At 32.2% G+C, this 72,089-nt stretch overlaps 3 protein-coding genes across 5 annotated transcripts; 2 read left to right on the forward strand and 1 right to left on the reverse strand.

Annotated features, from left to right (window-relative positions):
- Nucleotides 1–27,887: 27,887 nt before the first annotated feature.
- LOC109817987 (uncharacterized) lies at nt 27,888–28,849 on the reverse strand. The gene is made up of 2 exons (XM_020383358.1): nt 28,385–28,849; nt 27,888–28,238 (listed from the first exon to the last, which is right to left on the reverse strand). The coding sequence occupies exons 1-2, from the start codon at nt 28,847–28,849 to the stop codon at nt 27,888–27,890; spliced, it is 816 nt and encodes a 271-aa protein (XP_020238947.1).
- Nucleotides 28,850–40,682: 11,833 nt separating this feature from the next.
- Nucleotides 40,683–58,019, forward strand: LOC145954321 (uncharacterized). Of its 3 annotated transcripts, XM_083068342.1 has the most exons (7): nt 40,683–40,916; nt 41,890–42,005; nt 42,736–47,012; nt 47,743–52,019; nt 52,750–54,112; nt 54,730–56,034; nt 56,156–58,019. In XM_083068342.1, the coding sequence occupies exons 5-6, from the start codon at nt 54,053–54,055 to the stop codon at nt 55,705–55,707; spliced, it is 1,038 nt and encodes a 345-aa protein (XP_082924468.1). In that variant the 5' UTR covers nt 40,683–40,916; nt 41,890–42,005; nt 42,736–47,012; nt 47,743–52,019; nt 52,750–54,052; the 3' UTR covers nt 55,708–56,034; nt 56,156–58,019. The 3 variants fall into 3 exon arrangements, with proteins under 3 accessions (XP_082924468.1, XP_082924469.1, XP_082924467.1); XM_083068343.1 differs by lacking the exon at nt 41,890–42,005; XM_083068341.1 differs by lacking the exon at nt 40,683–40,916 and having other exon boundaries at nt 41,074–42,005.
- On the forward strand, nt 55,798–56,917 carry LOC145954991 (disease resistance protein RPS2-like). Its single transcript, XM_083069686.1, has 2 exons — nt 55,798–56,034; nt 56,156–56,917. Exons 1-2 carry the CDS (start codon nt 55,798–55,800, stop codon nt 56,915–56,917), a joined length of 999 nt encoding a protein of 332 aa, XP_082925812.1.
- Nucleotides 58,020–72,089: the final 14,070 nt, after the last annotated feature.

A 72,089-nucleotide genomic window follows, 5' to 3' on the forward strand; every position in this document is an offset into this window, starting at 1 on the left:
ATAAAAATGTGCTTTTGACTTAAATTTGGACACCACCTAAGACACAAAAATGTGTCTTTGGCTTAGTTTGGGCACCACCTTAGGTACCATAAAATGTGCTTATGGCTTAGTTTAGGCACCACTTTAAGCACGGAAGTATGTCTTTGACTTAGTTTGAGCACCACCTTAGACACCACAAAACTTAGCCATATATACCTTAGTCACCATAAAACTTAGCCATATACCCTAGTGTAGTTAGTGTAAGTTAGTTAGAGTAACTAATTAGTTAGAGTAGTATTTATTAATTAGACTAAGTCATGAAGTTATTTAGTTAGTGAATAATATTTATTTAAGTTAGTCTAAAATTGTAGTTATTTATTTAATCAATTACAACAATTAATTTCGTATAATTTTTCCTAATTAAACTAAGTCATGTAGTTAATTAGCGTAGTTATTTATTATATTTTTTTAGAAGATTAGCGTATTTATTTAGTTAGTGAATACTCTGTAATATTTATTTAAGTTAGTTTAGAATTGTAGTTATTTATTTTAATTAATTTAGTATAGTTTAATTAGTTATACCCTATATACTTAGCTTATACTAATTCTGATTAATTTAATTAAACAAAATCACATACAAAAAATGTTATACATATACACAAAAATTGTCACTATACATATAATATATAAGATAAGTCTATTTGAGATATATCTGCACATAATTAGGGATGGCAATGGGGCCTCATGGAGGCGGGTAATAGTAAACCCGCCCCCGCCCTACTAGATAAAAATTGGTCTCATACCCACCTCATATCCGCGCGGGTATCCATGAATTTCTTGAATAACCGCGGATATCTATGGATATCCATGGATATTTATAAATTTTTTAAAAAATTAAAAAAATTATATTACAAATAATTTTAAGTTTATATTTAATGTAATTGAAATATTAAAAATAAAAATTCAATGTTAATTTTGTTGAAATAATAATAAAAATGCAAAATAACTTAAAATACATCAATCTCACAAGTAAGTTAAAGTCTCATCACAAAGTTACAATAATTCAATCTCATAATACTAAACAAAAGTAAACAACTTAAAATACATAAATTTTATTGGTCCAATCAAAGATAGAAAATTAATCAAATTACATCCAACATAATTCTATAACATGTTTAACACATGTTGGTAACTTCATCAACCTCACTTTTTGTAAGAAAAAAAGATGAGAGAGTGTATTTTTAGGGTTATGTGGTACAAGGATAATTAGAATATTTAAGAAATATTATTAAACGGGTACTCACGGGTATGAATATCATCATACCCACCCCCGCCCCGTTTATAAACGAGTAAAAAATTATTCATCTCCATTATCTGCGGGTACTCAATTAGTCTATCAATTTATTATCCGTAGCAGATTTTACCCGCAGATACCTGCAGGTACGGGTATTTTTGTCATCCCTACACATAATTATAGTGTTAATTTTAAATAGGATTCAACATGTATTATGTGTCACTATAGTTTATACTTACACTTTTTAACAATTAGGACAATATAATTATAGATAAAAATTATTTTTAATGACAAATATTATGTTATTATAAGGTGTATGTCACTACAAGACTTTTTTTTGTAATGAACTATTTAATTAAATTAATTAAAATAGCATATATTAAGTTCAATTAAAATAATTAGGCTATGACCTATAAATTTATCCTATAGTAATTAAGTTTAATTAAATTAATTAAATCTACCCAATACACACTTAGCCTATAATAAGTTTAAATAAAATAAAATAAATTATTTAACCTTAATTACTCTATATTATAATTTTAATTATTTTAATTAGGTATACTCTATATAAATTAAACTAAATTAGTTAAACTTATATTTATTAAGTTAAATTAGGTATATCTTATATCAAAGTATAAGGGTAACGAATTGTTATTAGAAGTTGAGATGAGTAATTTATTATTTTAATTTATTAGTTTTTAAAATTTAATTCTATTTGATGTTATATATGTTTATATTTGTTTTATATTGATTTTTTTTTTACTATGTATTTTATAAATTTAAGTTATGCATTAAGCGAATCTTAATTTTTCATTTGCTAAATACAAATAATTAAAGTATTAATTATTTATATTGAATCTTGAATTATCTTGTTGGATGATTTGGGATTTTTGTAAATTGGTTAACACAAAGATTAAGTCTTGTTTTAAATTTGATGAAATTTAAGGTAAGTGCATTTTATTTTGTTCTCCAAGTGTATATTTGATTGTCGTGAATTTGATATTATTTTCATTTTGTATACCTAGAGACTAATGTAAAATACTATCGAAATTTTGTCAAATTTAATAGGGGCTTGTTCTATATGTATTAAACAAGTATGAAAAGGTTTTTCATGAATGGGATAGGGTCTGACCTTGAATTAAAAAGTGAGATTTACATGCATGGTATTGTTGGTGATAAAGTTTTAAACATAGTGGTGGATTGAAGTTGAATAAATGCAAGTTGCTTAGTATGAAAGTTGAGTTAAAGTGTTTTTGCAAATTGTTCAACATAATGGAAAATATTTTAATGGGAAAAATGATTGTCCATATGTTAATTATTTGAATCAAAGATGACATAAATTAAGTTGATAAGATATATGAACACTGTTTTTTTTATGAGATTGTCAAGTTATACAACATGACAACATAGCAATAGAACTATTAGACATACCAACTATGTCATGGACACAAGATGTTGATGTATGAATGGAAAATTATTTAGAAAACATGATTCATGATGTTGGAAAAGAGTCCTTTTGAATGAGCACATGTGTACGATAATCTTAGGCGTGATTAGAGCAACCTTAGTATCTAGGTTGCACTAAATTTACACGGTTGGCAACAATGTTAAGATTTTCCAATGGGAACGCAAGAAGAAATGGGTGGATAGATAGAAGTTTCATTGAATTGTTGGTATTATTGAAAGAAATACTTCTATAAGGTAATACATTACCTAACCATAACTATGAGGCAAAGAAGATAATGTATCTTATGTGTATGGAGTATAAGAAGATTCACATTGCCCTAATGATTGTATATTATGCAAAAATAAGGTTGTAGCAATGCATTAGTGCCCCGTGTGTAGGGTATCACGCTTCAAAATGAAATATGTTGATAACCATATTGATGATAATACAAAGAAGGTTGTTTTTCTAATGTGTTTTGCCATCTGCAAATAATTTTAAGGTTTAAGCGATTGTTTGTTATTGCATATCATGAAATGAACCTTACAGGGCATGCTGACGAGAGAAAATGCAATGGATAGTTTTGGCATCCAATTGATTCACCACAATGGGAAAAGATTGATATGGTATGTTTTCATATTTTTGGATTGAGCTACAAAACCAAGGAATTGGGGAGGACGCATCTGTATATATAGGTTTCTTTAGCCTTAATTTATACAAAAATTAAGGGAAAAAGTGGGTACCAAGACTAACATGCAGAGATGGATGAATGATTCACTACAAAAAATATAGGTTTTTTGTGATGACAATATTCATCGTAAAAGCTTAAAAATTCATCATTAGAACAATTTAGTGATGATATTTTGATTTTTCATGATTGTCACTAATATGCAAGTCAGATAAATTAGTGACGATATTTTAGTTGTCACAAAAAATAATGTTTATTGTGATAACAATATTGTCACTTATATTTATATATAATAATATAACAAAATCAAGTTGTCATAAATATATAAGGTACTTTAAAAATATTTAAATTTTAATATAAATAATTTGTGATAATTATGTAGAATTATGGAAAGTCAAGGAATATATAGAATAATAGTAAAATATATAAACTATAAGTATCCAATAAAAAATTGGAAATGTATTTTTAATTCATCTTTTTCTTACCTTATATTAATCACTTGATTTTAACTTTTATATACTTATTCAAGGAAAATTAATCACATGAAAATAAAATCAAATTAATGTGATTTCAATTAACTTTAAAATAAGTTATCAAATAAACTCAATCAAAATCTTTTTTTCCAAAGTTGTCATCATCAATGCAAAAATAATGATACTTACAAAGTAAGTTTCGATAAATATGTATGTCACTTAACAATTAATAATCATTGGAATTATAATCAATCAAAAACATGTTTTGAGTCATTTATAATATTGTTAGTTATATTTATGAACAATGATAAGTAAATATGGGTGATAGAATAATCAATCTTAGTGAAAATTCATGGGAAATAACCCATTCTAGTCATAATATCCATGTCATTATTTTTTAAAAGAAACTCTTATGTTTCTTGTAGCATTCTACAACATTGTGTTTCTTTTTTGAAGAAAAAAGGATCGTAACCAAAGTGTCATAGGTGTTTCTCCTAATGATTGTACTATAGTAGTACTTTGACTTGAAGGTACTATGATTTCTACATGTAAGAGTTGCAAGCTTAGATGTTATTAAACATTAACTGTAACATGGTAATCATAAATGTAGTTAAATTAATCTATAATGAATAATGTGTTATGTAAAGAATATTCATCTCTCTTGCATAACATGAGTTATGTTTTGGACCCCTCGATAGAGTGAGATATGAAACATACATGACCATGCAAAAATGGCTTAATATTGGATATTATGCCTATTTATATGTGAACATCTACTTAGGTACCTTAAAGTGTCTAATTGGACTCAACGAGAATGTCATTATTATGTCACATGTTCAATAAAAGACATATAGATGAAGAGGCATATTATCCTAGAGTAATTATGGTTGTTGAAAAGTTAAAATCGAATCACCAATTTTTCTCTCAATGACACATTGCTAGATGTCAATCTTTGAATAAAATATTAAATATTATTGTAAATTAATTAAGAACTTATGGAGTTACACCTAATTGAGAACTTATGGAGTTACACGCATTGAGAACCTATTGTCAGTTAAGCATGATTTAATTTAAGGGTAATTAATTATGATTTAAGTAATTAATTAGTAGAATATTTAATTAAACATGAATTTAATTGAATGGAGAGGGTTTGTATTTGATGACAAACCCAATAAGAAGACAAATTAGGGCAATGATAGTCGATTAATAGATAAGTTAATCTAGTTATACTCATACATCTTTGTAAGAAAAACATAAAAGAGTTTGAGAGTTTTGTGAGATGCATAAAACCTTACTCATGTTCACTTGTGGCTTGCACCACCAAAAACTCACTCCTACATTGCTCACATGGACCGAAAAGAGACACATTAATCTTTGGTTCTTGGTCATCAAATGGAGAGAAATTGCTTATCTTTCAACCTACAAAGAAGAGTCTCCAAGAATGTGATAAAGAATGCTACAATGGTAAAATCTCAAAAACCCATAATGAGGTTCTTGGGGAATGTATGATATATGAGAAGGGATTATTCTACTCATGGGATTCTTTTTTGTTAAAATTATTTTTGAAATTTACTCATGAAATCCCAACATATGTCACTCATAATTAACTTTGTAGTGAATAAAATAACATAAAAAGGGGTCGAATTGTGTTATAAATATTTTTAACTTTACCTCATATATCAAAAATTTGTAATTTTGTAATTGGTTTTGAGTATAAGGTCAAAGCTTAGAATGAATATAATTTTAAACTCAAAATGAAGGATGATTCTAAACTTAAAATTGACATTCACAAATAATTGAAAACCATTTCTTGAATTATTTCATGTAGAGACTTAGTGAATGTTCTATGTATTTTATGAGAGGTTTTCTACTTAATAGAAATAGTTTGTTTATTTTGAAAATATCTTTGAAACAAATCAATTTATTTTCATATTCAAAATTGTAAAATTGTTTTTGAAACCTACCAATGAAACTCAAACATTTATCACTCATAGTTAACTTTAAAGTGAATAAAATAACATAAAAAAAGAGGTTAAATTGTGTTTTAAAACATTTTTTAACTTTACCTCATACAACAAATTTATGGTTTTGTAATTAGTTCTGAGTATAAGGTTAAAGCTCAGAATGAAGATCATTTTGAGCTCAGAATGAAGGACAATTCCAAGCTTAGAATTGAAATTCAACAAATAATTGAAAACCATTTATTGAGTTCTTTTAAATAGAAACTTATTGAATGTTCGATGTATTTTACGAGAGGTTTTCTACCTAATAGAAATAGTGTATTTATTTTTAAAATGTATTTGAAACAAATCAACTTATTTCCATATTCAAAATTGTAAAATTGTTTTTGAAAATACACAAACATATCACTCGTAGTTAACTATGAAGAGAATAAAATAATATAAGAAGAAGGTCAAATTATGTTCTAAAACATTTTTTAAAATTTACCTCATAACTATTTTGTAGTTCTTTTAATGGTTCTAAAAGCTCAGAATGAAGATCATTCTAAAAGTAGAATTGACATTCAACAAATAAATGAAAACCATTTATTGAGTTCTTTTAAATTGAGACTTGTTGAATGTTCCATGTATTTTATGGGAGGTTTTCTTCCTAATATATATAATTTGTTTATTTCAAAAATAACTTTGAAACAAATAAATCTATATTCATATTCAAAATAGTAAAAAAGGTAAAGGAAGAAAGTAAGAATACAGAGTTTTTATATTGGTTCACCCCAATCTAAGCTATGTGATATAACATATTTACATATTTACTTGTGCCTGGGGTAAGTTAACCTTTGTAAGTGTCTAATATTGATAATTGATTGTGTTTTTTTAGTCGACTTAATTTATTTTGATTATAGTTAGTTTTTGGAATTTTTCTTACTTTGGCATTACTGTCTTCTGTAGAGAATATTAGAAGCTACAAATCTCGAAATTGGACAATGTTAGTGGCTCTAGAAAGCTATGAAAAAGATCTAATATATTTATCTCTCAGAGGTTGGAGTGAATTTGGACTCTAACAAGCCAAATATCATGAATGAATTTGTTGCCTCTACACTTGAGTTGGAGCTCTCATTCGGAGCTCAAATTAAGAATAAATTAGCTTTTTAATTGGATAATTAGTAAGCTTGTAATCAACTCTAACACTAGTGCAAAAATTAGTTTTAGAATCGGAGTTTTAAGATCGGTTAAAAGGTGACCAATCTTAAAAGTGATGCAGTGACAATTTTGTAAATAGTGTGAACACTTTTAAGATCGGTTAAATTTTAACCGATCTTAAAAGTACTTTTAAGATCGGTTAAAATTTAACCGATCTTAAAAGTACTGTAACTATTTAAAAAATGCAACCCTCTCCCTTAGTCATTCTTCCTCGCATGCACCTCCCTTAGTCATATTTTAAGATGAATAAATATATTAAATTAATTAATAATTTATTTAAAATGTTAAAATTTAATTTATAAAAATAATATTTTAAAAGAGAAGGGTTATAATAACACCGTTGTACTTTTACTAAGTATTACACCGCTCAATAACTTTATATTAAATGTGAATTTTATAAATTCAACCGTTAGATTGAAAGTTTTTTACTCCTAACTCATATATACAAAATTTTATATTAATTCATTATGATTTGATACTTCGTTCTTATAAAACAAAATTGACGTAATATATACATTTCAAAATATACTAAAATATGAATACTTTGATTACCTTCAAGTTTTTGTTCAATTTTAACAAAAATTGATATAAACATATAAAGTGATATGAAATTTCAATCTAACGGTTAGATTTACAAAATTCACATTTAATATAAAGTGATTAAGAAGTGTAATACTTAGTAAAAGTTACACCGGTGTTATTATAACTCTTATTATTTTAAAATATATAAATTATTATTTAAACTTTTAAATTTATAATAAATAATTTAAATTGTATCATAATATTAATTTTAAATAGAAATAAGTATATTGTTAATTATACAAGTAAGTATATATATACATATATATATATATATATATAAATAAAGATTAATTAAATATAATTAATGGTAATATAATTATTATATAATTTTTATATTTTTATAGCGATCTAGACACACCAAAATGAGAGAGATCCAAAAACAGTATAAGTATGAGATTGTATAGTTGAGGATGACTTAAATGAATTAATTTGTAGTACTTATACTAACAACATGCATTTGCTTTTTGGTAGTTTATCTCATCAGATCTCCACAGTTAAGCGTGCTTGACTTGGAGTAATATAGGGATGGGTGAACTTCTAGAAAGTTTCCTAGAAAATGTGCAATAAGGACAAAACACGTTGAAAAATGAAGTGTCATGAAATAGCATCTTTGAGAGACCAAATATGAAATTTGTTACATTAATAAATTTATTAAAATTAACAAAAATTAAACTTGATACTTTTAGGATTGGTTATTTCGTAACCGGTCTTAAAAGCTGGATTTTTAAGATCGATTATTTAACCGATCTTAAAAGTCCAGCTTTTAAGATCGTCTTTTTTAAGATCAGTTTTTTAACCGATCTTAAAAGTCTTTTTTTCACTAGTGCAATTTTGACCCAATGAATTTAGTATCTATAAATAAGTCTCAAGTGACTTGAATTGGACACTTAGGATTCATTTTTTAGAATTTGGTTTAGCTTTCATTGCAAGTTTCTTTAAATTTTCTCTCTCTCACTAATTCTTTCTTCTCTCTTGCATACTATGTGTTCTTAAATAATTGGATCTTTCATATTGATGAAGATGGAAGGGTAATTTCATTTGTTAATTCAAGTTTTAAAAATGGCGATTAGAATTTAAGTTCCACTTTTATTGTTCTTGTAGTTTCTTCGTCTATTTCTATTTTTTTTTCTAGACTTGAATTTTGTGGTTCATGATTATGATTGCATTTATCCCTCTCTCTCCTTCTTATAGTAAAAGAGTGTTCCAACTAAAGAAATTAAATGTCTTATTTATATGTATTTACATGAATACTCATGTTTAAGATATAGAAATGGGTAAACTTTTCTCTTGAAAAAAGGATAAAGAAAGAGTGGGTAACCTCATCTAAAGAGGTAAAAGAGGAAGTTCTCTCTTTATCATTGTCTTCACACTTTTGGAGTTGCAACTTCAAGACCTTATAAAGACACATAGGACAAAGACAACAAACATGAAGTCTAAAGGCAACAACTTTTTTTGTATAGCGGTATTTGAAAATAGGCTAGCTTTACAAATTAATACCATTCTGAAGTCATTGTTATGATCTTTAATTTTGATAATTAGTTTTGATGAGTAGTTTTGATGGAAAAATTATGATGAACTACAAGAAGGCAAAGACTTGCTTTCTAATTTTGTTGAAGGAAGTAACTTCAGATGTGTGTGTTCCTTTGATGAAGACCTTCAATATCATCATAAGAGAATTAACTTGCATGAGTGCATCATTCCTTTTGGTTGAGGACAAGTCAAAGACATAAGCTTTGGAATATACAACATGTGTATACAACGGTATTGTGATGTGTACATCGTCCTCAATACAGGCTTTTATGATTCTCCTTCTCATCACCTTGAGGATGCGATATAAGTACTTTGGATTTGTCAATCAGAGAGTACATTTCCATTTCAATTGTTAGAAATTTATTTAGACACCAATTGTTTTGATAGAGTCTTTATAGGGATGAGCCTAAACTTTAGACCATCCTTAAGGCAGTGAGAATCTTTTCACATATGAATGAGTTTTGACTTGGTTTAGAGTGGTCATGACCATAGTTGTCGAAACTAGGCCAAACTAGCTGGTTCAACCAATCTAAATGGGAACTAGCCTGCTAATTAGTTTGACAACTCGAAAAAATCGATGTGCTTCAAAACCAGTACGAACTAGTGAATAATCCATGCATATAACTCAATTAAATCGATCTAGTGTAATTTTTTTTTTAAAAAAAAATTATATAAAATATTGTTATGATAAATAGAAAGTATATTTACCAAAAATTACAAATTTGAATAAATTATTTTATCTATCATTTTTAATAATTTTCTTATAAAGATATAATTTAGTCATTTATTTCAACTCCTTATTTTTAATCATGATATTTTACATTTTATATTATATTAATTTGATACTTTTCTACTTTTAATTTAAAGTCATTATTATTAATATACACTACAATAAAATAGACTTTTAGTGGCATTTAATATGACTTTTAGTGACAATAAAAATTGTTACAAAATCTTTTACCGGCATTTTCACATTAGCCATTGTATGCAGTGTTGCTAAAACATTTAGTGGCAATTATTTAAAATGCTGGTAAAAATCCTTAATGGTCGAAAAAAGTGTATATCTTTTTGTGACATTTTTTACTTTCTAGTCGATGTGGGACTTGTAAGATGAGTACAAATAAATAATTACTTTATCTCTAGTTGATGTGGGACTTGTAAGATGAGAGTTGTCTTTCTACTTATATATTCTTTTTAATTACCTTATTTCTAGTTGATGTGGGGCTTTAAGATGAAGGTTGTCTTCTAATTATATATATATATATATATATATATATATATATATATATATATATATATATATTATTTTCTGATCAATAGTCAACCTCCTTAAGTTTAAGGATTATTGAGCTTGATAACAGTGAGTAATCTCATACTAATTTAGAATAATAAGTTATAGGTCTAACTCAATCCTACATAACAAACTTGTAAGGTGAGAGTTATTATTTATTTATATATTCTTTAATTATCTTATTTCTAGTCGATGTGGGACTAAAGTTTTTCTTAATAAATAATTGTCGCTAATAGTAAATTTTGGTGTGATATAAATATATTTTTAGTGACCATTATATATTAGTCACTAATACTTTTATTAAATAATAAAACAAAGGCAATTAATTTATTGTCGGTAAATAATTGTCGGTAAAAATGAATTTTGTTGTAGTGATATTTTATTAAAATTTAAACTTAAATATTATGATTGATTTTTTATGTGCATTTTTAAATATTAAGTTATGTAAAAGGATTTTTTATTTTAATTTTAGTATAATAAAATTATGATATTATATTTATGTAACATTATTTTATGTGTTATTTAATTATCATTATTTTTTACCAATACTAGTTCAACCATGGTTGAATCATTGAACCTTAAACCAAAGCCTTGAACGGTTCAGTGATCAGAATGATTTTAAAAGCTTTGGTGTTGACAAAGTATTGAGACAAGTTCTTGGATCAAAGGGAATTTCGAGGCTTATCTTGGAGTATTCTTAAGAACTTTGACATAAGTTGAGCATTAATCTACTTCTGATAGCTTCACTCTTTTGATGTGACCTTAGAGAGTATGGAACATATAGAAGAAGTGAACTTGTAGGCTTCTCTTTTTAGGTGATATTAATCTTAATCCTTTGATGAACCATTAATAATGGGTGTTGTTCATGTGAAGGATATAAGAATGATTCATCATTTCTAGCACAATGTCTCTTAAGGCCTCTTTTGAGGTAGGGTTTGTCTTCTATGTAAAGTTATATATTCTGAGAAAATTTTGCATTTACATCCTTTTTTTATTGAAAACTTTGATTTTCTCAATTTGATACCTAGATTGAGATGTGCTTCACTTTGATACACATGTTCTTCATAACTGAATTTCCACTATTTTGATGGCATAATATTACAATGTTCACATTTGTCCTAGCCATTATAAAGTCTTGTTTTGATGGTGTAACATCCCAACACTAGGCATGATACCCGCCGGGGGTAAAATTTGGGTACCCATCCCTGTTTCTGGCGGGTTTTGGGATTCCCCGCCCTGCCCCTCTCTTATTTTTTTCTTATTTTTTTTCTTATTTTCTTTTAAATAAATATGAACAACTTTAAAAAAAAATAAAAGAAAAGTAAAATAATATAAATTTTTACATATAAATAGTTCTAATTTTGGTTTATATATATATATATATATAAATAATTTTTTAATTATATTATTAAGCGGGGTGGGGACGGGGGAGGGGGAGGGGCGGGTATTAACATCATCGTCCCCGTCCCTGCCCCGGCCCTCGATTTTATCAATCGGGGAAAACCCGAACCGAATAAACACAGGTTTTCCCCACCCAAATCGAGGCGGGTTCAGGCGGGTACCCACAGGGCGTGTTAGATTGTCATGCCTACCCAACACACCAAAATGAGAAAGATCTAAATATTGTACAAGTGAAAGACTATATAGTTGAGGATGACTTAAAGAATAAATTTGTACTACCTATATTTCTGTACTTATGTTATGAAGGAAGGAAAAATCTCATCTAAATCACTTACAACCCTCTTCATAATTCATTTTTTCTGCAATAACCAAATTTATAATCACCTTATTACAAATGATGTTTGTTGGTATTAAAACATAAAACCTGTCACGTGGGAATTATGGTGACTTCAAGTCCAAGGACTTTATTATACATTATTGTCACAACGAGAAATGCTTATGACACAAACATAACTTTTACATAGATTTCTCATAGTGGGCGACTTGTGTACATCCTTACACTAGTCATGTATATCTATGTGAAGACTCAATATCATATCCATGACAATCATCAATCTACTCACATACTAGTCTTAATATATTTTTTTCATATTAATAATGACAATTGACTAAGAATATTTAAAAATAAAAAATTATTCTATGTACTTTATCATGTTCCAATCACTAGTTCAAATAGAGGCTTTTACGTCACCTAAATGACGTCAGAAAACGGCACCACCGACGTTATAAAAACGCGGTGGCATGCACCGTAATTTTAGTAGATTATTTACGTCGGTCTTAATTGGGTCCGACGTAAATTTTAACATCTACGTCGGCTAAGCATTGTGTCCGACGTAGATGTTAAAATTTACGTCGGACCCAATTAGGGCCGACGTAAATAAGCTGTTAAATGGTGCCCGCGCTCAACGTAAGTTTCAAAATCCCCATTAGCTAAATTTCAAAATTTCATCCCACGTCTCCTTCTTCTAGTTTTCCTTCTCCCACGCTTCCTCCTTCTTCTTCTTTTTTTCTTCCTTCTCCCGCGCCTCCTCCTTCTTCTATGAGGTAGCATCTTCAAGTTTGCGTTTTTCTGTTTCTGGGCTTTTCTATGAGGTTCTATGACGTAAATGATGTTTTTTTCATCTGTTTGTTTCGAGTTTTTGAAGCTGGAGAAGGAGAAGGAAGTGACCAAGTCTACCTGAGAACGCGCTCCTGGGTCTCTCAAGCAGAACGGGCCATTCTTCTTGGAGAACGGCTCGTTCTGCTTGCAGAACGGCCCATACTCCATGGAGAACGGGCCGTTCTTCAAGCAGAACGGGCCGTTCTCCAAGCAGTACGCCCCGTTCTGCTGCACTTGTTTTCTTTTTTTTTTTTTTAATTTTTTATGACTTTTTACGTCAGACCTTGGCATGTCCGAAGTAAATTTACGTCGGTTTTCGCGCTCCGACGTAAATTTACGTCTCCCGCTTCTACGTCGGACGTTTTTCTGACGTAAAAACCCCTAAACTAACCGACGTAAAATGTGTATTATGTACTAGTGAATACATATATAATACAGTAAATACCTCATTTTATAAATAAAATCGAGCAAGATACAAATGTAAACTACATAGAAAAGTAATAGCCAATATGGCTTACACCAACATTGACTTGATACCAATTGCATATGAAATAGAAGACTAGAGAAATTGCATTATGTCATTTGCATGTGTTGATAAAGGACATGCATGAATATTTTACTTGCTTTTGTGTGGATGTGTTATACCTATTTCTTTCTCTATACCTGAGCATAATGTGAGATATATTTAACTTCCTTCTCTTTTGTGTGTCTTTTTTGTCAATGTGATACACAAGTAACATTCAAGACAACTACGATGATAATAAGATGTAGGGTAGGGTGAACCATTAACTATATGGTGTATGATGGTCAAATGCATATTAACAATTAGATTTATTAATAAAATATATTTAAAGGGTGTAGACAAGTTACTAACAACCTTTTGGACTAGTATTAATAAGTAATTAAAATTTTTTAAATACATGAAACATCTTTTAATTTTGTAATTAAAATTAAAAAGTATATGAAGAGTGCAACTAAAGTAATAGGTGCAACCTTGAATTGAAACAGTGCAGCCTTAAAGCATCGCCTTATAGAATCGCAGTTGTGCAACCTTAGAATTATCATTCCTGGAAGCTTGGCAATGCGATACTGAAAGTGGGAAGTATGCGAGTCCCAATCTATGATGGTGTGGTTGTAGAAGTTTCAATCTGTGGTAGTTGGTTATGTGATATCGTTTGTCCCACATAAACATAAGCATATAATTTAATAATCATAGAAAAAGAATTTCAAAAAATATCTTTACTAAATAATGCAAATTTCTTGGGTAGAAGTATCACATACAAACAAAACCAAAATAATAAACAAAATCGAGATCTAGTAGAATAATTACACACTACAAGAAAATGCTTATTTATCTATGGAAATATACCTACAAATTCATTTTCGTAGGTAATTTTTTGTTTCCTACATATATATCCATAGGTAGCACATACAGTCATAGGTAACCATCAAAAACACATTACCCATGGAATTTCAATGGGTAAAATCTATAGGAAAGGTTGGTGCCTTTTTCCGGGAGTATTTTCTATGACTAATTACCTACGAATGTTGTTAATGATAAACAACACCGTGGGTAAATTAATTTATCTACGGGTAACATTTAAAAATTAAAAATTTAAATTTATTAAAAAAATTTCCCACTCATCATCATCTGTAGGTATTTACTTTTATAGGTAAAATATAACTTTTTTTTAGTAGATTTCAATTTTATGCTTTAATTTTTTAGTTTGCTACCTTTTTTTCCCTAATTTTCTTTAACCTAGCTCGTGCCTAGCTATCTCAATCATCTTATTTTCAAGCATCAAACAAAATCATTGTGGGAAGAGAGACCCAAACTCACCCATCTCAGGTTTGTTTTTGTTTATCCCTTTGTTTTGGATCTTTTCGCAAAATATTCGCTTGGTGTCATGGAGCAATTTCGTGGCGTGGTAGAGAAGCACGTCGAGCACAATGTTGTAAGAGAGGATGTTGAGGGTGAAGTCGTGGTGGTGTGCGAGGCAAAGGACAAATTGTTGTATGAATTTTGTTCCCCTTCTGGAATTGCTGCAAATTTTTTGCTGGTTAAGGTTACAGCTATGGTTATTATCTTCTTGATGTTATATATACTAATTTATTGCTGCAAAAAAAAATGTTTCTGGTTGTGAATTATTCCTTTGGTGATACAGTCATCAATATTTTTGACTTTCTAGAGAATAGAAATCGCTTGATCTTTTTATCTATTACTTGAATCAAGACAATGGTGACAACAATAAAGGTTTTACCCCACTAGGTGAATCAACTATATAGATCACGCATCGTTATTTTGCTTAATAAAAAATCAAATTCTTAGACTAAAAAGTGAAAGATGATGAGTCTAAAAAGTTTTACCCCACTACGTGAATCAACTATATGCTTGAGGATCACCATGAAATTCCTTTTTGCAACTTTCAATGTCCTGCATGGTCTCTCTTGATCCTTTTTCACTTTATGCAATTTATTCTTCTCACTTATGTTTGTAGTTGCCTTTTTTACACATGTCCAAAACACCTTAACCGGTTCTGTTACATAAATTGAGAAAAGCTATGAAAATTGAGCACCTGAATTCAAATGAAATGAAATAGTGGATGAATGAAATAAAAAGAGAAGCATAGCACTTATCCACAAACAAGTCTTGTCATTGCTATTGATTATAGCAAACCCTGAAATTTCTAAGTATAGCAAACCTGTCATTGTATGCACCCTCCAAATTGTTATGAGCCACGAGGGATGCTGGATCAGCTTGCACCTCTGGTTCCTTATTTAAATCATCATCTAAATCAGCATTTTCAGGGTTGGCTGAGATATCCACTTGGTGTTTAAACAAGTCAATTACCACCTGATTGGCTGGCTGATCATCAAGCGGTGTAGAGTTGACTTTTCCAATTGCATATAGTTGATTATCAAGCAGTGGAATGTTGACTAACCCAGCTGCAACATTAATTTGACTAGGAGGACCAGCACCAGCTTGAAAAGGTTGTGCAATACCAAGAACTGCATCCCCCTGTACGGGCACATGTGAACATGTCATATTAGAGACCGGTGCAGCTTGCTTATCATAAGTGGTGCCTACTACATCTGGAACAACCTTTTTGGTAAAGGTTGGGAATTCTACTTGATCAACTACAGCGTCTATAGTCATTGACGGATCTACATATAGTATAGCCCCTACTATCATTTGATATATACATATTTTTTTATTAAAAAATAAAGATTATATTTTAATAAAATAAATATATATTTAAATTATCATATATATAAAATATAAATTTGAAAAATATGTTTATTTATTTGATATTTGTTAAAAAAATTTAAAAATTTTAATTATTATATATATATATATATATATATATTAATGCTCATATATATAATGTAATATATTGAAAAAAATTAATTAATAAAATAAAATTTGTAGCATTTTATCTTTTGTGTTTTCTATTTATTGTATACGTTAATTAAAATAAAATAAAATAAAAAATATTGGAAGATTTATGTTTTATTTAAAAATTTTAATATAAAATATATTTTAAAATAAATTATCATCTAAAAAGTTATATTAGACATTAAAACATGTTTATATCATAAATAAAATAAACTTGATTTTTTATAAAATTTAATATATTTATTTTTATATTTTTATTAGTGTTAAATTATTATAAAGTAAGTTTTTCAAATTGATTCCTAACCAAACATTTAAAAAAATGTCTATGATAGGTAAATAAGGCATACATAAGATAATATTTTTAAAAAAAAATTAGGTTCAAACCTCCTAAATTATAATTAATATAATTTGACCTAATTTATTTCATCTTTAATTATAATCGTAGATATAAGAGCTTGTAAAAAATAATTATGATATATTTATATTTAAAAGTTATATGTAAAATTTTTAATATTATAAATATATAAATAAATATTATCCCCACTATCTAAAGTTTCTGGATCCGTCACTGTACCTACATATGCATGTGAACGAAATATTGTCTTTTATGTTAACTTCTTGACATATATATTTCCTACTTGAAATATTTATTCAATTTTTGCAAATATAATTATTGATTATTTTAACATAATCACGAACTCTCCTATTGTAGGTACGACTGTGTAAAAGATTGTATTTGAAGAAATTAACGTGTTTGAAATTTTTTCATTTAATCAAATTGATCAGCTGATTATCTTGATACAGTTTTGTATGGTTGTGTGCTCTCACTTATTAGTAATATAGTTATGTAAAATAGCATGAAAAAAGTAATGATTTATTTTATATGTAAAAATTACGATAACAGTAGTAAAATTTGAATCTAATATCCTATACATGTCGATAATGTGAATTTAATTTTGGACAATTGTGATTTTGCCCTTCATAAATATGACTATACAAAATATTTGGAAAAATGAATAATTAATTTTAACACTACAATAAAGAGAGAGAAAAAAAAGGTTTTAAAATGTTGGTGGTGTGAATTTTTTTTTATATTTTTATTTCACGTCTTTTTTTTATTTTTTTTATTTCATCAGCATATGTTGGTGGTGTGAATTTAACACTACAAGAAGAACCACTACAAGAAAAATCCAAATTTTTGACGGATAATTTTTGACGGATTTGAATCCGTCGGAAAAAAAATGTTTCTGACGGAAAATTTTTGACGGATCAAAATCCGTCGAAAAATGTATATTTCCGATGGAAAATTTCCGACAGATATAAATCCGTCGGGAATTTCTGACGGATTTTATTCCGTTGGAAATTTTTGACGGATTTTTTGTCGAAAATTTCTGACAGAATATTCCATAAAAAATTCCATCGGAAATCCTGAATGCACTATTTAATATTTTCTTTATTATATGGGTGTTTCAAAATATAAATATATTATTTGTAATGAATAACATAAATACAATGAGTGCGTGAGGTATGCCTAATTACCTATATATAATTATATCTTTATTAGGCTATTATAATTAAATTATAAACTAATTATCATTAATTTATTTTTGAAAAATACCAACACATGACGTTCAAATTTAATTAAGAATAATATATATTTTCTTTAATTTTTAAAAATCACTCATCTTTCAAAATATCATTATTAATTAAAATAAGGGAGGAAAAAGTTAATTTATGTTAAGCAAATTAATCATATGCGTCTATCATTTGTTTCTAAATTACATCCCATATATGCTATGTCATTTTTATGAAAAATTTCATTCATCTTTGATTTTGAAAATAAGAATTTTTCAATTCATTTTTCTTAAATTATTACTTAAAGTTGATATATATTTTAAATCATAGTGTGCATGATATTTATTTTAAAATATATTTCAAAAGTTGAAATGAAATAAGAGATCAAATATATTGATATTTGTATTAATAATTTATTTTCTCTTAATATATAGTATATAAATAGTATTATCTTATATAAGTAGTAATTGTACGTGCCACTATTAAATAAATAAATAAGAAAATTAATACTCACTTAAAAATTTGAGAAGAGATATATATATATACAACGTCATTTAGAAAAACTTCAAAAGTAGGGGTCAATGTAATTTTTCCTAGCTAGATTAAATCTTCTTTATTTAAAATTTAAAACTATATTTAAAATAATTATACTAAATAATTATTTTTTTTCTTAATAATTGATTGATTTAAAAAAATATCTCTCCAAGTTGTAGTAATTTCTTAAATTTGCATTTTATTGATTTATGAATTTTATATTTAAGTAGTAAATCAGTAAAATACAGGTAACGTATAAATATATGAATATTTAAAAATTCAATGAATCTATATATGAAAATTAGAAATAAGTAGATTGTTAATTATAAAGGTAAGTATATAAATAAAGATTAATTAAATATATATATTATTATTGATAATATAATTAATTATCGAGCGGTGTGTAATACTTAATAAAAGTTACATCCCAGTACTGGTGTTTGTATAACCTATTTGTCTTTATATATATAGAGAGAGAGAGACAAAGAGACTGAGAAAATGAATGGAAGAAAAATAGTTAAATATATAGTTGTTTGATTATTTATATAGTAATAGATAAAGGGAAATATATATACGTCATCTTGTAACTGATTTTTGTCTCCAAAATAATGGATAATTATACCCTCAATTCTTAAGAATAAAATAAATAATTTTTAATTATTAATTTTACTTTTTATTAAAAGATTTAAAGACACGAAGTGTATAATGGTACGTGATAACATAATTTAATATATGAATAGGGATCCTTTTACTCCAAGAGTAAGTTTACCTAGACTTACTCCATTCAATAACTCATGTTCAACATTAAATTTTAACGATCAAACTATTCAATTTAAAATTCTTAATGCATAGATCAAATTTGCAAATTTTTAGAAAATTTGAAAATCATTTGATACTTCATTTCATTAATTCAAATTGATGGATAATCATAGAATCATTTTATACATTGATTAAAATTAATGAAACGAAGTATCAAATGATTTTCAAATTTTCTAACAATTTACATATTTGATCTATGCATTAAGAACTTTAAATTGAACGGTTAGATAATTAAAGTTTGATAGAGAAAATGAGTTATTGAACGGAGTAAGTCTATGTAACTCTTAATTAGCGTAAAAAGATCCATCCTCTTTAATATATATATATATATATATATATATATATATATATATATATAATTTGCTTTCCTTTTGTATTTCATTTTCTCTTTATGGTTTTTTAGTTTATCAGTTGTTGTCCTACAGGTTGTTTTCAAAAATCACGCTCAAGGTCATAACCAATTACTCTAGCTAAATACTTGGACGGACCATTGGCGTTTTCCAGTTGATGACAATAGAGATACTAGATCCCTATAATGTGGGCACCTTGAAGGCCTTGAGATCGGTGAGAGCAGTTAGAACCACCCAAGAATATACACCTTTCTCTATAGGGACCTCAACCCATGAAAATAAACGTGACTACTCATGGGTGTACGTTGATTGAACATATGTTTGTGCATTTGTTTTTGTACATTGTTTGCTGTTTTGAATAATTCCCCAAAAATAAAGAAAACACTCAAAATACCGAAAAGAAATGTGTACCTGTCTGAGGGCACACTCGTAATCTTCTGGTAGGTGGAGGGCCGAACGAGAGCTTCAGGTAGATGCTCCAGAGGGGGGAGGTACCTGCAAAAGGTACTCCGACGCTCAAGTCAGGACAAGCACGATTCTCTAGGGTAATAAATGAACAGTGACATACCTCGTTACGTGTGACTTATTTATACTACCTGTCATGGGCTTGAGCATGGTGGGCCTTCTCTGACACTTACCAAATTAGGTAATATGATGGTAATCGGCTGGTTATGCCTTAATTGCGTGTTGTCCTTTGTTAATCATGATCGTCATTCTGATTATTCTCTCTGTTGACCTTTGGCCGAGCCGATATGGAACGGTTGAGACGTCATCTTCGGCTTTCGGCCGAGCCGATAGGTAAAGGGTACGGTTCTAGGTCCCTTGCCGAATCGAAGCGATATCTGAGCTGCGTCAATATTTGATAGGACATGACGTGCCGGTCCACGTGGCCGATAGGATCCTTTCGGTACACAAGCCCCTTAGCCTTGAGGAGTGTAACGACGTAAAGGGTAGAAATGACTTTGTAGTTGTGACGGTTGGGTTTAAGTATGGAATTGTAACCGTTGGGCATTAATCGTGGGAACGTGAAGGGTTATAACTGTTGGGAATGTGAAGGGTTGTAACTGTTGGGAATGTGAAGAGTTATAATCGTTGGGTAATAATGATGAGAATTTGAAAAGTTGTGCCTCGTGGATCGTTGGATCAAGTTGATCCAACAGTTCCTAAAGGGGGTGACGGTTAGGGCTTGTCCCTTGAGAACATTATAAATAGGGGTGGTGGGGACCAATTCTTGGTGTGTTTACTTAATTGTAGCGTGCATTTGCTCCGAGCTGACGTAGAGACCAAGCTTGGGTGCTAGTTACCAACCGAGAGCGACTTCATTTTAAGGTACGTTTTAATGGCTGATTTTGACATAGAGGTAGAGGATAGGGTTTCCCAAGCTGGCTCCGCGGGGATACTGGGACGGGTTCTGCCAATGCGGGTTCGCGTCAGCCTTCGGATCAATAGGGTGCTTCGGATTCGGCATCGAATAAGTCGGCCAGTGTGGAAATTGTTGAAGGGTTCGAGCATTCGTAGAGTGTAGAAGAGGCTTCTTCTCTCGAGATGATCGAAGGCCGACCAAGTACTCGTAGAGTCGGCCCGACCTCTCGTCAGTTTGGCCCTATAGAAGTCCCTGGCTATAGATGGGTACATGGAGAGGTGGGCAGTGTATTTTCGCGGTATACCGATAAGGGTTCAATCGCTTTGCTATTCGACGCTGAAAATTTTGTGACCCTTCCGGAGGACGAGGTGTCGTCCGGCTTCTTTTTCGAACCATGTCAAAATGACGGATCATGGGACTCAGATTTTGTCTTTCTTGGCCGAGAGAAGTGTAAATATAACTTCTTTTTTGTATATGATTATTTGTTTCGGGATTTGGGGGTGACGCTCCCTTTCGACAAGTTTTTCATGGGTGTGCTTCGCTTGCTCAACGTGGCGCTGACGCAACTCCATATCGAGCCGACTCCTCACTTGTTCTTGTATTTTTACTCCTCTAGGCCGACGAAGAAGGCGAAGTGGCTCTCTTTGGTTCGGGCTGAGCATTGCTTGCTTCAGCCGTTCACTACCTCCTACAAAGGGTTTAAAGTAGGGTTTTTTAAGGTGATGATTTGGCCTGGCAATGGCAACAAATATTTTTTTGATGACGAGGGAAAGTTGTTATTCCCTTTATACTGGACTCGGGCGCCAAGGAAGTACGACGTAGTGTCGAAGTCCAAGATGTCCTCTGTAGAGCGAGCCAACTTGGCGGTGTTGGAGAAACTGCCTCGGCCATTGTCGTGCCGTGCCGAGAGCTTGTTCGGCTTACAAAATCATCAAATCTACTAGACGCTTTAATTGGTATAGCATCTGATTTATGTTTAAATTCCTGCGTTGCCATTGATTTTGACTAGTGTTTGTGCAGGTATCATGACGAGTTGTGGAAGTGACGACTTGGATATCCGCAATCTGATCTGTGGCCGAGCTCCGACACCAGTGCCGACTGGACATGGAGATAACCAGGGTCCGACCCGTGAAATGGCCCGGCCTCAACCGAAACCAAAAGATAAAGTTGCTCAGGATGCTCAAAAGGCGAGGGTGGCTAAGAGGAAGGCTGACGAAGCGAGAACCGAGGCCGAGGCACGGAGGCAAAAACAACAAATGTTGCCTGTACTCGTGCCTCCTCAAGGACTGGTGAGTCCTAATTTTCTGGCTTCCAATGTCAGCGCTCAAGACTATTTAAGTCAAGACTTGACTTCGGAGGTATGGCAGGCCATGCTGGGTCAGATGAGCACGGCCCATAAGTGGACCTTCTTCTACGAGTTCCAAACTCGCTCCTTGGCTTTGGCTCAGAGTCTTATGATGCAGCCGAACTCCGAGGCCGAGGAGCTGCGTCGGAAGCTTCTCGAGTCGGAGAAGTCCGTACAGGAGGCTTTGGCTGCTTTGTTCGTGGCGTAGGGGCATGGCAAGAAATGTGAGGCCGAGATGGACCGCCGAGGTCACATGAACGATGACCTGACTTTGCAGGTGCAAAGGTTGGAGAATCGCTTGAAGGCCGAGGCCGAAAAGTCAGCTAAGCTGGCGAGTGACTTGGAGGTCGAGAAGAAAGCATTCGGCACATATGGAGAGAGGGCTAGGAGCAAGGTTCTCTCTCAGCATGAGGCTGGCTTCGCTCAAGCAGAACGTTAGGCTCAGCATTTTGGAAGCCTCCCTTCTGGCTTTGAATTCAATATGTCGATGGACTTCTATCGGGGGAATTATGTGAACTTGACACAAATTCCCCCCGAATGAACAGCCTGATGCCGAAGCTCCAGCTCGTCGCCCGGCCGAGCCAACTGATGGCGTGGAAACGGTCGACGAAGAGGAATAGGCACCGGTGCAAGGGGAGCCCGAGGCGTAGTCTTGTTTTATTTTTAGCTTTTTTGTTTGATTTGTAAGTTTGGGCCGATAGAGCCCTTTGAATGAATTTTCATGTATTTCCTGGCCGACAAAACTTGTTTTAATACAATTTGCTTGTTTCTGTTAAATACATTGCGTACTTTGATAATTTCAATAGTTAATTAAGCCGCGCCGAATGAATTGTTAGAAGTTGAGTTGATAACGCGGCCGAGGTGAGTCTCGGCGTAGATTTAAAATTAAGTCGCGTCCTTAGCCGAGAGGATTCTCAAGAGGGAAGACTTGTATAAATTGAAATAAAAGCCACATCCTTGGCCTTGTATGAATCAGAAGCCACATCCTTGGCCGAGAGGTATCTCGGGAGGGAAGACTTGCATGAATTGAAATAAAAGCCACATCCTTGGCCAAGAGAAATCTCGGGAGGGAAGACTTGTAAAATTGAAGTCACATCTTTGGCCGAGAGACATCTCGGGAGGGAAAACTTGTATAAATTGGAGTCACATCCTTGGCCGAGAGACATCTTGGGAGGGAAGACTTGACAAAATTTTGCAGAAATATAAAACGAGTCATAGATAGTTGAACTGTATTATCATTGATGAATGGATGCCTCGTTAAAAACCTTGTCAGCCAAAAACCTCTTTTCACAATTTTTTAAGAGGAAAAAAGACCGGTTCAAGGAAAAAAGTGCATCGTAAGACATTTACACATGTACATGAGTTAAATTCTAACTATAATAGGTCTTTAGATGGGTAGAATTCCATGTCCGAGGGATGACCTTGCCAGATAACTCTTCTAATTTGTACGCGCCGTTATTGAAAGCATGTTGGACCCGGAATGGGCCGTCCCAATTTGCTGCCAACTTTCCTTCAACCGGGTTGCGTTGTGCTGAACCAGTTGCCCTCCAAACGAGATCACCTTCTTGGAAGTTCCTCAGTTTCAACTTGGAGTTAACTCGCCGAGTCATTCTCTGTTTACACGCCTCGGCTACGATTTGTGCTTTCTCTCGGACTTCATCTAAGACGTCCATCTCGGCTCGGATCGCGCCATCGTTAGACTCTTCATGGTAGTGCTTCCGTCAGAATGAAGGTTCGCCCACTTCAACCGGTATCATAGCATCCGTGTCGTATGCCAATCGGAACGGAGTCTCTCTTGTGCTTGATTGGGGCGTGCATCTGTATATCCAGAGAACTTCGGGGAGCTCTTCGGCCCAGGCTCCCTTGGCCGTGCCGAGCCGTTTCTTTAACTCGGTCAGGAAAAATTTGTTAGCTGCTTCGGCCTGACCATTGGATTGTCGGTGTTCGACAGACGTGAATCGGTGCCAGATGCCGAGGTTTTCGAGGAAGCTTTTGAATTTCTTATCTGTAAATTGAAGCCCATTGTCGGAGATGATTGCGTATGGGATGCCGAACCGGGTGAAGATATTTTTCCATACGAATTTCTGGACATTGGCGGCTGTTATAGTTGCAAGCGGTTCGGCTTCTATCCACTTGGTAAAATAGTCCACAGCTACTACTAAGAATTTGCATTGGCCTTTGGCGAGTGGGAATGGACCGAGAATGTCGATACCCCATAGAGCTAATGGCCAAGGGGCACTGACCGCGTGAAGCTGCTCGGCCGAGGCATGTATTAGGTTGTCGTGTTGTTGGCATTGCTTGCATTTCTTCACATACTTGGCACAATCGATTTTCAGGGTCGGCCAATAATAGTCGGCCCTCAGCACTTTAGCAGCTAGTGTTCTTCCACCTGAGTGGGATTCGCAAATTCCCTCGTGAATTTCTCGTATGACGTAGTCGGCTTGCTGCTGGTCGATGCATTTCAACAAGGGTGTGGAGTACCCTCGTCGGTATAATTCTCCGGCCACCACGGAGTAGCGTGCCGCTTGGGTTCGAATCTTCTTGGCTTCGATCGGATCGGCCGGTTCTGAGCCGTTAATAATGAAATTCCAGATACCGATCATCCATGTTTGTGGCACTTCATCTACCGGCATACATACTTGTGCAACACTTGGGGTGGGCAACTCCAAGTGTATTGTTGACCGAAGTTGTCCCGGGTTGCGACTACTTGCCAGCCTCGCTAACAGGTCGGCTCTCTCATTATTCCCGGCGGCGTGTGCCTTACTTGTATCTCTTCGAACTGGTTGGCCATTCCCGAAAGAGGTGGTAGTACTTGAGCAGATTAGGGTCTTTCACCTGAAAGTTGTCATTTGCTTGCTTGGTGACAACCTTCGAGTCGGTCCAACATATGACTTTTCTAGCCCCCATTTCGGCTGCTAAGCGCATTCCGGCCAATAAAGCTTCGTACTCAGCTTGGTTATTGGATGCTCGGAAACTGAAATGCAGTGATTGTTCCAAGTTGATGCCAGACGGGCTTTCCAAGATGATGTCGGCGCCGCTACCTTGGCCGTTGGAGGAGCCATCTACCTGCATTATCCAAGTGTTGTCTTCAAAGTGGCCGAGTGGTGATAATTCGTTGATGAAGTCGGCTAGGATTTGTGCTTTGATAGCCCCCCGAGGTTCAAAACGGATGTCAAACTCGGATAGCTCGATTGACCATGCCATCAATCGGCCTGCTAGTTCTGGTTTTCGGAGCACTTTGGCGATCGGGCAATCAGTTCGGACCACCATTGTGTGACTCTGGAAGTACTGCCGAAGGCGCCTAGCCGCGTATATAAGTCCCAGCGCTACCTTTTCCAACAGTTGGTGTCGGCGTTCGGTATCTTGAAGCACTCGGTTGATGAAGTACACGGGTTGCTGTTGGTCGTCTTGTTCTTGTATCATGCCAGCGCTTATGGCCTCGCCCGAAACTGCCAAGTACAGTATTACTTCTTGGTCAGGGGTCGGCTTGGTCAGCACAGGTGGGGTACCGAGCCGTGTCTTAAATAGCTGAAAAGCTATTTCGCACTCCTCTGTCCAATGAAACAGATATGCTTTTTTCAAGAGGCCAAGTATCGGCTTGGAGGTTTCGGCCATACATGGTAGGAAACGTGATAATGCTATCAGTCGACCCGCTAACTTTTGGACCGCTTTCAGGTTTGATGGGCTTCTCATGTCAATAATGGCTCGACACTTGTCTGGGTTAGCCTCGATGCCCCGGCTTGATAGCATGAAACCCAAGAATTTGCCACCCGAGACGCCGAACACACATTTATCAGGATTAAGTCTCATCTGGTGCCTCCGGAGTGCATTGAAAACTTTGGCCAGGTCGGCTATGTGGGAAAATGTGTCGGCCGATTTAACTACCATATCATCTACATAAACCTCCATGTTCTTTCCAATCTGGTCACCGAAGATCTTTTCCATCAGCCATTGGTATGTGGCCCCGGCATTCTTCAGGCCGAACGACATCACTTAGTAACAGTAGTTGGCGGATTCCGTGAGGAACGCCGTTTTGTCTTCGTCTCGGGGGTGCATACGGATTTGATTATAACCCGAGTACGCATCGAGAAAGGTCAAGAACTTATGGTCGGCCGCGCCATCAACCAATCAATTTATGTTCGGCAACGAGTAGGCATCCTTCGGGCATGCCTTGTTCAAGTGTGTGTAATTGGTGCACATTCGCCACTTGCCATTTGACTTTTTGACCATGACAACATTGGCCAACCAGGTTGTGTACTGGATTTCTCGAATGAAACCCGCTTCTAAGAGCTTGGATACCTCTGCTTCAACTGCCTTTTTTCTTTCTTCTCCCATCTTTCTTTTTTGTTGGGCGACCGATTTCGTCTCTCGGCACACTAAGAGTTTGTGGAACAAAAAGTTGGGGTCGATACCTAGCATATCGGCCGGCCGCCACGCGAAGAGGTCTTTGTTTTTCTTAACGACTTGTCCAATTTCGTGTTTTTCCGTCTCGGACAGGTTAGAGCCCAGGTAGGCAACATGTAGGTCGGTTGGCCCGATAACAATTGGTTGTCGGTCTTCAATCGGCTCGTCCCTCTCGTCCTACTCCATTCGAGGGTCAAGGTCCACAATCGTTTGAAGCTCTTGCGCTACCGTGTGTACACGTTTCACTCCACGCGGCTCGGTCGTTTCAAGACGGGGTAGCCGAAGGCTAGCAAAATAACACTCCCTGGCCGCTTTCTAATCGGCGTGGACCGTGATGATCCGGTCGGATTCCGATGGGAACTTCATGGCTAAGTGTGAGGTCGACACGATAGCACCTAGTTTGTTGAGAGAGGGTCGTCCGAGAAGAATGTTGTATGACGTGTTGGCGTGCACAACCACGTATTTGACCGGGATATCCCGGTTTCAGCTCTGTCATAGCAGAATCGAGTGGATAATTTGATGTATCCTCTGGTTTGGATGCGCTCACTGGAGAATCCGATTAATGGTTCGTTGTATGGAGTCAAGTCGGCCTTTCGGGATACCGAGCTCTTTGAACGTGTTCCAATAGAGGATGTCGGCCAAACTGCCCTGATCGACCAATGTCTTCCGAACAATGCAGTTGTGAATTTCCACACTGATAACCATGGGGTCATCCTGGTCAGGATCGATGCCTTTGAAGTCCGCCTCGGTGAATGTGATGGCCGGCAACCTCTGTCGGGTGTGCTCAACCGCGTGGACAGTTCGGACAACTCGCAGATGTCTTTTTTATGCTGAAGAGGTGGAACCTCCGCCTGCGAATCCGTCGGCGATAGTACTGATGACCCTTCGGGGTTGGGTTGTCGGCTCATCTTCCTTTCGGCCCCTCGACCGGCTTCGTTCCCGGTAGGGACTCTTGTCGGTTTGGTCTTGGTCAGGCTGATCTCGACGGTGCCGACGATCATCGTATCGGGGAGAACGAGGTTGGTTGACAAAATGTTGGAGCTGCCCTTGCTTAATTAAGTCCTCAATCTTGTCTTTTAGAGCTGCGCATTCTTCGGTCTAGTGACCCCGGTTATGATGATATTTACAGGACTTGCTTGTGTCGGCACGTGGAAGGGTTGAGGCTCGTTTTGGTACTGCCAGGACCTCCGAAGCAAGTGCTTGGTCCAATACAGCCGATCGACTGGCATTTAGCGGAGTGTAATGAGAGTACCTCGGTCCACGAATAGGCTTGTCTCTTGGGACAAGGTCCTTGGGGCAGCTTTGGTAAGAGCTTTCGGCCGGCTTCTCGGCTTTGGCCGCTACCTCCGCCTTGGCCTGATTGCGAAATTCCGCAAGTTCCTCCATCTGTATATATTTGTCGGCACGGCGTCTCAAATTGTCCATGTCAGACGGGGTTTCTTGCAGATGCTGTTAGCAAACAGTCCTGGCTTTAGAGCTGTAGTCAGATGATGGAGAGCGACGCCCGGATTCAGGTCTCAGATTTCAAGAGCCACTTTGTTGAATCGGCTCATGAAGGTCCGAAGGGATTCCTTCTTCTCTTATCTTATGCTCACCAGTGCGAGGGAGGTTAGTTGGTGAGGCCTGCTGGTGGCAAACTGGATAGTGAACTGGGATGCTAGGGTGTTAAAAGAGTCGATCGAGTTCGCCAGGAGACGAGTGAACCAACTCAATGCTCTTCCCTTCAAAGATGTTGGAAAAATGTGAAACACGACGACGTCGTCAGTGGTGCTGAGAGTAACCTGGGTGAGGAACTTCCAGTGGTCGAGGAGGGAGGATTGCATGATATTTGGGGTGAAAGGGTGTCGGTGTGCTCCGGTTGGTGGAGCGTACGCGGGTTGGCCGGTTACATGGGCAGCCGAGGCATGGTTTCCCGGGGCGACTACAGAGGTGTGAGGGAGAGAAGTGTGATGTCCGTGGGAATGGAACGACCCCTGGGTGTGGGTCGGTTCGGAGGGTTTCCACGTGGGATCCTGGTTTCGTTTTTTCAAGGCGGCGTTCTCTTCCCTCAAAGCGGCCATCTCACAAGCGTCTTTCTCTCATTGTTGCTTCATGGGCACTACAAAAAATATGCAATTTAGCGACCACCGAAATCGGTCGCTAAATTGCAAAAATCGGTCGCTATTTACCTTAGCTACCGAATTTAATCAGTCTCTAAAACCCTGGTCGCTAAACTATTTAGCGACTGAAAAATTTTCGGTCGCTAATTCGGTCGCTAAATGGTTGAAATCATTCTGGTCGCTGAAGTATATGGGACCAAATTAGTGACCGAATAAATCGTCGCTAAATATTTATTTTTTATTTTATTAAATTTTATAGATGTCGCAAATTTGGTCGCTATGAACCACTCATATTTGGCCTCTTAAGGATTTTATTTCACAATACTTAAGTTTTTAGCATGTTTTGTCCTCAATTACACAATTTTTGGAAACTTCCCAGAAGGTCACCCATCCCTGCATTACTCCAAGTCAAGCACGCTTAAGTGTGAAGTTCTTATGAGATAAGCTATCGAAAAGCCAATGCATGTTGTTAGTATAAGTAGTACAAATTAATTCATTTAAGTTATCCTCAACTATATAATCTCATACTTATATTATTTTTGGATCCTTATCATTTTGGTATATCCGGACCGTTATAAATATATATTAATATATATAATAATTATATTACTAATAATAATAATTATATTATATTTAATTAATCTTTATTTATATATATACTTACTTTTATAATTAACAATCTACTTATTTCTATTTAAAATTAATTTTATGATACAATTTAAATTATTTATTATAAATTTAAAAGTTTAAGTAATAATTTATATATTTTAAAATGAGAAGGGTTATTATAATAACACTGGTATAAATTTTACTAAGTATTACACCGCTCAATAAATTTATATTAAATATGAATTTTGTAAATCCAACCGATAGATTGAAAGTTCATATCACTTTATATGTTTATATCAATTTTTGTTAAAATTAAACAGCAACTTAAAAGTAATCAAAGTGCTCATATTTTATTTGAAATGTATATATTACGTCAATTTTATTTTACAAGAATGAAGTATCAAATCATCTTGAATTCATGTAAGATTCTGTATATATGATCTAAGAGTAAAACACTTTCAATCTAACGGTTGAATTTATAAAATTCACATTTAATATAAAGTTATTAAGCGATGTAATACTTAGTAAAAGTTACACCAATGTTATTATAACCCTTCTCTTTTAAAATATTATTTTTATAAATTAAATTTTAACATTTTAAATAAATTATTAATTAACTTAATATATTTAGTCATCTTAATTCTAAGATATAAAATTCAAAAAATATATTTATCCTTGTTTTATTTTCTAATTATTAACTATTAATAAAATACTAATTTAAATTTTAAATATAAAAATTCATTTAAAAATAAAGTTATCATAAGTTAGAAATATATATTATAAATATGGATCAAAATAAATAAGAAATTTTGAAATTCATATACTCTAATTAAAAAACTGCCTAAAAATCTAATCGTAAAAAAAACCTCTAAATATTTTTTCACATAAATAAGTATTGGTATTAATTATGTAGGAGTGCATATAAATATTTTTTTAATATAAATTAATGTCTTGGTCTTACAAAAAAAAAAATGGGATTGATACTCAACAAAAATATTATCATCACTTTTAAGCAATTTATAAAATTTTTTAAGTTTTAGTTAGTGACCCAATAGAATTTCGTTGCTAATTTTAACTAATATTTAGCAACTGAATAGAATTACATCGCTAATTGTAACTAATATTTAGTGATCGAATTTAATTTTGTCGCTAAAAAAATCAAATTTTTTTATTTAGAGACCAAATTCAATTCCATCACTAATTTTAACTAATATTTAGCGATCGAATTTAATTTCGTCACTAAAAAAATCAAAATTTCTGATTTAGCGACCGAATTAAATTCCGTCGCTAAATTTAACTACTATTTCGCAACCGAATTCAATTTCGTCCCTAATTTAACTAATATTTAGCGACCAAATTTAATTTGATCGCTAAAAAAATCAAAACTTCTAATTTAGCGACCGAACTAAATTCCGTCGCTAAATTTAACTACTATTTAGCGACCGAATTAAATTCCGTCGCTAATTTTAACTATTATTTAGCGACCGAATTAAATTCCATCGCTAAAAAAATCAAAATTTATAATTTAGCGACCGAAATAGCCACCGAATTCAATTTCGTCGCTAAATTTAACTACTATTTAGCGACCAAATTCAATTTCGTCGCTAAATTTAACTATTATTTAGCGACCGAACTGAATTTCGTCGCTAAAAAAATCAATTTATAATTTAGCTACCGAAATAGCGACCGAATTGAATTGCGTCGCTAAATTTAACTACTATTTAGCGACCAAATTGAATTGCGTCGCTAAATTTAACTACTATTTAGCGACCGAATTCAATTTCGTCGCCAAAAAAAATCAAAATTTATAATTTAGCGACCGAAATAGCGACCAAATTCAATTCTGTCGCTAAATTTGACTACTATTTAGCGACCGAATTCAACTCCATCGCTAATTTTAACTATTATTTAGCGACCGAATTGAATTCTGTCGCTAAAAAAAATCAAAATTTATATTTTAGCGACTGAAATAGAGACCGAATTAGTTCCGTCGCTAAACAAAATCAAAATTTATAATTTAGCGACCGAATTTAATTCCGTCGCTAAAATATCAAAATTTCTTATTTAGCGACCGAAATAGCGACCGATTTTCTAGTGACGACTTATTTTGGTCGCTAAATCGGTCGCTATTTTGATTTTTCATAATCGGTCGCTAAATCAGTCGCTAAATAGCGACTGATAAATTTTGGTCGCTAATTTCGGTCGCTATTTTGCAATTTTCTAGTAGTGGGCGTCCATTTCCTCCTTCAGTTGGCGTTCCATCTCGGCCATGTTGGTCTCGTCAACCGTCTCGGCATTGTCTGCTTCGGATTGGTGCTCATCTTCAGATCAGTGGTCTTCGGTGTGTGTTCTTCTCGTCTTCGCCATGATACTTGGTCTCTTCGAAGTAATACTCAGTTTGTCGTTTCAAAGCTATCGGTTCGGCCCCACGGTGGGCGCCAAAATGTACCTGTCTGAGGGCACACTCGTAATCTTCTGGTAGGTGGAGGGCCGAACGAGAGCTTCAGGTGGATGCTCCAGAGGGGGGAGGTACCTACAAAAGGCACTCCGACGCTCAAGTCAGGACAAGCACGATTCTCTAGGGTAATAAATGAACAGTGACATACCTCGTTACGTGTGACTTATTTATACTACCTGTCATGGGCCTGAGCATGGTGGGCCTTCTCTGACACTTACCAAATTAGGTAATACGATGGTAATCGGCTGGTTATGCCTTAATTGCATGTTGTCCTTTGTTAATCATGATCGTCATGCTGATTATTCTCTCTGTTGACCTTTGGCCGAGCCGATATGGAACGGTCGAGACGTCATCTTCGGCTTTCGGCCGAGCCGATAGGTAAAGGGTACGGTTCTCGGTCCCTTGTCGAACCGAAGCAATATCTGAGCTGCGTCAATATCTGATAGGACATGACGTGCTAGTCCACGTGGCCGATCCACGTGGCCGATAGGATCCTTCCGGTACAAAATATATTATCATGAGAGAAAAAACCTAATATGAAAGAATAAAATCAGTAAGAAACATGCATCTCATATCTTTTTCTTTTAGAAAAAGTCATCTTATTCAAGACCACATTCATCATATTGTTTTACCACATCTTTTTCTTCTTGGGCCTCTTCATTCAAGACCCAGCCTTGAAGGGTCTTCGCCATCTTCAACTTCTTTAAACTTGCCTCTCTTATCTCATGGAAAGCCCTAGTGAAGCATCACCTTATCAAATACATCAACACCAAAATAGTCAATGAATCTCGTTACTAAGACAACAATAGGAATGATATATCTAATGAATCTTGAGCTTTAGATGACATATTTTACCTATTGAGATTCAGCAGCATACATCAACCGTTATGTTGTCCTAGTAACCAATGAATTTTGATGGTCAATGAATCTTGAGTTTGTATCACCATTTAAAATATGCCAAATGTAATATAGATAAAAATAATAGTAAAATATTGAATTTGTCACTTGTATAGGTGTTCATTGTTATAGTCTTATAATATGAAATTATTCAATATTTTTTTAATTATGTTGGTTTCGAAATTTTTTACATTAATTTTATATTTTCGTTTTAAAATCTAAAATTCAATAATAATAGATTAAATCATTTTTTATCATGCAAATTAAAAAATAAACTCATAAGTGTATTTAAAAATAGATTTTTGACTTATTTAAAATTATGTTTATTGGTCTATTTAAACTTATTAATGTAAAATTGACTTTTAAATAAATCAATAAATTATACTAAACTTTTAAAAATATCAGGTTAAACCTATAAAAAATGTAATAAATAATAGATTAGACAAATTTAAATTTTATAAAATATGTTTGACTTGTATATTTTAAGTTTGTATTAACTTTACTAATTCTCATCCATAATCATTGATGATACCTACAAATCGAAGATTATACATAGAAATATTCATATAGCTCGTCTAAGATAGAATTCCTTAACAAAAAATGATTCAAAAGCATAATTATGTTATAGTTAAATATTGTCTTACAAAATCTAAAGTGTCTTTGTTAATGAAAACATAATAACTACAAGAAAAATGTAAATTTCCGACGGAAAATTTCCGACGGATATGGATCCGTCGGAAATTTCCGACGGATTTATATTTCTGTCGGAAATTTCTGACAGAATTTTCTGTCAGAAATTTTCTGTCGGAAATTTCCGACGGAAATATAAATCCGTCGGAAATTTCCGATAGAAATTTTCTGACGGACAATTTTGTCGGAAATTTCTGACGGAAAAATAAATCTATCAGAAATTTCTGCCGGAAAATTTCCGACGGAAATTTCCGACAGAATTTTCCGTCGGAAATCTTATTTTTAATTTATTTTTAATTTCTTACTTTTAATTTATTATTTTTAATTTCTTATATATATTTGTAGTATTAAAAATTTTATATATCTTTTAAAGGTATAAATATGTATTATAATTATTTATTACAAGTTTTTTATATCTACGATTAGTATTAAAGATGAAAATAAATTAGGTTATACTATATTTTATTATAATTTACTTGGTTTGAACCTAACTTTCTTTAAAAATATATATTTTAAGTGTGACTTATTTATCTATCATAGAAATTTTTAAATATTTGGGTAGAACTACAATTACATAGACTTTTATTTTATAATAATTTAACACTATTAAAAATATAAAAATCTATATGTTAAATTTATAAAAATAAAGTTTAATTTATTTATGATATAAAACTGTTTTTAATATCTAATATATATTTTTAGATGATAATTTATTTTAAAATATATCTTATAATAACAATTCTAAATAGAATATAAATCTTATGATTTTTCTTATTTTGATTTTTTTAATCAATGTATACAATTTTACAATTTTGATTTTTTCAATCAACGTATACAATAAATAAAAAACACAAAAGAAAAACATGCATGCTACAAATTTTATTTTATCAAAAAATTATTTGTTTTAATATATTACATTATATATGTGAATATTAAGACATATATATATATATATATACATATATATATTATAATTAAACTTTTTTTAAAAATTAATTCATTATTAAGAAAATTTTTTTATCACATGAGAATTAATTTCCTTCAAAAATTTGACAGATATCAAATAAATAAACATTTTTTCTGAATCTATATATTTATTTTATTAGAATATAATTTTTATTTTTTAAAATATATTATTTTTTTAGATAAAAAATTATGTATATGTCAAATAGTAGTGAGGGCAAGTGCCTCACTATTCCAAACGTGCAGCTGTTGCTGTATATATATGTATGTATATATATATATATATATATATATATATATATATATATATATATATATATATATATATATATATATATAATATAAGGGGTTATAATTATATCGGTGTAACTTTTACTAAGTATTATGCCGCTCTATAACTTTATATTAAATGTGAATTTTGTAAATCCAACCATTAAATTGAAAGTTCATATCACTTTATACGTGTATATCAAGTTTTGTTAAAATTGAACAACAACTGGAAGATAATCCAAGTGTTCATATTTTAGTGTATTTTGAAATGAATATATTACATCAATTTTGTTTTATAAAAATGAAGTATCAAATCATCTTGGATTAATATAAAGTTTTGTATATATAATCTATAAGAGATATGAACTTTCAATCTAACAGTTGGATTTACCAAATTCACATTTAATATAAAGTTATTGAGCGGTGTAATACATTGTAAAAGTCGCATTTAATATATATATATATATATATATATATATATATATATATATATGAGGGGGGTTATAATTACAATGGTATAAATTTTACTAAGTGTTACACCGCTCAATAACTTTATATTAAATGTGAATTTTGTAAATTCAACCGTTAAATTGAAAATATTTTACTCTTAAATCATATATATATATAGACACACACACACACACACACACACACACATATATATATATATATATATATATATATATATATATATATAGATATATATATATACATGAGGGGAGCTATAATTACAATGGTATTAATTTTACTAAGTGTTACACCGCTCAATAACTTTATATTAAATGTGAATTTTGTAAATTTAACCGTTCAATTGAAAATCTTTTACTCTTAAATCATATATATATATAGACACACACACACACACACACACACACACACACACATATATATATATATATATATATATATATATATATATATATATATATATATATATATATATATATACATGAGGGGAGCTATAATTACAATGGTATTAATTTTACTAAGTGTTACACCGCTCAATAACTTTATATTAAATGTGAATTTTGTAAATTTAACCGTTCAATTAAATTAATTAATAATTTATTTAAAATATTAAAATTTAATTTATAAGTATGTAATAAATAAATATTTATAATTTTATAAATTATATTATCATTATAAATTATAAAATTAAATAATTTAAATTATAATTTTAAATAAAAGTAAGTAGATGTTAATTATAAAAGTAAGTACATATAAATAAAGAATAATTAAATATATTATTATTATTATTATTATTATTATTCGTAATATAAAATTATTATATATTATTATTATAGTACAAATATGAGATTGTATATTTGAGGATGACTTAAATGAATTAATTTGTACAAGTTATACTGACAACATACATAGACATTTCGGTAGCTTACTCATCAGAACTTCACAGTTAAGCGTGCTTGACCTGGAGTAGTACTGGGATGGGTGACCAACTTCACAGTTAAGCGTGCTTGACCTGGAGTAGTACTGGGATGGGTGACCTTCTGGGAAGTCTCCTAGAAATTGCACAAGTAAGAATAAAACACGCTAAACAGTGAAATATTGTGAAATAGAACCCTTGAGAAGCCAAATATGAGAGTTGTTACATTAATAAATTTATTAAAATTAAAAAAAAATTATAATTTCCGACGGATTTTTCCATCGGAAAATTTGACAGCAATTTCCGATGGATTTTTCCGTCGGAAATTTCCGACGGAATTTTCTGTCGGAAAATTCCGTCGGAAAAATTATTTCCGACGGATTTTTTTTCCGACGCCACTTTTTCCGACGGATTGAAATCCGTCGGAAATCCGTCGGAAAAAGCAAAATCCGTCGGAAATTTACCTATTTCCGTCGGAAATTTCCGTCGGAAATCAGCATTTTTCTTGTATATATTATAGTCAATCGATACTGCATAATTATCTCAATTTATTATTTTTATATATGTTATTGGTGACTTAAGAGATCAAAACAATATTTTTAAAAATTTTAGGACTAAAAAAATATTAAATTTGATCAAAATATAAATTTATCCTAAATTTAAAGTACTGAAAACATATTTAAAATTATATATATATATATATATATATATATTAATTGAGCCTTTTATACTCATTTTTCTTTAGAAAATGTGTCAAATATTGTCTTACAAAATATATTCATTAGTGTCTCTCTTAGAAAAACATAATATTAAAGTCAAGCGATATTGCATAATTAAAGTAAAAAATAAAGGAATATGAAGAGACCGCAAATGAGAATATGCATATAGTATTAGAAAACATAATTGAGATTATATATATATATATATATATATATATATATATAGTATTAAATAACATAATAGATATATGACTTAAATATATTTTTAGTCTTTTAAATTTAAGTTAAGTTTATTTTTAGTCCCTCAAATTTAAGGTAAGTTTATTTTTAGAACCTCAAATTTAAAATTGACCTTTTCGAGCCTTTTGTGATGCAAAATTATCTATTAAATTATGATAATTAATTTGTTCTTGATGACTTATATTTGGAGTATAGTCAAGTATGATCGAATAATATTTCACATCCACAATTTTTTTCATAATTTTTGTTTTGATTTTACTTGCTAACAAATTTATCAACTCATTTTGTATATTATGCCCGAGGTAATGATTATGATTTTTATCATTTTTAACTCAACGAATATATTCTTACATAATTGGATCAAATTCGACAATCATTTCAGTTAAACTTTAAAAGTTTTCACTACTTTCTTAATAAATCTTTTCATTTTTTCCACAAAAGGCTAAGTTACTTTTACTAAGGGTTTTAATAACAACAATAATTCTTAACAACACCTTTCTCCAATATTCTTTATCTCTATTTATTTGTTCTTTAACACTCAACTGTTATTTCATGACTCTTCAACTTAGCACTAAGATTTCTCCAATCTATACTACCTTCATTAGCTAGTTTACTTGTAAAAGAAACAACATTAAGCAATTTGCAACAATAACAAAAGACTCTATCCAAATCTCTTAAATAAATTAGTCATTTTCTTTCATGTTTCTCTCCATTAGGCAATTTTTTAGTGTAATTTGATGAAGAAAAGGGCCTAGAATAATTATCCTTTAGAAAATCTATATCAGTTACTTTAATAGAGCCTTTTTCTACTAATAAGTCTCTCAATTTTGTATCAATATTCTCCCATTGACTTGGATCATATATATTTCTAAGATTAGAATCATCTAATCTTGTAATTCTCTCCTCATTATCTTGAGTTTGAGAATCAGAATTATCCTCTCTTTATTAATTACTTCTCTATTGTTGTTTTCACCTATATCTATATCGTTATTGTGTTTATTCAAAGAGCACCAACTTGTATTTTCTAATTCTTTTTTCTTGCTTATTTTTATAAATTTATCCATAGTTCCTTTTTGTGATTCAATTAAAGCCTCGACTTTTCTCTTCTTTTTTTTTTTCAAGTTTTGAATGGCCTGATTCGTATTTTCTAGTTGACATATTTGTATATTTTTATATAAAATTAAAAATTATAATATATAACACTAAATATAAGTATATAATATAAGACTGAGTTAAAACAATAAAACTTGATTGTCAACTACCAAACTTGATCATAGTATATTTGTCTTGATGTCTCAAGTCTCCTTTTGTTCGCTTAAATTTAATTTAAAAAATTTTAATTTCTAATGCTCTTTCTTGAATCTGCAAATTAAAAATATTGAGATTAATTAAACTATAAAATAAAAAATAAAATTATTTTAGATGAATTCATCAATCTCGTTGAGGATTAGGGTAGAATTATATATATATAAAAAAAACTTTGTTAGGTTTCAAACTTTTAAATTAACCGTTTTTTAATAGAAAAGACAACATGATAATTTGATAAAGGAACATATAACAAGCATTTACAAAAGAAAAATCGAGTGAATAACAGTACATTAAGTTCTAATTTTTAGTTTTTACTTAATATTGACGTAGTGAGACACCCAAAAGGAACAAAAGCCAACACAAACTCCAATTCTCTTTCTCTCCAAGCCTTCCAAATAGAGACATGCACAAAAATACACAATAATAGTGTAGCAATTGGATAATAGGTTAATGGCACTCAAAACAAATGTCAAAAACTCAAATTGAAGCAATAATGTAAAAGAAGTCAAGAAGTGGTCAAAGAGACTCATAGAAAGAGAAAGGAAGGAGATAGACTTGGATAATAGAAAGAGATAGGAAATTAGAGAGTTTTAGGGTTTCTTTACCTATTAAAAATAACTATTTAATATTTTTTTTAAAAAAAATATTATTATTGATTAGGAGAAATTTCAAAATTATTATTCATTAAATAGTATTTATAGTACCAATATAAACTTTCATAGTCAGTAAGAATATTTTAAAATTTTAATTAAAAATTATTTTAGGTGTAATTTTAAAATTAAGTATTTTTATTTTATAGTAGTATATTAATGTTAAAAATAATTGGAGGCCTAAAACCCTTGTGCTACTTGCTTGGGTCTCTTAGATATTAAAACAAGTTTTCTAAAAATTTCAGGATTAAAAAATAATTTTAAATTTAAAAGATAAAAAATAAATTTACCTTAAATTTAAAGAACTAAAAACATATTTAAATATATATATTATAACCGAGCTTGAGCAATAAATAGAGAGGACCGGAAGAAACTGAAATCATCATAAATTATTAGGTAGCGGTATTAAGAAAAACCATTAAAATAAACATATAATAGTTGTAAATATATAAAATATTAAAATATAGAATGAGGAAAAAATCACAAATGAGAATTATTATAATCTCACATATATATATATATATATATATATATATATATATATATATATATAAGATTATATAATATTTATTTGATAATATAGATATTGTAATTTTAAAGTTACATGATTACTGATTAATCAAACATAAATATAGCCATTGTTAGTAATTAATGACATTACAAAAATATTAAATATTTTTTTATTTTTATTTGAATTTTAAATCAAGTATCGTTAATATATTTTATTAATCAAGTATCGTTAATAAAAAAAAAAAAAAAAAAAAAAAAAAAAAAAAAAGAGAGAGAGAGAAAGTATCATCCTTGTGTTAGTTGCCAAAAATACTTGAAAAGCATGCATTATGTGGTGACAAAGTAATTGTGATATTCTTATTCTAGATTGTGGCATTAGTTTTAAGTAAGGAATTACTTTTGGAAATTGGAAGAATCAAAGAAAGGAATTACTTAAAGCTGATGTGCAATGACAGAATAAAAAATTGAATTTATTAGTATTATTATTAGTATAATTAATTATTAATTAATCAAACATAAATGTAGCAGTTATTAGTAATTATATTTGTTTGGTTTTAATAATTTTCAATATTAGATTATTTTATAACAACATTTATATATATAAAAAATTTGGAGGAAAAAATATATTACAAAAGTTGTTCCCTTTATGTTATTTATTTATAAATAGTAAGATAGATTTATAAATAATTTCCTACTATATCTTTTTTCATGTATAATACGATAGTTTCATAAAGAATATTTAATTTACAAAAACATTTTTTATAATGTATAAAAATTAATAAAATATTTTTTCTATTTTTTTTATTTTGATATTTCACTAACATGCTAATTTAGGTTGGTACAAGTGACATGAGAGATTCACGTTGTTTAAATAAGTGGTCAAGGTACATTTTTTAACAAAATGTTGTTTAAATTTTTTTATTAATATTAATTACCATAATGCTATAAATGATTTTTTTTATAATAAATACATTATTTGAATTCATAAATAAAAATGTTTTAAATTTTTTATTATCGTTAGTTAATACCATTCTAATAAATAAAAAAGAGAAAGTATGAAAAACCATGAATTCCGTGGTGAAAAAGTAATTGTGATATTCTTATTCTAGACGGCGGCATTAGTTTTAAGTAAGGAATTAGTTTTGGAAATTGGTAGAATGAAAGAAAGGAATTACTTAAACTTGATGTCCATTGACAGAATAAAAAGTTGAACCATTCATTCTAAGTTATAAATATTTCCACTTCACGGATATGAAATTATATTTCTTCAACAATTCGAATACTCAGAAAAGTCTATTTCATACTACCATTCATAGACAGTCTCAACCAGGTAACAGAGTTAGTTATTTATATTAATATATCAAACCTTTTCTACATCTATATTTTTCATACTACTATAATCTTTCATTTCGAATTATATACAAATCCATACACATCATAAAAGCATATATATAGTTAGTTATTTAGTTTCTATTAAACATACCATTTTCTGTAACATCCCAGTTTTCAAAATGGTTATTATTACTATTATTATTATTATTATTATTTAGTCATAATTTGGTGATTATATTTTACTTCAATTGTAACTAATTCACACTCCATTTATGCTTAATTGTAGGCTTTAGAAAGATATGTGTATTATTGGGCTTAATTAGATAGTTGTGATTTTCTTTGTTAAAACCGTTTTTCGCTGGGCTGATTGGCAAGCCTCGGTGTTTAGGGCATAACTTGGGCTGTGATGGTCCAAATGATGCAAAATTGGTGTCAATGGAAATCTAAGAGAAAAACGCACAACTTTTACAGAAATAGCCATTTGCAAAATCGGTCGTTTAGGAGGTCAAAATTGGAATTTGATTGATACAATTGTTTCTCGCTGGACTGATTGGCAAGCCTCGGTTTTTGGGGTATAACTTGGTCGGTGGTTGTTCAAATGATACACACTTGGTGGCTATGGAAAGATAAGAGAAAATACTACAATTTTCATGAAGGAAATATTTTCAGATTCGGCTGTCTATAAGGTCCAAATCAGTAGCTAAAGTCGGTGAGGAAAAGAACATGGCACCAACTCCATTAATTCACACCAACTCCATTAATTCATCCCACCAACTTCTATAATTCATTCCACTAATTCATTCCACTTAGTTTTGTCTATCTTTTTCTCCATTATTTTACATTTTTTTAATGTGTTTTGGAGGCTATAAATAGGCCTTCACTTCTCCATTGCAAACCATCCAAAGAAACACTTCTCATTCTCATTCTCTCTTCTCTTATACTCTCTTCTTCTCCACTTCTTCTCTTTGAAGACCAAGGAAAGTCTAGAGGAGGAGGTTCTATCCTAGTTTTAGCTCCGGTCCCTGTTTTAGACGGAAGAAGCCTTGGGGAGGCAGCTGTGCTATAGTCTCAGTTTCTGCTTATCCAGGTAAGGGGGGAGTGAGAAATCTCGCTCTGGGTGTGGGATTGTATGCTGGGTAGTGGGATTGGCCCCCAATCCTGTGTTTGTTGTATGTCATATTGTTTGTATGTTCTAATTGCTTGGTTAATATACGTGTATGAATAGAAACTATGTTGAGACTATGATTGTGAAAGTTGTGAATATGATGTGATAATGTGAATGTGAAGATATGAAATGTGATAATATGTTAATGAGATATGAAATGACCATGGAAAGTGATAAAGTAATATGAGAATGTATAGAGTCTTGTTTGACATGCATCATATGCATACAATACTCCAGGTGTGCCGCTGAGGCCGCATACCCACGACTAACAAGGTGTACCTTTGGGTCACCCACGATATGATAACCAGGTGTACCTTTGGGTCACCCACGATATGATAACCAGGTGTACCTTTGGGTCACCCACGATATGATAATCAGGTGTACCTTTGGGTCACCCACGATATGATAACCAAGTGTACCTTAGGGTCACCCACGATGATATGAGAATCTTCCGTATGGCGCCACATGCATGCATTTGTGAGTCTAGTCAAGAAAACCATTGCATGATATATGTGCAAATATGAGATATTGTTATTTTACGTATGTATTGTTTGTGTTTGGCTATCTAGTATATATTCCTACACTGTGAGCCGAGTGAGATGTTTTCTCACTCCCTTTTTCTTTGTGTTGTTTTTCTTTAACCGTTATACAGGTGATTATCAGCATGAGGCTGAGGATGTTGGTGGTGAAGCTTAGGCTTCTTTATGGGCTATGCTCTGATAGGACATGTGACATCGGGGTATAGATAAGATTAGATTAGGTCGTTAATGTTATTTTAAATTACTTTGAAAACTTTGAGATTTATTTCTTTGTAATTTCCGCTGATTATGTTTGTTAAAAATGTGATACTCTGTAAACATGTTTGATTATTAAAGTTATATTATTTAAATTTATTGATTTATGATATGCGGGGTAGAGGGTGTCACATTTAGTGGTATCAGAGCAGGCCGATCCAATCGGCCGTGAGTTATGAGTCTACTATGCTTGTTTGGTAGATTAATAATGTGATGAGATGATTGATGTGCTAATGTGATGATTAATTATGTTCTTATTTATTTATTTGTATGCATTGTATTCTCAGGATTTGTCTGATAGACATGATATAATTTGATGATGCTATTTTTGATTGATCTTTTCATAATTGCTTATTTGTTTGATACTTTTTGCTTACGTAAGAAGTAGTGGTTGAGTAGTATCACTCGTATGGTGAGCTTATGTACCAATAGTACGGACAAAGCCTTGATAATCAACTAGAAATTATTGAGACCTTAGATTTGGATGATTTTTCAAGAGTTTACGGTTAATGGAATTTAGGAATCTATAGTAGTAAGCAATTGAATCAAAGGTGGTTGTATCTGAGAATTGGAGTTTTGATATTTTGATGAGAGATTGGAATGTTCCTTGAGTATTGGTGCGTGCATGTTAACTTTTATGGTTTAGGTAGTATGTGAATTTTATTTTCTAAGTCCTTTGTGAGCTGTTTTGGTCTAAGATTGTAATGGAAAGCTTGAATATGAGTTTAAGGTGGAAAGGAGTGAGTTTGGAATGGTTAAGGTATTTTGTGAAATGTTAGTACACTAATGCTATATGATATGGGGATTATTTTCGTTGAAATTTTGTTGTGTCAGTATGAGTATCTTAGTGACAGAATTAGATTTTGTGGTCATCATGAGAGTTGTGGCTTTTGATATTATCTTTCCAATAGAACTGTAATAAGATAAAACGGAGGTCTAAAACCTTAGTTATCACGGCTTTGGTTATCAGAAGTTTAGAGCTGAATATACTTGAAGTGATTTTGAAATTTTAATTAGGAAGGTGATCTTTTTGAAATCTTATGTCTTCATAAGAGTTGTAGCTTATTCATTTAGCTTTCGTTTGAGATAGGTTTGAGATCATTTGGATGAGTATAACTTTGTGTGTCAGGTAGATATATGCTATCATGATGTTTTTGAGATTTTAGGCATAACAAGGATAAAAATGGATTTGATGATGTTTTGAGGTCTGGTCACTGAAAGGTTGATTCAAATGATATGATTGGTTCATGGTGATAAATTCATACATATTTAGGGATGATATATGTGAAGGAGGTATTCTAATATGAATTGATATGCAAGTATGTGACCTTATGGATCAATTAGTGGATATTTGTGTGTTAATGAGAGGTTTTGACCTTAGGATGTGATACCATCATATTAGAGTTAAGTGTGAAGATATATCTAAGATAAACTTAGCTAGATTATGATTTTGATTGTATGAGGTGAGTAATTTCTTGCGAAGGTATAACATAGAGCTATCTAAGGTAGAAGTTGTGCTTAAGTGAGAGATACCTAATTCAATTAGTAAAATTAAGAGTTTTCTTAGGATAATTTATAGGAGATTTATTAAGTAAATGTCTAAGGTAGCAGTTAGAGGTTTAGGCTACTCTCATTTCACTCACCTCTACTACAGGAATCTCTTTTGCTTTCTTTTCCTCTAGCTACTAAGATGTTTCAGTTCACTAAGTTGTCGTTTGCCTACCCATGAATTCAACAGTAGTTTGAAAGGCTAACCCATATCAGGAATTTCTGGACCTATGTTTATTTTTAAGTACCCAAAACATTTTATCGCCTACTTCTCTAGGTCGCTTACTATTACCTTTGACTGGATTGACTAAGAAATAGTTGCCTTTGTGTGGGATAACAAAGGAGAAGGTAGTTTTCAAACTCTTAAGGAAAGATTGGTTAATGTTAATACTACTAGATTTTAGCAAGACTTTTGTGGTATATAGTTATGCTTCTAAAGATAGGTTCGGGAAGAGTGTTGTGGCAAGAAGAAAGGTAGTAGCTTATGATTCTAGGCAATTGAAAATTCTTGAGAGGAATTACTTTACCCATGACTTTGAGTTAGCAGTTTTAATATGTATACTAAGATTTGAAAACACTACATATATGATTCTAAGATTGAGGTATTTAGCGATCATAAGAGTTTTAAATACCTATTGACCAGAGGAAATAGTTAAAAGTCCTTAAGGAATAAGATCTTGATATTATTAAGTTATGTGGCCAAAACCATTATGGTAACCGATGCTCTGAGTATGAGACCTTTATATTTACCTTTTTTTTTCCTGATTAGAAAGATAGATCTTTTAGCTCAACTTAGAGATTTAAGTTTTTCTGATAAGGTTATTCTTAGTAGTGTAAGACAAAATTTAAATTGAGTAACGAAAGGATTGATTAGATGATTTATTTGGTATGAGGTTATAGGATAAGGAGGTGGATAAGAATTTGACTTGGGTATAGCTAGAATGGTGAAATTAGAAATCTGGTATATGTATCTAGTGAACCTATGCTTAAGTGCTTAATCTTTGGAGAAGGTCGTAGAAATAAAGCTATTATTCTAGCAGATACCTTGAGTAGGATGATCTTTCACCTACCATATTTGACGATTTAAGGGTTGTATTTGATTAAAGAACTTAGCGACTTAAGCGTGATGTGTGAGCTCACCCTTAGGAGCATTGAATTTAGTATGTTGAAAATGACTAATGAATTAATGGACGAGATTAGAGAAGCTTAGGAGTTAGATTCTTTCTTAGTGAACCAAGTGGAGAAGATTGGTAGAGGTATAAATAGCCCTTTATGAGTAGAAGTTGATGGTATTTTGGGGTTCAATGATAGGATCTATAGCCTAGTAATCTTGAATTTAGGAAGATGATCTTAAAGGGAGTTTTAAGAGCTACTAAGGTGCATCAGAGTGGCGCAGCGGAAGCGTGGTGGCCTTAAGTAAAGAGAGGAATAGAGGATATTATGTACTTATATTTAGTATGGTATAAGTATGAGACAGAACATCAGAAGCCTTTTAGGACTTTTGTAGCCTTTAGATGTTCCTGTTTGGAAGTGAAATAATATGTCTAGACTCTGTTGTGGATTTTCCAAGGAAATTTAAGAAGAATCTTGAACGAGTCATAGTCAAACCTCTTCGTTTCAAAAATTCGAGGACGAATTTCTTAAAAGGGGGGAAGTATTGTAACATCCCAGTTTTCAAAATGGTTATTATTACTATTATTATTATTATTATTATTTAGTCATAATTTGGTGATTATATTTTACTTCAATTGTAACTAATTCACACTCCATTTATGCTTAATTGTAGGCTTTAGAAAGATATGTGTATTATTGGGCTTAATTAGATAGTTGTGATTTTCTTTGTTAAAACCGTTTTTCGCTGGGCTGATTGGCAAGCCTCGGTGTTTAGGGCATAACTTGGGCTGTGATGGTCCAAATGATGCAAAATTGGTGTCAATGGAAATCTAAGAGAAAAACGCACAACTTTTACAGAAATAGCCATTTGCAAAATCGGTCGTTTAGGAGGTCAAAATTGGAATTTGATTGATACAATTGTTTCTCGCTGGACTGATTGGCAAGCCTCGGTTTTTGGGGTATAACTTGGTCGGTGGTTGTTCAAATGATACACACTTGGTGGCTATGGAAAGATAAGAGAAAATACTACAATTTTCATGAAGGAAATATTTTCAGATTCGGCTGTCTATAAGGTCCAAATCAGTAGCTAAAGTCGGTGAGGAAAAGAACATGGCACCAACTCCATTAATTCACACCAACTCCATTAATTCATCCCACCAACTTCTATAATTCATTCCACTAATTCATTCCACTTAGTTTTGTCTATCTTTTTCTCCATTATTTTACATTTTTTTAATGTGTTTTGGAGGCTATAAATAGGCCTTCACTTCTCCATTGCAAACCATCCAAAGAAACACTTCTCATTCTCATTCTCTCTTCTCTTATACTCTCTTCTTCTCCTCTTCTTCTCTTTGAAGACCAAGGAAAGTCTAGAGGAGGAGGTTCTATCCTAGTTTTAGCTCCGGTCCCTGTTTTAGACGGAAGAAGCCTTGGGGAGGCAGCTGTGCTATAGTCTCAGTTTCTGCTTATCCAGGTAAGGGGGGAGTGAGAAATCTCGCTCTGGGTGTGGGATTGTATGCTGGGTAGTGGGATTGGCCCCCAATCCTGTGTTTGTTGTATGTCATATTGTTTGTATGTTCTAATTGCTTGGTTAATATACGTGTATGAATAGAAACTATGTTGAGACTATGATTGTGAAAGTTGTGAATATGATGTGATAATGTGAATGTGAAGATATGAAATGTGATAATATGTTAATGAGATATGAAATGACCATGGAAAGTGATAAAGTAATATGAGAATGTATAGAGTCTTGTTTGACATGCATCATATGCATACAATACTCCAGGTGTGCCGCTGAGGCCGCATACCCACGACTAACAAGGTGTACCTTTGGGTCACCCACGATATGATAACCAGGTGTACCTTTGGGTCACCCACGATATGATAACCAGGTGTACCTTTGGGTCACCCACGATATGATAATCAGGTGTACCTTTGGGTCACCCACGATATGATAACCAGGTGTACCTTAGGGTCACCCACGATGATATGAGAATCTTCCGTATGGCGCCACATGCATGCATTTGTGAGTCTAGTCAAGAAAACCATTGCATGATATATGTGCAAATATGAGATATTGTTATTTTACGTATGTATTGTTTGTGTTTGGCTATCTAGTATATATTCCTACACTGTGAGCCGAGTGAGATGTTTTCTCACTCCCTTTTTCTTTGTGTTGTTTTTCTTTAACCGTTATACAGGTGATTATCAGCATGAGGCTGAGGATGTTGGTGGTGAAGCTTAGGCTTCTTTATGGGCTATGCTCTGATAGGACATGTGACATCGGGGTATAGATAAGATTAGATTAGGTCGTTAATGTTATTTTAAATTACTTTGAAAACTTTGAGATTTATTTCTTTGTAATTTCCGCTGATTATGTTTGTTAAAAATGTGATACTCTGTAAACATGTTTGATTATTAAAGTTATATTATTTAAATTTATTGATTTATGATATGCGGGGTAGAGGGTGTCACATTTAGTGGTATCAGAGCAGGCCGATCCAATCGGCCGTGAGTTATGAGTCTACTATGCTTGTTTGGTAGATTAATAATGTGATGAGATGATTGATGTGCTAATGTGATGATTAATTATGTTCTTATTTATTTATTTGTATGCATTGTATTCTCAGGATTTGTCTGATAGACATGATATAATTTGATGATGCTATTTTTGATTGATCTTTTCATAATTGCTTATTTGTTTGATACTTTTTGCTTACGTAAGAAGTAGTGGTTGAGTAGTATCACTCGTATGGTGAGCTTATGTACCAATAGTACGGACAAAGCCTTGATAATCAACTAGAAATTATTGAGACCTTAGATTTGGATGATTTTTCAAGAGTTTACGGTTAATGGAATTTAGGAATCTATAGTAGTAAGCAATTGAATCAAAGGTGGTTGTATCTGAGAATTGGAGTTTTGATATTTTGATGAGAGATTGGAATGTTCCTTGAGTATTGGTGCGTGCATGTTAACTTTTATGGTTTAGGTAGTATGTGAATTTTATTTTCTAAGTCCTTTGTGAGCTGTTTTGGTCTAAGATTGTAATGGAAAGCTTGAATATGAGTTTAAGGTGGAAAGGAGTGAGTTTGGAATGGTTAAGGTATTTTGTGAAATGTTAGTACACTAATGCTATATGATATGGGGATTATTTTCGTTGAAATTTTGTTGTGTCAGTATGAGTATCTTAGTGACAGAATTAGATTTTGTGGTCATCATGAGAGTTGTGGCTTTTGATATTATCTTTCCAATAGAACTGTAATAAGATAAAACGGAGGTCTAAAACCTTAGTTATCACGGCTTTGGTTATCAGAAGTTTAGAGCTGAATATACTTGAAGTGATTTTGAAATTTTAATTAGGAAGGTGATCTTTTTGAAATCTTATGTCTTCATAAGAGTTGTAGCTTATTCATTTAGCTTTCGTTTGAGATAGGTTTGAGATCATTTGGATGAGTATAACTTTGTGTGTCAGGTAGATATATGCTATCATGATGTTTTTGAGATTTTAGGCATAACAAGGATAAAAATGGATTTGATGATGTTTTGAGGTCTGGTCACTGAAAGGTTGATTCAAATGATATGATTGGTTCATGGTGATAAATTCATACATATTTAGGGATGATATATGTGAAGGAGGTATTCTAATATGAATTGATATGCAAGTATGTGACCTTATGGATCAATTAGTGGATATTTGTGTGTTAATGAGAGGTTTTGACCTTAGGATGTGATACCATCATATTAGAGTTAAGTGTGAAGATATATCTAAGATAAACTTAGCTAGATTATGATTTTGATTGTATGAGGTGAGTAATTTCTTGCGAAGGTATAACATAGAGCTATCTAAGGTAGAAGTTGTGCTTAAGTGAGAGATACCTAATTCAATTAGTAAAATTAAGAGTTTTCTTAGGATAATTTATAGGAGATTTATTAAGTAAATGTCTAAGGTAGCAGTTAGAGGTTTAGGCTACTCTCATTTCACTCACCTCTACTACAGGAATCTCTTTTGCTTTCTTTTCCTCTAGCTACTAAGATGTTTCAGTTCACTAAGTTGTCGTTTGCCTACCCATGAATTCAACAGTAGTTTGAAAGGCTAACCCATATCAGGAATTTCTGGACCTATGTTTATTTTTAAGTACCCAAAACATTTTATCGCCTACTTCTCTAGGTCGCTTACTATTACCTTTGACTGGATTGACTAAGAAATAGTTGCCTTTGTGTGGGATAACAAAGGAGAAGGTAGTTTTCAAACTCTTAAGGAAAGATTGGTTAATGTTAATACTACTAGATTTTAGCAAGACTTTTGTGGTATATAGTTATGCTTCTAAAGATAGGTTCGGGAAGAGTGTTGTGGCAAGAAGAAAGGTAGTAGCTTATGATTCTAGGCAATTGAAAATTCTTGAGAGGAATTACTTTACCCATGACTTTGAGTTAGCAGTTTTAATATGTATACTAAGATTTGAAAACACTACATATATGATTCTAAGATTGAGGTATTTAGCGATCATAAGAGTTTTAAATACCTATTGACCAGAGGAAATAGTTAAAAGTCCTTAAGGAATAAGATCTTGATATTATTAAGTTATGTGGCCAAAACCATTATGGTAACCGATGCTCTGAGTATGAGACCTTTATATTTACCTTTTTTTTTCCTGATTAGAAAGATAGATCTTTTAGCTCAACTTAGAGATTTAAGTTTTTCTGATAAGGTTATTCTTAGTAGTGTAAGACAAAATTTAAATTGAGTAACGAAAGGATTGATTAGATGATTTATTTGGTATGAGGTTATAGGATAAGGAGGTGGATAAGAATTTGACTTGGGTATAGCTAGAATGGTGAAATTAGAAATCTGGTATATGTATCTAGTGAACCTATGCTTAAGTGCTTAATCTTTGGAGAAGGTCGTAGAAATAAAGCTATTATTCTAGCAGATACCTTGAGTAGGATGATCTTTCACCTACCATATTTGACGATTTAAGGGTTGTATTTGATTAAAGAACTTAGCGACTTAAGCGTGATGTGTGAGCTCACCCTTAGGAGCATTGAATTTAGTATGTTGAAAATGACTAATGAATTAATGGACGAGATTAGAGAAGCTTAGGAGTTAGATTCTTTCTTAGTGAACCAAGTGGAGAAGATTGGTAGAGGTATAAATAGCCCTTTATGAGTAGAAGTTGATGGTATTTTGGGGTTCAATGATAGGATCTATAGCCTAGTAATCTTGAATTTAGGAAGATGATCTTAAAGGGAGTTTTAAGAGCTACTAAGGTGCATCAGAGTGGCGCAGCGGAAGCGTGGTGGCCTTAAGTAAAGAGAGGAATAGAGGATATTATGTACTTATATTTAGTATGGTATAAGTATGAGACAGAACATCAGAAGCCTTTTAGGACTTTTGTAGCCTTTAGATGTTCCTGTTTGGAAGTGAAATAATATGTCTAGACTCTGTTGTGGATTTTCCAAGGAAATTTAAGAAGAATCTTGAACGAGTCATAGTCAAACCTCTTCGTTTCAAAAATTCGAGGACGAATTTCTTAAAAGGGGGGAAGTATTGTAACATCCCAGTTTTCAAAATGGTTATTATTACTATTATTATTATTATTATTATTTAGTCATAATTTGGTGATTATATTTTACTTCAATTGTAACTAATTCACACTCCATTTATGCTTAATTGTAGGCTTTAGAAAGATATGTGTATTATTGGGCTTAATTAGATAGTTGTGATTTTCTTTGTTAAAACCGTTTTTCGCTGGGCTGATTGGCAAGCCTCGGTGTTTAGGGCATAACTTGGGCTGTGATGGTCCAAATGATGCAAAATTGGTGTCAATGGAAATCTAAGAGAAAAACGCACAACTTTTACAGAAATAGCCATTTGCAAAATCGGTCGTTTAGGAGGTCAAAATTGGAATTTGATTGATACAATTGTTTCTCGCTGGACTGATTGGCAAGCCTCGGTTTTTGGGGTATAACTTGGTCGGTGGTTGTTCAAATGATACACACTTGGTGGCTATGGAAAGATAAGAGAAAATACTACAATTTTCATGAAGGAAATATTTTCAGATTCGGCTGTCTATAAGGTCCAAATCAGTAGCTAAAGTCGGTGAGGAAAAGAACATGGCACCAACTCCATTAATTCACACCAACTCCATTAATTCATCCCACCAACTTCTATAATTCATTCCACTAATTCATTCCACTTAGTTTTGTCTATCTTTTTCTCCATTATTTTACATTTTTTTAATGTGTTTTGGAGGCTATAAATAGGCCTTCACTTCTCCATTGCAAACCATCCAAAGAAACACTTCTCATTCTCATTCTCTCTTCTCTTATACTCTCTTCTTCTCCTCTTCTTCTCTTTGAAGACCAAGGAAAGTCTAGAGGAGGAGGTTCTATCCTAGTTTTAGCTCCGGTCCCTGTTTTAGACGGAAGAAGCCTTGGGGAGGCAGCTGTGCTATAGTCTCAGTTTCTGCTTATCCAGGTAAGGGGGGAGTGAGAAATCTCGCTCTGGGTGTGGGATTGTATGCTGGGTAGTGGGATTGGCCCCCAATCCTGTGTTTGTTGTATGTCATATTGTTTGTATGTTCTAATTGCTTGGTTAATATACGTGTATGAATAGAAACTATGTTGAGACTATGATTGTGAAAGTTGTGAATATGATGTGATAATGTGAATGTGAAGATATGAAATGTGATAATATGTTAATGAGATATGAAATGACCATGGAAAGTGATAAAGTAATATGAGAATGTATAGAGTCTTGTTTGACATGCATCATATGCATACAATACTCCAGGTGTGCCGCTGAGGCCGCATACCCACGACTAACAAGGTGTACCTTTGGGTCACCCACGATATGATAACCAGGTGTACCTTTGGGTCACCCACGATATGATAACCAGGTGTACCTTTGGGTCACCCACGATATGATAATCAGGTGTACCTTTGGGTCACCCACGATATGATAACCAGGTGTACCTTAGGGTCACCCACGATGATATGAGAATCTTCCGTATGGCGCCACATGCATGCATTTGTGAGTCTAGTCAAGAAAACCATTGCATGATATATGTGCAAATATGAGATATTGTTATTTTACGTATGTATTGTTTGTGTTTGGCTATCTAGTATATATTCCTACACTGTGAGCCGAGTGAGATGTTTTCTCACTCCCTTTTTCTTTGTGTTGTTTTTCTTTAACCGTTATACAGGTGATTATCAGCATGAGGCTGAGGATGTTGGTGGTGAAGCTTAGGCTTCTTTATGGGCTATGCTCTGATAGGACATGTGACATCGGGGTATAGATAAGATTAGATTAGGTCGTTAATGTTATTTTAAATTACTTTGAAAACTTTGAGATTTATTTCTTTGTAATTTCCGCTGATTATGTTTGTTAAAAATGTGATACTCTGTAAACATGTTTGATTATTAAAGTTATATTATTTAAATTTATTGATTTATGATATGCGGGGTAGAGGGTGTCACATTTTCTGTCTCTAATTTGAGTCCTTGTAATAAAAACAGTTGAGTTGAGGTTTGATATATGAAAGCACATAAAGAGGAGTTTCTTCCATAAAACCACATACCAACGACAAACTGTATTCATTCATATATAATGCTTAAGGCTATGGATATGAAATTCCGAAGACTCAAGGATGATAGTTTCGAAATGCTCACTGACACTTTTGTCTTCTTCTCGTGGAAGGCGCATTACATATGGGTGACAAATATTTATCACTTTTTCTTCATACTATCACTACTCATTTTCTTTTTCCTACTATTGCAATACAACTTATTTTACTTTACATGTTAGTAAACAAATCAAATGACAATGTTTTATTATAGTCACCAAATTAATGATTCTTAAATCTAGCGTAAATTCAGAGTATGTTTCAGAGAGAGAGATTTTTATTTTAGTAAATATTTTTAATTTAATAATTTTAAAATAAAATATAAATAATAGATTAATTGTTTGAGAATATTAAGTTTATGAACAGTGTTAACAATACATCCTCTAACATACTCTTCTTAATATCATTTCTCATTGAATATATTTTATTGAAAACCAAAAACTTAAGAAAGAGGGTCATTATATAGAATGAAAGACCCACCAACTTTTATGTTTTTCATCGGTGTTAGTATTCTTTTAATTTATTATATTGTAAGTTGACGACATTAAATTTATATGACAGTATAAACTTTACGTCCCCAATGAATTCTTATTATTTGTTTACATCCTAACAACCTTAAGAAAAATTGGCTTATCATGAAGAATTGCCTTGGATTATACAGAAAAGATATTATTATCTTAAAAAAGTCAAAGATGCCACAATAAGAATGGAATTTCCGGAAACAAATACAGTGCATTGTGAAGACTTGCCCAATCTAAGGAGTTTTTCCTCAGGAGATATTGTTGAATGACCATACTTGGAGAATCTTATTTTGAACCATTGCCCTAACTTAAAGAAGTTTGGATTCGGAAGGATAAAAGAGTCACGATTAAAATCATTCCTCATGGAAAATCAAGTGCAACATAATATTGATACACAAGTTACCAATTTTTTTGAATCATGGGTTAGTTCTCTATCAAAATACTATTTGCCATAATAGACTAAAAACATTAAGCTTGTTTATGGTTATGCTTTTGCCTTCTTTAATTGTTATTAACTACGATTTTCAAATCTAAACTTTTTTAATTAATTAAGTCCATTTATTTTTTAGACCGAGTGACATTTGATCCTTTTATAAATATTGTTCTATTATGAGTCTTTAAATTCTCATTTCCTACTTAAATACATTATAAAAGTTTAATAATATTAAATTGTTTTAAATCTTTCTCTGCTCAAAACTCGTTAACCAAAATATTAAATTTCAACCAAAATTGAAAAATATCAAAAAAATTATTTGTCAAATTAAATCCTATTTTACAACTTTCAAAAAATTCTTCAAATTTTCCTAAATTTAGTTCTTGAATTTTTTAATCTTAAACTAAATATAAATTTCAAATATGTACATAAAGAATATTTGATAAAAAAATGTGCATTTAAATTAAAATTTGGGAGGCTTAATTTTGAAAAATAGGTTACCTTTCTTTCAAGGTATTGGATATATTTAGTGAGTCTTTTACTCTATGTTTGAATAATTGCCACTCTAGTTTCACAAAATGGTAACAAGAGTAGAAAAATTTACAGGATGATGAATTATCAACAACTACTGAGTATGAAATTGGTGACAATGAGGAATTAGGCAAGATATTGGATAATCTTTGTCCATCGCATTTCACCAACTTGTTACAATTCCAGGAAAAAAATGTCGATGAAAAGCTGAGTAGCTTTCTTGATGTTTTGATGAAGAGGTCAGATAAACTTGAAGTTATCAACATTCAACAATGCAAAACAATGAAAAGTTTGTTTTACGTTCCTGATGATTTTTTCCCTGATGAAGATCAACATGCTATATATTTCACACAGATGAGGGAATTAAAATTAATAGAACTATATAATCTAGAAACCGTATGGCATTGGAATCCAAAAGGAATTTTTGGCCTCGAAAATCTCCAATTGATACACATCAAAAGTTGCCCCTCTCTAATAATTCTATTCAATTATGATGACATAGAGAAGCTCCACCAACTAAATGAATTAAAGTTAAAGGCATGTGAGAAGATAACCAATTTAGTTTATTCTTTTGATAAAAATAAGATACCACCAGCAAAGTTCCCATCACTAACTAAGGTAGAGTTGAAGTCTCTCTCAAGATTGGAATGGTTCTACATTTATGGAGTAGAATTTCCAAGTCTAAAAACCTTGACAATAGAAAAATGTCCTCAATTGACATCATTCACAAATGGGTTTGCAACCGCAAATGCATCCTCCACAATTATTGATGGGAAGTCTTTCTTTGAGCTAAATGAACTCACATTACGTAGTTGTGACAAGTTGGTTGTTGTTGTGTCATCTAAGACTTTACAAGAGTTAGGAAAATTGAAGAAACTCATTGTGAGTGATTGTATGGAATTGAAAATGTTATTCAACATTGATGGAATAATATCTCATTCAACTGAGCTCCTACAACAGTTAGATGAATTGATCTTGAATGATCTACCTAATTTAATTCAAATCATCAACGAAGAAATTGTCAAGCTCTATCAAAACTTGAAAATCCTATAAGTGAAGAATTGTGAGTCTCTTAAATGGTTGCCCATATCTCAAGTGCTAAAAAATATGGAAATTACCAATTGCACAACCTTGCGTAAAATTATGATCATCCATGAAGAAGAAGGAAAGAGAGGTAAAACCACCTTTACTCGATTGAAGGATGTTTCCCTTGTAAATCTATTAAATCTCTCCATTGCCTTTCTTATTGTAGCTGAATTTCCATCCTTAGAAACACTAAAAATAGAAAATTGTCCTAGTTTGAAGACTTTTGTTGAAGAGTCTAATGAGGAGAAAGATCATCCAGAATTAGATAATTCAAACTATTTCTTTCCAAATTCAGTAAGTTTCTTCACTTTAACATTTTAGAAATAATATTCATTATTGGGAGTGTGTATGTATACATAGCTTTTTTTTTCATCTTTGTTCCAAATCATTGAAAATTATTTTTTGTTCTTTGTAGTTGTCATTGGACAAATTGAAGGTACTTTATTTAATGAATCAACCGGTTGAGGAGCTTTGGCACTACAATTGTCCTTCTGAATCATTTTGTGAGTTGGAAAATCTTACTTTGAGAAACAACAAAAAGTTATTGAGTGTCTTCTCCCCCGCCATGATAGTAAGATTCAACAAGCTAAAAAAATTGACTTTGGAAAAATGTGAATTATTGGCCGAGGTATTTATCCTTGAAGGTGACAAACCAAATTATGATAACCAAGAAATGCTTCCTGAACTAAAGGTGTTAGCAATGAGTAACCTAAGTAATTTGACATGTTTCTGGAACAAGGAACCTCAAGTTCCATTTTTCCTTAATTTGGTTTCACTTTTCATTATTCATTGCCATTGCCTCAAAAGCTTATTCTCACTTTCTCAGGCCAAAAATCTTAAAAAACTCAAAATACTCAGATTGTGTAACTGTGAGAAAGTAGAAGATGTAATATCTAGTGATAAAGGTGAAAAGGTGGCTACCATTTTCCCTAAAATGAAATGTCTTGTTCTCAAGGATCTTCCAAAGCTTGTCAACTTTTGTCGGGAAGGAGGATGTTTTAATTGGCCTAACTTACAAACAGTGAGGGTGAACAATATTCCAAGTATGAAAACATTTTTGAGAGATTATATTAATACGCCATTGTTGAAATCAGTGTATATAACATTTGCTAAGAAACTTTGGCTTGGAAATTTGAACAAGACCATATCATATATGCACAACAATCCAGGTGTGTAAATTTTAATGTTATATGCCAAAAATTAAAAACTTGTAACATATTAGTGTTACTTTTACAACTTGTTTTATATATACATGATACATATCATTTTTTTCCTAAAAGATATCTCTTGTACAAGATATATTATTAATTTAAATTGTTAGATGACAACAATTACCTTTTGATTATATTAAAATATCTTTTATTTTAAAAAAAAACTGCTAATAATTTTTTAGGATTTTGTACTTTTTTATTTTACAAGGTCCTTTCAAACCTTGTTTTAAAGTTATTAATTTTGATAAAAATGGTTCAGGGTCCAATATGAGTTTATGTTCCTCATAATGTGACCATTAAAATCTTATTTTGATGAGTATTGCTACTCAAGAAGACCCCTTGACATCAAAGACAAAACTTTTCTAGTGTGTCTTTAGTGGCATTCAGTTCAGCAAGTAAAATTATAAGTTACATTATTGGTTTATTAACTTGATAAATTTGGTTTATCTTTTAATTTTTTTCAATATCAGGAATGACATTACAAGGAAGAATACGAAGATTACATACTAAATAGAAGAGATCTGAGGAAAGGCTTCAAAGTCACATTAATCAAGTATAAATATATACATTGCATTAGCCTTTTAGCTGTAATATTATTCGTACTTTGTGTATAAAAAATTATAATTCATACTTGTCTATAAAAACAATGTAATTCATACATACATAAATATTTTTAGGATAAAATAAGCTTTTACATGTTTAGATACATACATAATTGATTTTTGGTTTAAAAGTAAATGATCATAAAAGTCAATTGGTAAGGGTGAATGTTAATACACCATTGTTGAAATCAGTGTATATAACATTTGCTAAGAAACTTTGGCGTGGAAATTTGAACAAGACCATATCATTTATGTACAACAATCCAGGTATGTAAATTTTAATATTATATGCCAAAATTTAAAAACTTGTAACATAATAGTGTTACTTTTACAACTTGTTTTTATATACATGATATATATCATTTGTTTTCTAAAAGATATCTCCCATGCAACATATATATTATTCTCAATTTAAATTGTTAGATGACAACAATTATCTTATGATTATATTAAATTATTTCAATTTTCTTTTAAAAACTACTAATTCTTTAGGATTTTGTATTTTTTTTTTAATGTAAGGCCCTTTCAAACCTTGTTTTAAAGCTATCAATTATTTTGATAAAAATGGTTTAGAATCCAGTCTGAGTTTATGTTCCTCAAGACGCGATTTCAACACCCATTGTGACCATTAAAATCTTATTTTGATAAGTATACGTACTCAAGGAGACCTCTTGATGCCAAAGGTAAAATTCTTCTAGTGGGTCTCTATTGGGCCTCAATTCAACAAGTAAAATTATGAGGCAAATTATTGGTTTATTAACTTGATAAATTTGGTTTACCTTTCAATTTTTTTTCAATATCAGGAATGAAACTACAAGGAAGAATATGAAGACTACATATTAAATAGAAAAGATCAGAGAAAAGGCTTCAAAGTCATTATTCAATTATAAACATATACATTGCATTAGCTTTTAGATGTAATGTTATTCGTACTTTGTGCATAAAAAAATATAGTTCATACGTGACTATAAAAACAATGTAATTCATACATACATAAATATTTTTAGGGTAAAATAAGTTTTTAAATGTTTAAGATACATACATAATTGATTTTTGGTTTAAAGATTAATTTTTATAAAAGTCAATTGGTAGGGGTGAATGTTGTTGATGAATGGATAATGGATCCAATAATTATTTTGAATTGTGAGGTTGTAGTCCTACTGATGGAAAGCCCTTTGGAGAGACTAGATTGATGTAGTTCCCCTCCAAGTTCCTTGAACAAATCTTTTCCTTCTTGGTCTCCTCCTAGCTAGCTTTGTACAATGGCTTCAAAGGTGTTAGAAGCCATCTTCAAACACACATGGAAAGGTAAAGAGCCCCCTTGGAGATGCCACACTCATGGAGTCATAAGTCCCTCCAAATCTTGCCACACTCAAGAGAGGATAAGAGAAATGAAATAAGTTTCAAGGAGAGAAACAAATGTAACCACGGTGCATCTAATTCATAAGGAAAAATGCATCTAATTCATTAATACTCAAAGTTGAAGTTCAACCAATACAAAGAAATCTTATATAGGAATTTGGTTCGTCATGGTGCAAGCTAGACTTACCATATCAAGTGTAACCATGTTTTGCTATCTTGTACTTAAGCTAACCAATCCTAGTTAACTTTCTACAAGTCTAGTTAGTTGTCTAGAAGCTTATGAAGCAAGTTAAGTTAATTCTAGTTTAAGAATAACATAGATTAGCTTAAGTTAACTCCAACTACCTAGCCTAATTATTACAACTACTAGACTAATGATCACTTTGACTAGTTTATTGAGATGTCACTATCAAGGTCATGTGACTTATTTAACAAGCTTAGGATGGCTTGTTTGTGACACCCTTACTACCCCAACACATATATTGTAATAATGTAAATAAACTAAGGAAATAAAATTTTCAACATTGGTAAAAGGGTTCACATAAAAACCTTCATAAATGTTCTTCAATATCCAAAACAATTGAAAATAAAAATTGGAAAATAAAACATAAGAGCTTACAAATTGTTTTTAAAATAATAAGTACAACTCCTACTGCATATAAAAATCCATGTCCTATAAATCCTTTGCCCCGATGTCATAATATCATAGCACACCCACAATTCAACTGTTGGCATTCTAAATGCCACTCAAAGTCGAATCTTCCTCACCTAAAACATCCACAAATTGTACGGTGAGAAAAGAAAACATCTATATGTAAAGCACACAAGGAAATTCCACAACATAATTTCATCATAACTCATTACTTAATGAAATATTCACAACCATGTCTATATGTCCTAATTCTATCAATCATGCAATATTTTCATATCACAATTCACAATCACACCAATCCATCACATCATATAATATGTACTATGTTAAGCTCACGCCACCCCTGTAGCATCTCGTACCCAAGGTCGTGCCATGCCAACATAAATACTAATTGCCATACATAAATCTTGCAATTAACACTATGCCAAGGTCACGCCACCCTTGTAGCATCTCTTGCCCAAGGTCGTGCCACCCTTGACATAAGTGTGAGGAACCACAATCACATTTCAATCATAATCATCACAAATATTGGAATTAACACTATGCCAAGGTCACGCCACCCCTGTAGCATCTCTTGCCCAAGGTCGTGCCACCCCTGACATAAGTGTTAATTGCCTCACATCCCACACTATGCCATGCTCACGCCACACCTGTAGCATCTCTTGCCCAAGGTCGTACCATGCTGACATAAGTATGAGGAACCACAATCACATTTCATTCACATTCAACACAACATCTCATTTCATGCCAACATACTCACATCATAATTAATTGAACAATTAAGCCATAACATGAGCACATCCCAAGGAATCTAATTATCATCTAGATCATCAATTTTACCAAATAATATAACAACAATATTTATAAGTCAATATAAAACTCGATTGAATCACCAATTTAATAAGATCTTAACTCAAATAGTAAAACCTCTAATTTTTCCAAAACCTAACTTAGAGGCACTTTTCTACAATTTCATTCTCTCTCCCAGATCATCATTTTTACAAATTATTTACATATTCCTAATCCTCAATACATGCAAAATCAAATGGAATCATCGATTTCTCAAACAGAAATAATTATAAATTTATCCCTAATCCTATGGAATTCCTCCTCTACCCAATTCCCTCATGTAATTTTGCATACAAATAATCCTTTTTTCTCTTGTACCTCGATAAGCAGTAACTGAAACTAAAGCAAGATCTGGTTGGTCTCCTCCTCTGGGTTCCCCTTAGTCTTCAGAGAGTGTAGAAGAAGAGAAGTCAGAAGTGAAAAATGTCCTTTTGGGAGTGTCAGAGTGTGTTATTTATAGACATTAGGAGTGGCCAGAATGACTCATTTCGAATCCAGAATGGCCCGTTCTGGATTCATTCATCATGTGTTAAATTCGCGTTTAAAATGGCCCGTTCTTAAACCAGAAAGGCCTGTCCTGGAGTTGGGTTTTAACTCATAATGGCCATGTTTGGAACGTCCCGTTCTCAACTAGGATTTTAGGCATTTTTGGTGATTTGGAACGCCTCGTTCCAGTTTGGGAACGGCCCATTCTGGGCTACTAAATCACCCTTAATAAATTTTATGAAAATTACTAAATTACCCATCATAAAATGTATGGAAACTAGGGTGTTACATTGTTCATTAAGCATGGGCATCCAAACCACTTGCTTAGGCACGTGGATGTCCAATCTTAATCAGCTAGAAAAATGTTTGGGTCATCCAAGCCCAAATAAGTCTATGGCCTAGGCTAATTACACCTCCCCTAAACTACTAATAACACCCTTAAAGAAGAATAAAAGGACAAACATTCCTATACTACTTGACCCAAAATACATGGTCAAAAATATCCTATACAATCACTACTAAAAATGTAAAACAACAATAGGAGTCCTTAAGGTAGGATACACTTCCAAATGTAGGGTACCCTACAAAATAAGGGTAAATGCCCTACAATTCTTCAGACCATCTTTATCATCCTTCATCCTTTTTGGTTCTTTTCCTTCCAAATGGATCATTAGGAAGTAGGTTTCCATCATCCCCTACCTCTTCAAAAGAATTTTCCCTCAAATCAAGTGGTTGTTCCACATCAACAACATCACCTACAAGAAAAACATGAGGCAAATCATTAAAGATGACATATTCATATAATATCTGTGGAAAGTGCACTGTGTGAGGAATTCCTTATATAGTCCTAAAAACTGTCTCTAGACTAGGAAGGATAGACTCTCTAAGAATAAGGATAGGATCCTCACTACTGTGTAGTTTATGGTGGAAATTAAAACCTAAAAAGGTAAAATTAGTAAAACTACTATCTTTCTTCACAAACCCTTTGGAAGAGACACTTTCTTCCTTACTCTTCTCCAAAATTTATGTCTCTTTTGTTTCTTTTCTTTTTCTATGGATGGTTCTCTTTTAGTGTAATTCTTGGAATATTACTCTTTTTCATTTAGGTTATTAGGGTGTAAAAAGGTAGAGGATTCCTTCTTATGAGAAGTTTTCCTTTTGATTCGTTGCTCTACCCTAATGCAAAGTTGGACTAGTTCACTTAAATCTTTATAGTGTAAAAGTTCAACCCTATCTCTAATCTCAAGATTAAGTCCACTTTGGAACCTAGCAATGGTGGTTTTTTATCCTCCTTAATACCTACCCTCATCATATAGAGCTTCATGGTTTGTCTATATTCTTCTACACTAAGGCTTCTTTGTTGGAGTCTTTGGAGCTTGTTCATTAACTCCTTAGCATAGTATGAAGGTATATGCCTTCTCCTTAAGGTGCTCCTTATCTCATTCCAATATTGAATTGGAGGGTCATCTCTAAATATTTTCTCTTTTTCTTAGGAGGTCCACTAATACACGATTTTCCCTTGAAAGCTCAAGGTAGCCATGTGAACCTTTTTCTCTTCATTCACTTTGTGGCAAGTGAAGAGTTGTTCCACCTTTACCTCCCAATCTAGATATTCTTCTATGTTGTCTCTACCATAGAAGTGGGAAAGGTCAACTTTAGGTTCTCTATGTTCATGCCTAGGCTTTTGTTGCCTTGGGGTCCTTGATAATCATCATAGTGATGACTACCATAAATCCCTTTATTGGAAGTGATATAGGTGTGTGTGTGTGTTGGCTTTTAGGCCTAGAAGTTCCTTCTACATGTTTTCCTCTAGAAGGCTTAGAAGGTCTTTCACCATCATGGTGTCTAAGTTTGGAAGGCCTACTTTCATTAAAGCCCTTAGGCTTTTTAGTTTCACCGTTTCCATGGTTAACCATAAGTTTAGCCAACATCTCTTTCAACTCCTCACTACCCCTTCTAAGTTCTTCATCTTTTTTTTTATTTTTTTTTATTTTCTTCCTCTCTTTTTCTATTTTCCTTTTTTTTATATATTTTCCTCTTCCCTTTTCTAATATATTCTTTTAATTTCCTAAGTTCTTCTCTAGTACTACTCCTATGACTTTGGGAATTATAACCATGCACACTATTATTCCTTGAATGATAATTCATTTTTGTAGAAAAAGATTTTCACAATTTTTCTAATAAAAGGCAAAAATAGAGTGATAAAGATTTTCACAAAAAGTTTTCCTTTTTAGTGCTAGACTTAGTACTTGGAGGTCTATGTATACAAAGTGAACTATCAAGGGAGGTGAGCTACTAAGAGCCGCTTAATAACCAAGCATTTTCAAGTAAAAATTACTAAACCCCTTTATACTTGTCTCACAAAACAATTTTACACAAAAATTTAAGTGTATGTGTGTGTGTAGACAATGGCTTTTATCCGACCTTTTTTTTTGCAAGAATTGGGAGACTTCTGAAAAGAGAAAAGAAACCCCTAAGATCCAAGGAGGGTACGAAAGCGGGCTAAGACGGAGCACGGGAAGTCTAAGAGGAATTTCTACAAAAAAAAACAAGAGGAAAAATGCTAATTCTAGGTCTAGAATGGCCATTCCTAGAAGTGGAACAACCATTCCCTCTTTGTAACACACATGGCTCTGCACGACCGTTCCAATTGACCTAATCATGTGTAAAATTGAGGAGCGGAATGATTGTTCTAGTGTTGGGAACAGTCGTTCCCCTTCCCTAGATGCCCATAAAGCCTACCAAGGGCTAGTACTTCCACACACTTGATTCCTTCTCCCTCCTTGAGAATTTTGAGTGATAGTGAGATTCTTGTAGAGTAAAGAGACTGCCAAAAGGCGACTTATGTTGATTTACAAGAAGAGTAATAAAAAGCTTGCTTAGGAGGTTCCCAATTCTTCTTTTTTATTTATTTATTGCTTTGTTTATCGATTTTTCTTGTATGCATAGAATAGGCACCATGTAGATAATGAAAGTGGTGCATATGTTGTAGATTAGGATAACGTAGAGATAATTTATCGTATGTTTAATAAAATAAAAGGGGTAGAAATTTAATTACACATTTATTATTCTAAATTTGTCATAGGGTACTAAATTTAGACGTTGTAGGGTGCCTAATACCTTCCCTGTATGTAACCAACCCCTGAATCCAACTCTGGCTTTGAAGGCCAAAGTTGAATTATTTGAAAACATTTTTTTTCGATGGTTTGTGTAAAATATTAGTGGTGACTCCTTCAAACTCTCTTCAAAATCGTCAGATGAAGGATTAGTCCGATCTTTAGGCAATCCAAAGCTGATGAGCTTTTCAAATCGGACGTCCAAACCATTTGTTGGCAAGGTAAGGATTTTTTGGGTTCCAACAGATGGTGACTCCACTAGGAAAGCTAAAAAAGGGTAAGACCCATTCAATGACAAATTTAGTAAAATAAAGCATATTCAAATTTTTACCCCTTTACATTGTTTGTTTACAACATGTTTTAAAGAGGCTTTAATAATTGCATGAATGCTTTAATTTTCGCACTTGATTGGAAAAAAAACTAACTATGCACAACCATTGAACACAATAGTTTCCTTTATACCCGAAGGCCAATGACGGATTTACGTTCATAGTAGTGGGGGCAGTTGCCCCCACTAAAATTTTCTTCATTTTCTTTTTTATATAAAATATTAATTATTTTTATAAGATATATATTATTAAATATATTTTAATTACCTTATTAAATTTAATATAATAAAATATATTAATAAAATAAAATGAATGAAATTAATGAGCTAATCTAGAATGCATGTCATTTTTTTTTGCCTAATCTTTATCATGTTTTTATTATCTAAAGAGAAATGATGGATGGTAAAGATGAGATTTCTTTTATTCATTTAAAAAAAAAAAACTATCTATATGATGTTAATGGAATGATGACCTAAGAGCGTACAAAGGGGTATAAAATTTTATTATTATTATTATTATTTTATTTTTTATTATCTGTTTGCTTATTTTAAAATTCCAATCCACTCTTATTAGAAGGAATAATACAAACAAATGCACACACACATGCTCAATCAATATACACCCACGAATGATCGTATCAAATCCTTGGTCTGTGGTCGTTGTAAGAAAAGTGCATTGTATAGGACGGTTCTAATCTCACTGGTTCTCAAGGCTCCCAAGGTGCCCCCATTATAGGGACCCAGTATCTCTGTCGCCGTCACCTGGCAAACTCTAAGGTCTGTCGCAGTATTTCGGGCTAGAGTAACCGGTTATCACCTTGAGTGTGATTTCCGACAAGGCTCGCAGGCTCCAAGGCCAAACTTGGGCCGGTCGTACGTCAACCACTCCCTATGTTTAATACCCTCATGCTCCCGGGTGTAGGGGGAACTGTTGTGTACAAAGGATTGTGTACAATTTAATTCAAATAGATGCAGAATTTAAACAAGCAAACAGATATGCAAGCAAAACAAATAAAAAACAAAGTAAAGGGGAAAAAATATTTAAATTATTATTCCTATTTTACTAACTTCATCATTTATTGGGCCTGACCCTCTTAAAACTTCCCCAGTGGAGTCGCCATCTGTCGCAACCCGAAAATTTCCGATCTTGCGACTTATGATTTAGACATCCTTTTAAAAGTCTTATTAATTAAGGAATGCCCGGACATCAAACTAATCCTTAATTAATAGTTTTGAAAATAAGTTCATGGAGTCGCCACCAATATTTTACTCCAAATATTGGAAAAAGAAAAGGTTTTTAAAGATCCAATAATGGCCTTGATAACTAGAATTAGGTTCGGGGGTCGATTACGTGTAGGGAAGGTATTAAGCACCCCTACAACACCCTAAATCGGTACCCTGTGATGAAGATAACGTAATAAGAATTAATAGATTAAATATTAAATCCCCTTTAATAATGTTTATTTACATACTTAAAATATAAATTAAGCGATTACCCTAAAATATATGCATTATGACGTTTATTATAACAAAAAAAAAAGATAAAGATGAGGAATAAAAAGAAGAGAAGAAGATTGAATGAAATACCTCTTGAACAAGCTTTATTGAATCTTCAAATATGAAAAAGGTGTTTTGTGGCGACCTTTCACACTACAGTATGCCTCACAGATCTCAAGAAATACAATAAGAGAGAGAGAGAATATAGAGATGCGACACAAATCTCAAGAAATATAATAAAAGGGAGAGAGATAGAGAATTTTTGAGCTCAAAGGAGTCTTATTCGAAATTTCTCTGGCCGCCTGGAGAATTGTGCCCAAGGCACAATTCATAGGAATCAGATGTGGCCCAGAACGGCCCGTTCCGATTTTGGAACGGCCCGTTCTGGGCTATTCCGTTGTGGGTAAAATAAGAAACTAGAACTGCCCGTTCCAAAAGTGAGACGGTCTGTTCTGGGTTCGAATTTTACTTACACAAAGCTGTTCTGGAACGGCCCGTTCTGGGCAAGATTGTTATAGGTAAAGTAAGAATTTGGAACGGGCCGTTCCTAAAGTGGAACGGCCCGTTCTGGGTGTAAATCTTGCTCATAACAACCTCTTTTGGAATGGCCCGTTCCGTTTTGGGAACAGCCCATTCTGGTCTTGGAACAGCCCATTTTGGGCTATCAGAAATAGCTGATTTTGGGTCCTCTGATGTCCTATCTTGTTGTTTGTATGCCCCGGACGAAATTGGGTGTCTATAGGTGCCCTACTAGTCCATAGTTCAAAAGGTGTCTTTGAAACTACCTTACTAGGAATCCTATTTAACTAATAAATGACAATTTTCAAGGCATACACCCATAAATATATGGGTAAAGTTGAATTTCTTAACATACTCCTAACCGTGTCCATTAATGTTCTATTATGCCTTTTTGATACACCATTTTATTGTGGTGTTCCTAGCATTGTATATTGAGCACAAATGCCACGTTTCTGAAAGAGTTTAGCAAATGGACCTGGTTGTTGCCCAGTTTCATCATATCTTCCACAATACTTACAACCTCTATTAGATCTTACAATTTCACCTTTTTGTCTAATTGTCTTTCTACTTCATTCAAGTAAACTTCCAAGGCATCCACTACTTGAGATTTCTCATGCAATAGATATACATAACTATAATGTGAATAGTCATCTATAAAGGTAATGAAGTATTTTTCTTTTTCGAAAGAACTGACATTAAAAGAACCACATGTATTAGTATGTACAATTTCAAGAAGTTGAGTGCTTCTTGTAGCTCCTTTCTTTGTATGTTTTGTTTGTTTTCCGTTAATACAATCCACACAAATATTTAGATCCATAAAATTTAGATTTGGAAATTTCATTTTTTTTATTAATCTTTCCATTCTTTCTCTAGAAATGTGACCTAAATGTTTATGCCACAATAAAGCAAAACATTCCCAAGGAAGTTCTCATTCACAGTCATTCCAAAGGACTTAAGTCTTGCTGCAATATTTGTCATCTCGGTGACATACTCATCCATAGTACGTGAACCATCAAACTTTATGGTGGTCAGTGCACTCATTAGTGTCCCAACAAGAGACTTATCAGTTGTTTGAGAGCGCTCTCCCACAAAACCCATAAAAGTCTTTAGTATACTTTCAATTTTGGGAAGAGTTTTCTTAATACTGTCAGCAACAATCATTCTCATGAACATTAGATATAGAGTCTGTTAGACTTTTTTCAAGCTTTATAATAGGCTTTCTCTTCATCGCTACTAAAATTAATAATAGTAGTAGGTTTCTCTTCTAATATAGCAAGGTCTAAATCCAATACACTGAGGTGAAATTGGACTTACACATTCCAATCAAAGAAGTTAAGCCTATTAAAAATTGGAATAGATGCTATAAGAGATTTCAGTGAATTGGGAACAAATACTTTATAATAAAAATTTCACGAGTGTTTTGAGACATAAAGTACATGCTACACATATAATATATTTAAACATCAATCAATAGTATATTTATGCTTTTCTTTGGGTGATACATCAACACACAACATACAAATATAATGATGCTAATAAATTTAGTCATTATTTTGCAACTAAACATGCACTAATTAAAATTATCTAATACCTTTGGGTATATAAATAATTTAATAGCATACATAAGTCACACACAATTATATTCATTAGTTATGAGAACAACTAATTAACCTTTGGGCGATACATAAATATCTTATAATAATGAATTTTAATATACCCATAAACAAACAATTATTTTATTTAACATCCATTATTCCATGGGTAATTGAATTAAATCTCCATTAATGTGAAATTAAACAAATATAAAATTTAGCCACTTTGGTGACTAATAAATTAATTATACACTTAATTCCAAGTAAATAAAAAACTTTACTAGATCCAATTTAAAGTCATTCATGAATTTTATAAAAGAAAATAAAATAAAACTTCATGCTTTAGAAATTAAGAACATTGAAATTCTACATTGAAATACGCATGCATAGTCACGAATTTCAAAATTTGATTAAAAGGAAAAAATCAATTCTTTCCAATTTGAAATACAAATTTCTACGTTAAAATACATAAAGGTAGAGTGCATAGTCACAAATTCCAAAATTTGATTAAAAGGAAATTAAAAATCAATTCTTTCCAATTTGAAATACAAATTCAAACATTTTAAAAAAAAAAACTTTCTTTCAATCACTCAATTTCAAGAAAACAATTCTTATGCGAATACCATTAGGATTTCAATAATGTGGGATTTAATGTATTGATCATAATTCAAAATTATGAATTTCATTCATGATCCAAACAAACAACATGCAACAGAAAATTAAATCGTAATTCCTAATTTATAAAATTAGGGTTCATATGAATTGAGATTTATATGTATATAATTGTCCCAAACATAGTTTAATATTGCAACAATGACCTTGTCAAAATTATTCCACTTTCGATAGTACTCTTATTTATATCATATTTGTTTCTTTATCTATCCTTTTCCTTTTAACTTTTCATATTATTTTCTCACTTATGGTGAGGAAAAGATTGTTTTATTTTCATTGTTGCACAACTATCTCACTTTCGGTGAGAAAAATATTCTTTTATTTTCATTGTTACACAATTATCTCACTCTCAGTGGGAAAAATATGCTTAAAATTTCTTCATTAACAATGTCTTCTAGATCATTGCAAAATCTTTACATATATAAATATATATAACATTCATGGAAAATTATACAATTTCACAATACATATCATTCATGGGGAATCATATAATTTCAAAAACCTTGTTCTGATACCACATGTAACTTTTATGATTTTCTAGTACATCAATTATAGAAATTTAAAAAGGATCTTTGAAATTCATAATACTCACATAATAATAAGAAATAGTATGTACCTTTCTCTATAATGGAAATCTCTTTTGATCCTTGGAGTATTTTAATCTTCTTGAGAAGAGAACCAAGATTTCACTCCCTTTGACTTTTCTTTCTACTTTCTCTATCTTTCGTGATGGCTAGGGTTTTAGAGAATACTTTCTGTCAGAGGTGTGGACCTTGTTCACATTAGTGGATATTTATAACCCCTAAAGATTGTTATTCCCATCAAATAACAATTATTCTCAAAAGCTGCTCCATTAAGCTCATTTATGATTTAGTCCTTAATTATTTAATTATATATTTATTTATTTGTCCTTTTATACATCACATGTTTCCCACATGAGACATAATTATCTTTACACATTGTACATTATTATTCCCACCAAAATGTCTCAACATACATAAAAATTAATAATTACATTGGAACAAGGTGACATTAGGCACGAGCTACCCTACACTCGACTTAGTCCATCTAGAAAGCACACATTGCTATCTAGAAGAAGGTCGCTCGATGTGATCCCTTTCATGCCTAGAAAATTTTCCATAGGCAACCCTTGGAGATCCTACACTCGATGTGAACCCCTTTATGCCTAATGTAATGGTAACATAGAGCAACCCTTTCTCTTTGTTACTCATGTGCTTGATGACCATTTGTGGAATCCAATGTTGTGTTAGAAAAAACACTTCTATGGAAAATTATGAATTTACACATGACAATTAAACATATAATTTTAGAAATTTCAATCAATAATAATGTACGATAAGCATAATCTAATAGTAATATCATTAATTTACATGATCATATTCATTGTTCTTTACTAATTCAATTTATTTTATCCACAAGGTTCCCATATGAACCTACAAGCACCTATAGGTTCATAATTTCACTCAATTAGACAAAATTGTTACGTCTACTTATTAATTACTTTCCCTTTATACAACATACACGATAGAGTGAAATTAGAGGCTAATCTCCATATCCTATAGATATTTCACGTCCCAAACGCAAGATTACTCACTTTCTCTTTACCTCAATAAACACCATACGTTGGATGTGGATCATCAAGATGGTCTTCCAATGCCTCTAGATCTCCAAGCTTTTCAAATGCATAGGAGCGTAAAAGAAAGAATGAAAAGTATAGGGCAGAACTAACATAACTTCTCTTTATAAATAAAACCCTAACTTATGTTTAACCCATCAATAAAAATAGTTAACCTTAATTACTCTTCCTTCCCTTATGATTAATTAATAACTTATAATTAAATAATTTTGAATTATTTTATTTACCAACACTCATAAGTATAGAATAATCTAATTAATTATTTAAAATTCTTATTAATTTTTGAAAAAACTTAGGGTGTTATAAGTTGTAAGGAGAGGGAGAGGCAAAAGACACATAGAAGCGAAAAGAGAAGAGAAGGGTCGTTGACATAGGAGAAAGGGGAAAGAAAGAAAAAAAAAAGGAAAAAATAAATTAATGAAATTGTAATTGGTTGTATATGTATTGTTTAGGACTAAGTTGGTTGTCAAGACTTTGTATATGTATGGTTTAGGGCTAAGTTGGTTGTTTAAGTTTTTTTATATTTTTTTTATGTTTCTATGTAAATTTTATATTTTGGAACTATAAAGGGATTTTATTTTATTGCTTTGATGATTAGAAACTACTTTACAACTTTGGATTTTGATCGATCATTGAGATCTCAATAAATATATATATATATATATATATATATATATATATATATATATATATATATATATATATATATATATGCATGATGTCTACATTTTTGTTGCATGAAGAACTTATGATAAAATGATTTAAGTTTTTTCGTTGTATTTTGTGTTATTGTGGTGTTAAAAGTGTTTTTATAAGGCTTGTCATGTTAGTACAAATGCATAATAATTTTTTAGGTCTATGTACATCAAAAGTTTGAAATACAAGAAAAAATGTTTGTTCCTTAATTAAATCGATTAAGAAAAATGATTTTATTACATTGAGATATAAAAAATTAATTTAGGAGACAAAAATAACAATTTAAAAAATAAAGTACAATAATCAATTTGAACTTATGATTGAAGGAAATAAAATTTTATATATGCATGTATGTGTCTATATATGTGTGTGTATATATATATATATTGAGTTTTAGTGAAAAACACATAGAAGGGGGTTTGAATATGTGTGTATGTGAACAAAGGATTTTTAAAAACTTTTCGCAATAAGGCTCTCTTTCGTCCAGTAAAAATATTATGAATGAATGCTTGAACAGAAACAACCCAAGATTGGTTTACCAAAATCGTTTTGCTTTTGGGAGTTTCATCGTCTGCTAAGAGAAAAATACTTCATAAACGAAAACTTTTCTTTTAGGATAATCAGTTGAGCAACTATAGTTTTCATCTGAAGATAGCTTTAATAGACGATAATTATTGGACGAAGTTTTCAGTGAATTAGATTAACCAAATAAGGCGAGTCTGAAACATTAAAACATAGAACAAATTTTTATAATGGTTCACTCAAACTGAGCTATGTCCAGTCTCCTTCAAATGAATGGTTTCACTAGATAAACAATTAAGTACAAGTATTGTTTGTTCAGCCTCTTCAGGCTCGCGGTGAGTATTATAGACCACCCAGGTCACGACCAATCCTGGTCCCAAGTATTCTCAACCACTTCTGCCTCGTCAACTTCATTCGCAAACGCTAGTATTCTTAAACCACTTCTGGTTGCCCGAGTATTTGTTAAGTCTCAATTATACTTCTTTTTAGTTAGGACTTATTGAACAATTCCACTCATCCCATGCACTCTTGCAATATAATTATTCTCTTTTTGATTCAATTTTTGTGCAGATATAGCTAACCCAAAAC

Source organism: Cajanus cajan, chromosome 2, assembly GCF_000230855.2.
Source record: "Cajanus cajan strain Asha chromosome 2, NIPB_CcT2T_4, whole genome shotgun sequence".
NCBI lineage: Eukaryota > Viridiplantae > Streptophyta > Magnoliopsida > Fabales > Fabaceae > Cajanus > Cajanus cajan.

What these genes read in the sequence shown, in the direction of transcription:
- LOC145954991 (XM_083069686.1), top strand. Translation starts at nt 55,798, where the DNA reads ATGATCATCCATGAAGAAGAAGGAAAGAGAGGTAAAACCACCTTTACT. An exon ending in ACTATTTCTTTCCAAATTCA is followed by an intron (nt 56,035 to 56,155) that starts GTAAGTTTCTTC and finishes TGTTCTTTGTAG; the next exon opens with TTGTCATTGGACAAATTGAA.
- LOC109817987 (XM_020383358.1), bottom strand. Translation starts at nt 28,849, where the DNA reads ATGGCCGCTTTGAGGGAAGAGAACGCCGCCTTGAAAAAACGAAACCAG. An exon ending in AACTAACCTCCCTCGCACTG is followed by an intron (nt 28,239 to 28,384) that starts GTGAGCATAAGA and finishes GTTTGCTAACAG; the next exon opens with CATCTGCAAGAAACCCCGTC.
- LOC145954321 (XM_083068342.1), top strand. Translation starts at nt 54,053, where the DNA reads ATGGAAAATCAAGTGCAACATAATATTGATACACAAGTTACCAATTTT. An exon ending in CCAATTTTTTTGAATCATGG is followed by an intron (nt 54,113 to 54,729) that starts GTTAGTTCTCTA and finishes AAAAATTTACAG; the next exon opens with GATGATGAATTATCAACAAC.